This window comes from Malania oleifera, chromosome 11 (assembly GCF_029873635.1).
Source record: "Malania oleifera isolate guangnan ecotype guangnan chromosome 11, ASM2987363v1, whole genome shotgun sequence".
NCBI classification, from domain to species: domain Eukaryota; kingdom Viridiplantae; phylum Streptophyta; class Magnoliopsida; order Santalales; family Ximeniaceae; genus Malania; species Malania oleifera.
The window spans coordinates 43,380,078-43,452,166 of NC_080427.1; the positions used below are offsets into that span (position 1 = coordinate 43,380,078).

General features: G+C 36.6%; 1 protein-coding gene across 2 annotated transcripts; it reads left to right on the plus strand.

Annotated features, from left to right (window-relative positions):
* Positions 1-26,174: 26,174 nt before the first annotated feature.
* On the plus strand, positions 26,175-41,378 carry LOC131167888 (probable magnesium transporter NIPA8). 2 transcript variants are annotated; one of them, XM_058126925.1, is made up of 14 exons: positions 26,175-26,520; positions 27,401-27,688; positions 30,301-30,388; positions 30,494-30,555; positions 30,747-30,832; positions 30,953-31,026; positions 34,130-34,232; positions 34,357-34,485; positions 34,573-34,672; positions 34,789-34,908; positions 40,137-40,227; positions 40,308-40,377; positions 40,777-40,873; positions 40,962-41,378. In XM_058126925.1, exons 2-14 carry the CDS (start codon positions 27,593-27,595, stop codon positions 41,184-41,186), a joined length of 1,341 nt encoding a protein of 446 aa, XP_057982908.1. In that variant the 5' UTR covers positions 26,175-26,520; positions 27,401-27,592; the 3' UTR covers positions 41,187-41,378. The 2 variants fall into 2 exon arrangements, with proteins under 2 accessions (XP_057982908.1, XP_057982909.1); XM_058126926.1 differs by having other exon boundaries at positions 26,194-26,283.
* The last annotated feature ends 30,711 nt before the right edge of the window (positions 41,379-72,089 follow it).

The window sequence follows — 72,089 nt, forward strand, 5'->3', positions numbered from 1 at the left end:
TGACAATGAATCTATTGAAAATTCTGAGGAACAAGAAGATGAAGATGATGGGAGTGCATCTAAGGATGATTCAGAATGACGTGCTTGATCCTTGTGGTGTTTTGATGCTTTATCTTATACATTAGTACTTAAATTTCCACGTATTTCACTAGCCAGCTTTTTTTATTGTATCATATTTTGGATGGCCTTAAGTACTTTGTAGTTTAAATTTAAATATGCTTTATGATGGATTACCCTCTTTCCCTTTATGATTGATGTCCAAAGGGGGAGAGTGCTTGAGCTAGCAAAAAGAAAAATATGGTTGATTACCTAATGCATGGTACTTTATGCTTAAGGATGAGAATGCTTGAGAAAATTTAATTTATGCTTAAGTATGAGAATGCTTAAGAAAGTTTACTTTATGCTTAAGTATGAGAATGCTTGAGAAATTTACTTTATGCTTAAGTATGAGAATGCCTGAGAAATTTACTTTATGCTTGAAAACTCTACTACATTTTTCATTCATGCTTATTGAAAATGGGAGCTATGACTACTGTAAAAGGGGAGTACTTTAAAGAGTATTTTCTCATTTTTGCTCTAGATTTGTCATCATAAAAAAGGGGGAGATTGTTGGCCTAATAAGGCTTACAATTCTTATTTTGATGATAATAAATCAAGATAAGTTTGATATGGTTTTCAAGTTGAACTATTTCAGGATGCAAGTAAAGTTCAAGTATTTCAAAGCCAAAATAAAGCTCATGATGGACATATTTTATAAAGCTTGAAGAATGAAAGTTGATTGAAAGCTCAAATATGATATATGATCAAGGAAAGATTTCAAAGCAAGGATTTACACGAAGATCAAAAGGTTAGAGTTTTAAGGATGTCTCTATGTAAGTACTTCATGTAAACCTCAATATAAATTGAATTGAAGCTCTTACACATAAAAAGAAACCAAGAAAATTTTTTTTGAAAGACCTTAAAATATGTTTTCTAAATAAAAAATAATAAAGCTCTCAAGTGAGGAAATAAATTTTCAAAGTAAAAAGCCATTTTCTGAGAACCAGGCGACTGCCCAATATAGGTAGTAGACTGCCAAAATTAAAGGAATTAAATCTGGGAGGCAGAAGGATCCCAGGCGACTACCTGAGACCTATTAAGCGCCTAGGTGGTCAAGCCAGGTGACTGCCTGTGTCTTGGTAGGGCGACTGCCAGTCTTCTAGTTGTTTAGTTTTCACTATGGCAGGCGACTGCCACTCGAGCAGGATTTTAAAGCTCAACAGGAAAATTTTTTAAATGGTTTTCTTGGACTCTACTCTTTTTGAAAACTTGATGTTTACTCCAAGAAAACTTGGGGGGCAAGGAATTATCTTTTAAACATCTATAAATAGCCCCAACTATAAAGATTTTACACACCAAGAAATTTTCTAGCAATCAAGAACTCTCAAAACTCTAAATCTCTCTTGTGCTCATCTTACTTTCACTACTGAATTGCTGCTGATCCCAACTCCAAATTTGAGTCTTCAAAGTCTAAATCTTTCAATACACGGAAGATAAATTCTGTGATCTAAATTCAATTGAACTTCAATCTCTTTATATTGATTTATATTGAAGTATATTTTTGCTGAATATTATACTAACCAGCTCTGTTTTAAGAGTGTCTCTTGTACACAAATTTCTCTCTACTTGTTTCTTATTTCTATACGATTCAAGGTTGTTGGATTGTCGTGCCAAGCAAGGGGATATCGTTTGGAGAGGCGGGCTCTAGCCTAATCAAATGAGTGTTGTATACGGTGTTGTTCCGCCTTACAAAGGAACTAACTTAGTGAATCCTTTGGTGGTTTGCCAAAGGCGAGGATGTAAGCTGAGTATAAGCCAAATATCGTAAAACTCTATGTTCTTCTCTCTCTTCCCTGCTCTTTACTTTTCAGCATACTTTACAAACTACGTGGATGCTTTATAATTTTTGAATTCTGAGTGTTTGGTTATTAAGTAGACTAGAAGATAATTTGTTTTGGTTTGATCAGCATTGATTACGGAAACCGAAAGGGACTATGTTGGTTGATCATCCTAAACTTATTAAACTGAAGGTTTATTTAAAATCTAAACCTTGGGAAGAAGTGTGATTGTGAATTTCAACACAGGGCTTATCCAAATTCAACAAGCATTACATATTACTACAAGGCTATTGTCATAAGAATCAAGCACTTGGTTATTTTGTATTGATTGTGGTTGATTAGGATTGATTATTTTACAAGTACTTTGTGATTGTGTTTGGGTTATGTTTATTGTTACTTTGTGATTGTCTTTGGGTTGTGTTTATTGTTATACAAACGGTTTCAAAAAGAACATAAATTTTTCAAAACCTAATTCACCGGGGCCCTTTTAGGAACTATATCCTATTTTCAAACTTTTTCACAACGGTGATAAAGTTTCCAAATTTGATTTCTTAGCCTCCAAACTTAGAGAAAACTTAGGGAAAATAGTACAAAACTTTATTGTTCTATATATACATGATATTTTCTCAAATCAGATAGAGATACAACACACATACAAATCATATTTTTGAAAATATATTGCTGAAAGTTTATGAAAGTATTGATGTACTGTTGCTGAAGTTCCTACTAAAGTTCTGATTCAATCTCTCGATTTCTTCACTCGTTAATCAAAACCCTGGTGATATTATTTTGAGCTTCAACTTCTTTATTATTTTTTATTGAAGTATATTGATTCTAACTTGTACAAATTTGCTCTTTTTTAGAGCATTTCATTGTACGAAAAAAGTTTGTTTCCTTGTGATTGTTTTTTACAGTTCATGGTATTTGAATCGTTGCCTAGCGATTGTTCTCGTTAGATAGGGATCACCACCTTGAACGGAGAGAGGATTGCTTCACCTAGTAATGAAGTGGAAAGGAAATCTTCATAGCGTGTTACTTGAGGCAAGGACGTAGGCCGCTCGCCGAACCTTGTAAAAATCTAGTGTTTAGCTCTTCTTCCCTTAAAATTTTTACATTCTTGCAAGATTATATTGGGAATTTGCTGGAATATTGATTTTGATTGTATTTGAATTAAAGAACCATATTGGTTGTGATTGTTGATGTAATGCTCCGAATCTGAAAACTCGGTCCGGTGCATTATACCTGAATAAATCGTGCTTCGTGCCGCCCCGAACCCATCTGGTGGGACCCAGGTGCCACATAATCTATTTTCTTGTACCTGTCATTCCATTAACAATTACACAACGGAAAACATAATTACAATCCTCAACCAATAATACCATAGTTTTCTACTTCTATCTACATTCCAAAATAAACCATTCATCAACCTGCATTTACATATATACATATCTCCAACATCAAGTATTCACAACCATCCATTTCTCAAAAGACTTAAAACATAAAACATAAAACATAAAACTTAAAACTTAGATACAACCCAAAATATCATCACAAGTTTATACCATTTTTCTCAAAAATGTTATAACAGCTCCGAGCTTTCTAAGCTCAATCACATAGAGGTCCTAAAAAAGATAGATTTGTATTCGGGTGAGACACACCTCAGTAAGGGAAGAAGCAATATATTAAATCAGCGTGTGACCAAATGAGGTTTGTAAATAACATATTATTCATCATTTTAAAATCATTAACATAATTTATGAAATCATTTCCTGAGCCTAATCAAAATACATGCAAGGTATTTTACCTACGAGAATACCCAAGGATTGGGGTGATTACCCGCCCATACAAGTAGCACCCCTCTGTTATGATACTTTAGGCAACTCATGGTCACAACTAAAGCATATCAAGGCACTTACCTTTCTCAATAAGCCCTCAGGTGAAAAAGTAATCACCTACTCACACTATTTATACAAAGGTTTACTAGCGAAGACTCTAGAGAATAAGGAAATTTACCCACCCATACAAGTAATTTCCCTCTACCCTAATACGTTATGCAGCCTACTGCTACATCTGATACCTACTAAGGCACTCGCCTTTCTCAGCAAGCCCTCAGGCGAAGAGTTTACCCTACCCATAATACGTACCATGTTATACTAGCATAAATACTGATAATACCATAATACATTATTCTATCTGTCATTTATTCTGTATTTCTCATCTGTTCATGTTCTCAGCTTTGACATTTCGTAGCATTTCACTTTACGTGGCTCTTTCCCATTTTACATCATTCACATTTCACATTTCATTTCCATTTCATTCACATTTCATTTCATTCTCATTTTCATTTCATTTCCCTTGCATTAGTACTACAGCTCCTTTCAGTTGTACATAGTTAGTCCACATAGATATGCGCTAGCCGACTACTACAGCTCCTTTCAATTGTTCATTGTTTCCATGGTTACATTAACAATCACATGAAACACAATTCATAACACATTTTCATTTTTCATTGCATTTCCTGTATAACCTGCATCTCATACATATAACATAATTTACACATAATTTCTATTTTACTTATGTCACATAATTTACCAGTGAAATTCGTACATTTCCTGTAAAATAAGCCAACCTATATTTAACATTCATATACTGAAAATATACCTTTAATTTCTTACATAATTATCCTGAAAAATCTTTCACTTCCATCAGTCCATTTTCACATATACATAACTAATAAAACAACCCTAAGCTCAGAAATCATAATTTAAACGGTTGGAATTTTTAACCCATAAGAAAACGTATACATATATATATAAATTATCCATTTTTTTTATCTATTTAATTCATAAAATCCTAATTTAATATATATTCCCCCTTACCTGGTTTCTTGAACTACGCCAACAGGGACCCCGAAAAGATGTCTACGGCGCTCACCTGAACCCTGATTCAAAAATTCTAATTCAATTAAATCAACCCTAAATAAAATACTATTTTAACATTTCCTAGGCCCATAAATTTCAAATAAATAATTAAACTCTCAAATATAACCAATTTACTTAATTCCCTAAATCCCATTCTCGTTTCGAAGTGGTGCCTAGGAAACCCAAATTGAAAATTTACTCCGGCTAAAATGATGACAATCGAGACTAGGACCCCATGGTGGTTCTCGATCGTAGATTTAGCTGAAGATCTAAGGAGAGATTGAGTAAAAAGTGAGAGTTTACCTTACCCCATGAGTGATGCTTATGTTACTCCCACAACAAATCCACTATGGTAGAAATGTCGGTGGCGGAGTTAGAAATCCAACGGTACCTTCCATTTTCCGATCGGCCGAATATTTGCCGAGAAATTTTTGAGAGAGAGAGAGAGAGAGGTGGCCGTGGAGGAGTGAGAGTTGGAGAGAGAGAAATGAGAGGCAGTACTAGAGAGGCGTGAAACTTCTGGAAAAGATCAAATTGAATTTGATCTTAAATTTGCATGAAAACTTCCAACCACTAACCCACTAACCTATATAATAATAACAAAACAGCAAAACCAAGCCTTAGTCCCACTAAGTGGGGTAGGCTACTAACCTATAGAATAATATTATACTAATATATATATATATATATATGTATACTTATATATCTATCATACCATTTATTTAATTACTTTAATTTAATAATGCTTAATTAATTATTTGATTAATATTTTTTTTTTCGGGTTACTACAATTGAATTGAAAATTCTGATCAAATTTAATTACTGAATTTCTGAATACAAACGCTGAGGTAAAACAAGTGTGATTGATTATTCTATTGAGGCAAAAATTGCAAGATACTTAAGATTGATTTATTGAAGTTGTATTTTGAGAATATTATTGTTCATTGCTGAAAAGAAACACTGCTTTTGAATATTGCTCAACTATTGAAGCATTGAAATTTGGATTTGGTTTATAACCTCATTATGTCATATACATGTACATGTTAATTAAGGATATGTTTAATAGGAAGAAATACTTAATAAACATCTTAACTAAGATACATTTATTTTCCTATATCTTGCTGCAATACTGATCCTAATCCAATCAATCGTTTGATCCTAACATTAGGGGTTGTCCATCCCTCCTATAGGGCATGGGGGAATGATCATTTTGATGCCTTTAGAGCATGTTAGTGTGCATATACATTAGAGACGCGGTGACATGCTGATCTTAGGATCATTTCATAGACCTGTCAAGCAGGTTTCTACCCATTGTATCATATTTGGTACATGTGACTAGACCACCAGTTAATTAGTGCACTGATGGAGTGTTGGAGGCCTGAGACTCATATGTTTCACTTCCTCTGCGGTGAGGCGACAGTGATGCTACAATATGTTGCAATGATTACTAGCTATCAGTAGACGGTGACGTTGTTACGGCCACCATGAAGTAGGAGTGGCTTATAATCTATCATACACTCCTTGGATGCAACTTACCTAGCTGGAGTGGACAGTATGGCTCCTCACTGTTGATGAAATGGATGAACAATGACTTATCTAGACTTGATGACGATGCATAAAGGAGAAAGTGATGCAATACACACATACATGTTGCACCTCATCTGCGACTTATTGTTCATTAACAAGTCACAGTACTATGCGTCGTTAATGTTGCTACCTCTCCTCAGCGACTTGGAAAGGATGTCCAACTATAACTGAGGCAGCGCCACACTTTCATGACTATATAAAGAGATGTGCCAGGTTGGTCGTGGGTAGGCACACTTAGTTAGAGAACCATTGTTCCTTTTGGAGGTTTAGACATAGGAGCAGATACCCTTCATTGCTTCCATTAGACTTGGTCGACCACATTTTATTGTCGATGTCAGCTTTGGACCATACCCACTTGCCATCGAGTTAGTATGTGTTTTACTTTCTATAAATTTAAAAATTTAATTGTATTTTTATATCATTAAACAATCACTTATATCCAATTTTATGTGAATATATTATATTATAAGTGGCAAGATTCATTTCATACTCCACATGTCCCTATGCATACTTTACAGTCATAAGAAATGACATTGACATGATGTTGAGGATTAGGTAATACATCTTTAGTAACATTTTTATTGTAAGATGTCATTATTTAATATTGAGTATTACTCTTACATGTATCTTTTATTTCTTTCTTTTTTTTGCAGTTTATATGGATGTCATATACGACAGATATATATGCGACACTACCACATATCTACTTCAAAAGAGTACGAGTCTGCTTTCAAATTCTAGAGTGGAACCTATTAGAAAAAGTCTTGTGATAGTTCAGGCTGAGGCAACAAATCCTTCATCCATCTTGCAAAGGGTATGATCGAGATGGTAATTACGCGGATCTCCATGACCTTGATCAACGTGACCTCTATAACATTGACTAGCTTATATACTATAGTCATTCCTTCGAGATGTGGTAACAACGACTAAACCTTATACACATATTGATTGAGATTCTCCTCTTTAAGACTACCCCTCTGAGGGCCAAAGATAGATATAGTTAGTGGAATTGGTCCATCATTGTTTGCTACATCAGCAGGTCCGTCGGTTTGCATATGATAGTGGTCAATGAATAAATTATTTAATACATATGATTAACATAAAATTGCTTTCAATAACTCATTAATATTATTATAACATTTTGTTACAAGAACAGATGATGGGGGACTTTCAATTATCTAACTGCGTCTTGGACTGTTTGGCAAGATCGAGGCAATGTCTTGTATGCAGATTGTGGCAAGGGAGGCTCAACGTTCAATTTATAGGGCTGCCCTTGCTGACAATGATTGTGTAGATGATGTCATAGCTATAGAGACCCGAATAATTATCGTAATTTAATAACAGAAGGAGGAGAGGAAAGAAGAATTAAATAAGAAATTAAAATTGAGAAATTAAACAGGGTCTCGTCGACGAACACAGGGGATTCGTCAATGAGCACACACGAGGGGCTCGTCGAAGTGGGCGTGTCTCGTCAATGAGAAGATACCGAGAGGCTATATTTTAGTTCTGAATTTCGTCGACGAGGAGTAGGCACTCTTCGGCGAATTTCCTTCTTGACCTCGTCAATGAAGTGACGTGGCTCGTCGACGAAGGCTAGTGTATAAATAGCCTAACCCTCATTTTTCAGCTGGAATTCACGCACAAAACCCCTCTTCTCTCTCCTGTTCATCTCTTCCATCTTCTCTCTAAGTTTTCGGGCCTGATTCTTGCTGGTTCGACGATCCGAGGCCACCACGACACTCTTGGAAAAGTTCTCTTCAAGTTTGCTGGAGTGGATCGTTGCTAGGACTGCCTTGGATTTCAACCCAAATTCAAGGTAAGACCTTTTTATCCAATATTTAGCTTTACCATAGTTATAAGAAATGTAGTACACAGAGAAATACTAAAGTTTTGTTCTGGGGGATGTTATTTTTAGGATGTTTATTGGGGAACCCTACGGGTGGAGGACCAGTTATACTAGTGGCTTTCCAATAGTTAGGTAAGGGAAATATGCTATGCTAGGGATTTTAGAATGTATGTCAAAAGATTATGTTATGTATATATATCAGTTTATTGATTAGTTTTTCCATAATGTTTAATGTTATTAGTATTACAGTAGAATTACAGAAATTGAGCATGAGATTTTGATTACTCAAATGTGTGGTATGAGCTTACTATAGTTAGTATGATGATTAAACAACTTTATAGATATCCAGTTATACAGTTTATTAGCTGAAAGTATGACTTATAGTAGTTTTTAGAATGACATGATTTCTAAAACCATAACATTCAGACAGATATTACAAATATTTCAAACAGATATTATAGATATTTTAGACAAATAATACAGATATTTCGGACAGATATTATTGATATTTCAGTCAGATATTTCAGTTTAGATTTATAGTGTTATGGTTATTTTGAAATCATGTTAAAACAGCAAGATAAGTGTATATATATATATATATATATATATGTATGTATATATATATATATATGTATATTAGTATTACACAGTATCAGATCCCTAAGAAAATTTCAGAGATATATATATATATATATATATGTATATTAGTATTACACAGTATCAGATCCCTAAGAAAATTTCAGATAGATTCGGATAGTAAAGCACGGTATCATTGCTAATTCAGATAGAGTGCAACCACATAACTTAGATAATATGTGGATTCCATCTAACCATGCCAGGAGAGATTGCAGTTTCCCCAGCAAGCTGGGTTGAGGTGATCGATTAGACAAGATAGATTTGGATATTGCCTAGAGAGACTGTAGTGGGTTAGATTGGAGGATGATAGAAAATATAGATTGACTTGCCTGGTAGGCCAACCAGAGTAAGTCCCGCCTACGGGCCGCACAACCCTGTCATGAGGGGTTAAATCATGACATACATATCCCAGTTTATTATCTCAGAAGTTCCTATGTACAGATATATCACACCGCAGCAATTATCTAACGACCCAGTCCTTTATACGGACCCAGGTGTCACTCTTTCATTACATAATATCTATACTTGTTCAAGATATGGAAACAACCCGCCCTAAACAGGGACCTACGGGTGTAAAACATACATAATAATGATGTAAATGTCGCGGAAAAACATAAACATCAATTGGGATTTCTACTAGACTTATACCAGAGTTCACTAATACATCCATAATTTACATATTTCGAACTTAGAACAATTCTCATTATTACAACCCTCCAAAAAGGAACTTGATTACGCATCAAAACTGTGTAATTGGGCATCTTAACCCGGGTTTTACGGTTTATATTTTTAATTAAATGTCCAAAATTGTCCAATATTTTAATAAAGTTCCAAAATCATCATTCTTGAACTTTATTGCATTATTTATGACGTTTTGGTAATTTTTTGTTGCAGGAAAAATCTCGGAAACCAAAATCGACACCTGTTCGTATTTCATGCACAACTTTTTCGTTTGAGCTCCAATCGAGATGATTCAAATTTTTGGAGAAATAGGAAAGGATTATCTACAACTTTTGTGTTTTGAGTTTTTCAAGAAACGGGCTATAGAAGAGTCGGATTTGTGATGAACAGAGAATGAAAAAAATGAAAAAAAAATATAACAATTCGGGTTGGGTCAAGTTATCGGGTCAGCTCCAATTGGGTCAAGTTGAGCCATCCGGGTCGTGGGTTAGGGAAAGCCTCCCCTCTCCTTTATTTAAATTTCCCATTCTCCTTCTTTTCCCCTGTTGGGCGCTGCCCCCAGCCGAGAACCCCCTTGCTCTTCTTCTTCTTCTCCTTCTTCTTCTTCATCCTTCCCTTTGTCTTGCTCCTTCCCCTCTCTTTCCCTTTCTCTTTATCTTGCTTTATTCTCGTCCTTTATTTCTCTCTGTTTCTATTTTTCTTTCTCTTTCCCTAAGCCCAGCTCCTTTGATCAGAACACCACTAGCCCCTTCATCTGTTGCAGCAGCTCTGCATATCCAGCGACTCCACAACACAGCAGCAGCCGCAGCGTCCCTCTGCACCAGCCGAGCACAGTCCCTGCCCAGCCCCTCTGCAACTCCGACCATCTACAGCAACTCTTCAGCCCACCCTCTCCTCTTCTTCCCTGCTACACAGTCGTGCACCATCATCAGCAGCAAGAGCTCCACGAGTAGAAGCAGCAACAGCGGAGACTTGAAGACCCGAGAAGCAACTCCACAGCTGCTGGTTCTGCTGCTGCTATTCCAGTAGCTTTCATGGCTGCCTATCTCTCTCTCCCTCTATTTTATTTTATTTTATTATTTGTTTTGTTGTTCCTATTTCTTCCATTCTCCTTCAATGTTTAGTTGTTTTTTTTTAATTCCAAGTAAAGTTTAAGTCAAATTGTTATTGTTTAGGGAATTTAAATTCTTTGTTTTATTGAGTATTATGTTTCCATTAAAGTTATTTTTTTGTTGGTTTTGTTTTTTATGTTTGAGTATGTTAAGTTTGATTTCTTAAATAAAATACAAAAAGGGAAAAAAATTGTCTTTATTTTAGAAAGTAATTTAGTTGCCTTTCTTTCGTAAAAGTTGATTTTTGATTGAAGTTCGGTTTAATTTAGGTTCAGTTTTTATTAGAGTTTATGTTTTTATTTATCGTATTCTGTTATCGGTTAAATCATTAATAGTTTATTTTAGTTCGAGTTTTTAATTCGTGTTAAAGGTCTGATTTTTATTGCACGTGTGTGTGTTTGGTTTAGCTTCTATTGTGTGTTTTTAATTCCATGTTCTAGGTTACCATCCTTAATTAATGCGTGCTTTGATGTTTCCTTGAGTAGGTTAGGGTTTCCCGTTTTTATTCTTTAGTTCAATACATGTTAGTTTTAGGACTTTAATTTGCGTGCTATTTAATTTGTTAAAAGTAAAATCAAATAATTTTCAAAATCCTGAATCTGAACCGAGTTCAGTACCTTTTTAATTTCGATTGGATGAACGTAAATTTTGAGATTAAAACGCATTCCCTGAGGAGACAATCTAACCCTTGGGCTTAATATTACACGACAGAACTCCTATACTTGGGATAGCTTCCGAGCTGCTCATTTTTCGAGTGAGTCAGAACTTCATCTAAGATTTACTACATGATTCAAATGCTTAAGTAAGTTGTTCAAAAACAATCTCCCAGTCCTTTTAGCTATTAGGACTGATGGACCTAAAAACAAAGGTTGTATGATAGGGTGAGACACCTCTCAGTAAGGAAGAAGGAGTTACAACAGTGTGTGACTGCATACATGCATATTTTCATTCAACATCTGGAATATAAATCAAATATTTTAATACAGTAATGCATCAGTTATATCATTATTCATATTACAAAATTCCCATATCTGTCTTATAACCATTTTATGATTTATCAGATGACCAACAGCAAAATATCCCTATAACCAGTTTTACCCCGTGGCCCGGGTTATGCACTGATACTCGTCCAATGCCCTGTTCGTGCAGGCACTATCGAGTACGTACTTATGATCCGACTACCTCCATTGGCCCAATATCAGCCAATGGTTTCACCCTGCTAGCCGGCCATCTTGGTACCCACATCGTTTAGTACGTGTGGTTGCACGTGTACATCTAGCTATGATATCGCGTCGTATCATATAACAGTAGTTTATTTCAACTCAGCAAAGAAAGTATTTTTCAACCCTATATCAATAGTATAGAAATAATCCCACCGGATTCAAACCGGCGTCTTTCCACTCAGTTTACCCCTCTTTGTTTACTAATTCAGCTCGGTGTATCACCGGCCTTAGTTTTTCACATTCTCAGTATAACAAATTGAAATTTCATTTCCATATTCTATATCAGTAGTATAGAAAATACATTCATTTTCATTTCAACATATATCACACAAGTTTGATACAAAAGCCCGCTAAATGATAGAAATTCAATATATATAGTTTAATTGAATAAATAAAGGATTCGAGTCTCTCCTACTATAGTATATACACAAGTAAACAATATTTGTAAAATTTGGAGATCACATGTCGAAATCTTCATTTTTACCAAAAATCGTAAAATCGTCAAACTGGCATTTCTACTCGGTAGAATTTCACAAATAAGTAGTTAAATCATACATAATAACATAAACTAACTTTTTAGCGGTTTAATTTTCCAAAATAGCTGTTGTAATCAAATTCCCCTTACCTTATACTCGAAATGAAACTTCGTACGAAAACGGTCCAAAACGACAACCCAAGATCCCGAAAACCTAAAACCACAGAACATAACCTTACTATGTTTTCTACTGCTATCCAAATATCCAATCAAAATTAGGATCAGATTTCTACCTCGATTCTTGGGAAAACCCAAAACTCTCCGAAACGACAATCCGATCCACTAAAAGTGTAGCGTTTCCTCTTCTGATCCACGCAGTACCCTCCGTTTTTGGAAACAGACAATGAACGGCGAAGGATCTTAGAGAGAGAGAGAGAGAGAGAGAGAGAGATAAGAGAGAGAGAGATAGAGAGAGAGAGAGAGAGAATTTATAGAATAAAACCTAACTTAACCCTTAAGTAATCTAAATAAATATCTCCTCCAAGATATTTATATATAAATATCTCAAAATATCTCTTTTCAAAATATCTTCTCCAAAATATCTCTTTATTTATTTATTTATTTTATGTTTATTTATTTATTATTATTATTATTATTATTATTATTTATTTTATATTATTTTTTTAATTTTATTTATTTATTTATTTTATTAATTTTTTTTTCTCGGGGTTAGGTTACTACAATCTCCCCTCCTTATAAGAATTTCGTCCCCGAAATTCACCAACTGATACCAAGCATACTCTACCTTACGTCGGATACCTACAGAAGAGTCGGCAGCCACCCTCAAAGCAGCTCCGCCCCAAAGTTATTATCTACCCTCGCTTATGGCGGAGGAATACCATGGTTACAATGTGATGCTTCGAAAGATTACACACACACACAAAACTCTCCCGAAGACCATACCACCTATACTACTATACATAACTACGTACCATCCAAAAATAACTGCGGGTACTTCTAGCATATTTCTGACTCTAACTCCCATGAAGCTTCCTCCACTACATGGTTACGCTGTAATACATTCACTAGCGGTATTTCCCTAGTCCGTAACTGCTGAACTTTCCGATCTAATAGCAGTACTGGTACCTCCTCATATGATAAAGTCTCACTAATCTCTAGAGGTTCGTAACTCAATACATGCGATGGATCTGGTATGCACTTCCTCAGTATAGACACGTGAAATACATCATGAACTCCGGATAATGCTGGAGGTAAAGCCACTCGATAAGCAACCAAATGTATCCTTTCAAGGATTTCAAAAGTCTCGACATACCGAGGACTTAGCTTCACCTTCTTCCCGAATCTCATCACCCCTTTCATTGGAGCGATTCTCAAGAATACCATATCTCCTACTTCAAATTCCAACTCTCGCCGACGAGTATCAACATAACTCTTCTGTCGACTCTGAGCTGCTTTAATTCTTTCCCTGATCAATGCGAATTAGTTCTGGACCTAGTATCTACCGCTCACCTACCTGATCCTAGTACAACGGAGATCGACACTGACAACCATACAAAGCTTCATAAGGTGCCATCTCTATGCTCACCTGGTAACTGTTGTTATATGCAAATTCAACAAGCGGTAGATATCGTATCCAACTATTACCAAAATCTAGCATACAAGCCTGCAACATATCTTCTAACGTCTGAATAGTTCTCTCCGACTGTCCATCTGTCTGTGGGTGAAAAGACGTACTGAACATCAATCGCGATCCCAAGGCATCCTGTAAACTTTTCCAGAAACGAGATGTAAAATGCGGATCTAAATCTGAAACAATAGATATAGGAACACCATGGAGTTGTACCACCTCCTGCACATAAAGTTCTGCCAGCCTATTCAAAGAGTAGCTGACTCTGATTGGAATGAAGTGTGCAGTCTTCGTCAACCGATCTACTATAACCCATATGGCATTCTGCGCATGCATCGCCGCAGGTAAACCCGTCACAAAATCCATCGAGACATGTTCTCACTTCCACTCAGGGACGTCGAGTGGTTGAAGTGGTCCTGCTAGTTTCTGATGTTCTGCTTTGATCTGCTGACATGTCAGGCACTGTTCTACAAATTGGGCGATCTCTCTTTTCATATTAGACTACTAGAAAGATTCCCTCAAATCCCGGTACATTTTTGTACTACCAGGATGTACAGTGTAGAGTGAACGATATGCCTCCTCCAGAATAACCCGTTTAATCACGGCATCATTCAGAACGCAAACCCTGCTACGGAATCTCAGTATCCCATCCCTAGAAATATTGAAGTCTGGCTTTAAACCATTATGAACTCCTTCCATAACCTCAACTAACTCTGGATCCTCTTTTTGCGCTACACGGATGCTCTCCTATAAGGTCGATTGCACCACCAAGCTGGCAAGGACAGCCTGATGATTTCCTTCTACCACTTCCAAGCCCAACCTTTCCAGGTCTATACAAATTTGGTGCTGAACTCTAATCACTGAAACAGACGTATCAACAGACTTCCGACTTAGAGCATCAGCTACCACATTAGCCTTTCTTGGGTGATAGCTAATAACACAGTCGTAGTCTTTAATCAACTCTAGCCACTTGCGTTGTCTCATGTTCAGCTCCTTCTAGGTGAAAAAGTACTTAAGACTTTTATGGTCAGTAAAAATCTCGCACTTTTCACCATACAAGTAATGCCTCCAAATTTTTAATGCAAATACTACCGCTGCTAATTCCATATCATGTGTCGGGTAGTTCTTCTCGTACTCTTTAATTTGCCGAGAAGCGTAAGCAATTACTCTGCTTTGCTGCATTAGAACACAGCCAAGACCCTTCTTAGAGGCGTCACTATAAATAATGAATCCACGATCCCCTGAAGGAATAGTTAGGACTGGAGTAGTAACCAGTCGCCGTTTCAGCTCCTGAAAACTCAACTCACACTCCTCAGTCCAAACGTACCTCACGTTCTTCCTCGTGAGTCGCATCAATGGACCTGCTAAACTGGAGAACCCTTCCACAAAACGACAGTAGTAACCTGCAAGACCTAAAAAGCTTCTGACTTCCTAAACATTCTTCGGTCTCGCCCAGTCCACTACTGCTTCAATCTTACTCGGGTCCACGGATACACCTTCCTTGGACATGACATGACCAAGAAACGCAATGTACTCTAGCCAGAACTCACACTTCTTCAATTTAGCGTACAATTTCTTATTCCTAAGTATTTGCAAGACAAGCCTCAAATGCCCCTCATGCTCTGCAGCACTTCTAGAATACACTTGGATGTCGTCGATAAATACCACGACGAACCGGTCTAAATATTCATGAAAGACCCTGTTCATCAAATCCATAAACGCTGCAAGTGCATTAGTCAAACCAAAAGGCATAACCATAAATTCATAATGGCCATACCGAGTTCGAAACGCTGTCTTAGGAATGTTTTTCGCTTTCACCTTCAACTGGTGATACCCAAATCGTAGATCAATCTTAGAGTAGATCTGCATGCCCTAAAGCTGGTCAGATCATCGATCTGAGGTAGTGAATATTTATTCTTTACCGTCACCTTGTTTAGTTCTCTGTAGTCGATGCACATCCTCATCGACCCATCCTTCTTTATAACAAACAAAACGGGCGCTCCCCAAGGAGAAACACTAGGACAAATGAACCCCTTGTCCAGGAGCTCCTGAAGTTGTTCCTTCAGTTCTTTCAATTCAGCTGGAGCCATATGGTACGGAGCTTTCGATATCGGCGCCGTACCTAGAACTAGCTCTATCGCAAATTCCACTTCCCTGTTCGGAGGTAACCCTGGCAAGTCCTTTGGAAATACGTCAGGGAACTCGCACACTACAACAATTATTTCCAAGCTATTTTCTTCAACCAGCGTATCTTTCACAAACGCCAGATACCCTTGGAAGCCATCTAGGAGTAGCCTCCTAGCTTGCAAAGCTGAAAGGATCCGTGGTGCAGAATGCACATATGACCCCTGGAATCTAAATTCCTGCTCCCCTGGTGGTTTAAACAACACCTCCCGCTTGCGGCAGTCAATACTAGCATAACTGGCCGACAACTAGTCCATCCCAAGGATGATATCAAAACCATGCATGTCATAGACCACTAGGTTAACTGGTAGTATTCTTCCCTAAATTTCCACAGGGAAGTTACAGACTAACCTACTACATCCGACTGCAGACCTAGACGGCGTAGTCACTACTAGTTCATAATCCAATAGTTGCACCTCCAAACCACATACTTTAACAAAATCACGGGAAATAAAAGAATGCGTAGCTACAGAATCAAAAAGTACTACAACTTCATGAAAAAACACATAAATAGTATATGTGACCACGTCACCAATGTTCTCAGCGTCACCAGGAGTCAGAGAATATACCCTAGCCTGGGCAGTACCCCCCTGCTGACCGCCACGCTGTGTCAGAGCATTCCCTCTATATTGCTGCTGCGTGACTCCATCATTCCTCTGCCTCAGACAGTCTCTCATCTAATGTCCTTGTCTATCACACCGCATACAGGCTCCCATAGACAACCAACACTGCCCCTGGTGTTTCTTACCACATAAAGAGCAACGTGGAACACTTGCGAAATTCTAGGACGTGCCACCACTATTTTTCTTCCACTTACTCTGTCCTGCCCCAGATGAATAATTAGGAGGCGCTGGCCTCTTCTTTGTAACCTGAACTTCTACATCCTCTAGTAAACACTCCTCTTCTACCGTGGCTTTATCAACCAACATTGCAAAATCCTACAACTGCAGAATCGTCGTCTGCTTACGGATCTCGCTCCTCATACCCCTCTGAAACTTCCAAGCCTTCTTTGTTTCATCAGGAATCACGAATGGAGCAAATCGAGACAACTCCTAGAACTTGGCAGCGTACTACTGCACTGTTAGTGAACCCTGCGTCAAATTCATAAATTCTTCCATTTTCGCGTTTCTAATTGTGGCCGAAAAATAACGTTCAAAGAAGAGCTCTTTGAATCGGGCCCATGTCAACGCTATCGGTATCAGTCAGTGCTCCTCCATCTACTTTACCGACCCCCACCATCTCTCAACCTCCCCTGCCAACTTGAACGTGGCGAAGGTGACTTTCTGCTTTTCAGTGCAGTTTAACACACCTAAGATCTTCTCGATCTCCTGGATCCAATTCTCAGCACGAACTAGATCTGTACTGCCCACAAAAGCAGAGGGCTTCAATCTGGTGAACTGTTCAATGGAGCAACCCAACTCAGTCATAGGACGATCTTGCCCTCTATTCGTACGCACTACCTCAGCCATAAGCTGCTGTGCGAATTCACGTAACACACTAGTAGAGTCGTTACCAGCCTTGGGGCTGGCACCCTCACTACTACTACCACCTATATTGGCAGTGATATCCCTAGATTCCATCCTGAAAACATTTATGAGAATCCATTATAAGGTAATAGCCTAAGCATCAACTAACACTATCATACTATAGACTCAGTTCCCTTAAATCCACATCCTGAATATCGATGTACTCCATTAATTTAACATCATCATTCTAACTCAAGTTCTGCCCTTCCACTTGGAAACAACACCATCAATAGATTGCCATGATTTTCTGAACCCTTCGAATGATCCAGAAAAACACAGAAGTCTTCCAATTGTTTTCGTCTCCAAGTATACAAAACAAAACTCAAGGTCATATCCATGTCCTATACTCTGGTATATTCTAGACTGCAACAACTAGCAACTTCTTAGTTTAGCACATATCCCTAACCAGGCAGCATGAATCAAATCATACTTCTGACTGGCTATGGGCTCTGATACCAACTGTAACAACTCAGTCCTTTATACGGACCTAGGTGTCACTCTTTCATTACATAATATCTATACGTGTTCAAGATATGGAAACAACCCACCCTAAACAAGGACATACAGGTGTAAAACATACATAATAATGATGTAAATGTCACGGAAAAACATAAACATCCGTTGGGATTTCTACTAGACTTATACCAGAGTTCACTAATACATCCATAATTTACATATTTCGGACTTAGAACAATTCTCATTATTACAACCCTCCAAAAAGGAACTTCATCTAAGATTTACTACATGATTCAGATGCTTACGTAAGCTGTTCAAAAACAATCTCCCAGTAAGGAAGAAGGAGTTACAACAGTGTGTGACTGCATACATACATATTTTCATTCAACATCTGGAATATAAATCAAATATTTTCAATACAGTAATGCATCAGTTATATCATTATTCATATTAACCATTTTATGATTTATCAGATGACCAACAGTAAAATATCCCTATAACCAGTTTTACCCCGTGCCCTGGGTTGTACACTGATACTCGTCCAATGCCCTATTTGTGCAGGCACTGTCGAGTACCTACTTACGATCCGACTGCCTCCATTGGCCCAATATCAGCCAATGGTTTCACCCTGCTAGCCGACCATCTTGGTACCCACATCGTTTAGTACGTGTGGTTGCACGTGTACATCTAGTTACGATATCGTACTATATCATATAACAGTAGTTTATTTCAACTCTGCAAAGAAAGTATTTTTCAACCCTATATCAATAGTATAGAAATAATCCCAGCGGGTTCAAACCGGCGTCTTTCCACTCAGTTTACCCCTTTTTGTTTACTGATTCATCTCGGTGTATCACCGGCCTCAGTTTTTCACATTCTCAGTATAACAAATTGAAATTTCATTTCCATATTCTATATCAGTAGTATAGAAAATACATTCATTTCCATTTCAACATATATCACACAAGTTTGATACAAAAACCCGCTAAATGATAGAAATTCAATATACATAGTTTAACTGAATAAATAAAGGATTCGAGCCTCTCCTACTATAGTATAAACACAAGTAAACAATATTTGTAAAATGTGGAGATCACATGTCGAAATCCTCGTTTTTACCAAAAATTTTAAAATCGTTAAACTGACATTTCTATTCGCTAGAATTTCACAAATAAGCAGTTAAATCATACATAATAACATAAACTAGCTTTTTAGCGGTTTAGTTTTCCAAAATAGCTGTTGTAATCAAATTCCCTTTACCTTATACTCGAAATGAAACTTCGTACAAAAACGGTCCAAAACGACAACCCGAGATCCCAAAAACCTAAAACCACAGAACATAACCTTACTATGTTTTCTACTGCTATCCAAATATCCAATCAAAATTAGGATCAGGTTCCTACCTCGATTCTTGGGAAAACCCAAAACTCTCCGAAACGACTATCCAATCCACTAAAAGTGTAGAGTTTCCTCTTCTGATCCATGCAATACCCTCCGTTTTTGGAAACGGACGATGAACGGAGAAGGATCTTAGAGAGAGAGAGAGAGAGAGAGAGAGAGAATAAGAAAATTTATAGAATAAAACCTAACTTAGCCCTTAAGTAATCTAAATAAATATCTACTCCAAGATATTTATATATAAATATCTCAAAATATCTCTTTTCAAAATATCTTCTCCAAAATATCTCTTTATTATTTATTTATTTTATGTTTATTTATTATTTATTATTATTATTTATTTTATATTTTTTTTAATTTTATTTATTTATTTTATTATTTTTTTTTCTCGGGGTCGGGTTACTACATGTTATATTATAATATTAGAAGTATGTATGAATATAAAACTCAGATACACAGTTGTATTTTAAATTATATTACGAGAGTTTTGTATAAGTATACCAGCATATTTGTTTTATAGTATCAGTATTATATCTGTATATTAAATGTGTAATTCAGTTGCCACACACTAGTAATAACATATTTCCTCTTACTGAGCGTTGTCTCATCCCAGTGACTTACTATTTTTTAGGAAATCCAGTTAGGCGAGCGGATCAGGCTCGCGGGTAGAGGACTGTTGACGCTACCCTTACTGGAAGGGTAGGTGCTTTTATGGTGCCAGTGGTTTGGGTTAGATGCTAGGTTTTTAATGATGTCATTGGGTATTTTGTGATATATATGTATATACCGTGGGACTTATAGCTTTTTGGTATTGTATATAGATGTTTACAGTTTCTTGTGTACCGTTACTTAAGAATGTATGGTGTATAAGTTTTCTCAGTGCTTTTCGGGCCTGAGATGTTTCAATAACATTACAGACATATTGGGTATATGTTTTATATATATTATGGAAAAAAATGATATAAGTAGCAGGTCATTACAGTTTGGTATCAGAGCCTAGGTTGTTAAGTTTTGTAGACCCTAGAATGCAGCAGAAACAATACCAGAATATAGGAAAAAAGATTTGAGGTTTTGTTCTGTGGTTTGGATATAGGATTTTTGTGGTGGTTTATGTGTTTTTCCTGAGGTGATGATTTCAGCAAAGTCATAGTAAACTATCGACGAGTCGTGTGTTTAGATTGCATGATTAGATTTTGGGTCAGGAACAAGGGTAATAGTTAATAGAGAATCTAAGGTTTTAGTTGAATGAAATAAATTAGATTTGTATGGGAGAGAGGATCCTAAAATAGTGTTCTTTGTATTTACATGATGGATCTAGGGAGCAGTAGTACGAATGCTGGAGGTGATAGACTAGGACCCTCCAGTATAGGAGGTGGAGATACAGATGCAATATTGTGTAGCATTACCCAGTAGGTGATGGCTGAGATGGCTAGGAGTGGGGGAGAGCGTGGATGCACGATTGAGAAATTTATGCGAATGAAGCCTCCATCTTTTGTCGAAGGACCTGACCCGATTGTAGCTGAAAACTGGGTTCAGGATGTTGAGGAGATTTTGGCAGTGCTTACATGTACAGATGACCAGAAGGTTTCATTTGCGTCGTTTAAACTGATAGGAGAGGCAAAGCACTGGTGAAGGTCAGCGCGATTGATTGAGGAACAGAGGCCTAATCCAGTGCTAGTGACGTGGAGTCGATTCAAAGACTGTTATTTGAGCGATATTTCCCTGCTATCGCTCAAAGTGCGAAGGCAGTAGAATTTCTACATTTAGCTCAGAGGCAGATGACAGTATCATAGTATGCAGCACGGTTTATTGAGTTGTCCCATTTCGCCCCACACTTGGCACCAGATGAGGAAAAGAAAGTAAGGAAGTTTGAGGAAGGCCTAAGGCAGAATCTATTCAAGCAAGTTATCGGTTTTCGAGCACAGATGTTCACGAAGGTGGTGGATAGAGCTGTCATTATAGAGAATGGCATGCAGAGAGGTGCCGCAGCCCAAAGTCAAAGAAAGAGGCCCGCGCCTCAAGATTTTCAAGCGAGTTCCAGCCGAGGGCCATGGAGAGGAGACCAATATGGAGGTGGTCAGGGATGATGGGGCGCAGTGGTCCTCAGGGTGGACAAGCTATTCCTACCTGTCCTAGATGTGGTCGGAGACATCTAGGTGAATGTAGAGAGGGAAAGGACATATGCTATCGTTGTGAGAGACCCGAGCACAGGTCGTGGTAGTGTTAGGGATTTTCGGCTCAGGCACCAGCTCTCAAACCATTTCAGGGTGGTTATTAGGCGCCTCGTGTAGGCTAGCAGAGGAACACTGCACCAGCGAGAGTCTATACGTTGACGTCGGGTGACACCGAGGTAGCGGGAGACATAGTTACAGGTACCCTTACTGCTTTTTCATATAAAGCTATTGTTTTATTTGATACAGGTGCTACCCATTCTTTTATTTCGTCAGTGTATGCTAAGTTGACAGGATATGAGGCTCGGTTATTGGATGTTGGGTTGGCTGTAGCTACGTCGACTGGATCAGTAGTGAGATGTAGGAGAATACTCAGGGACTTTCCAATGACCATTCAAGGAAAAGTACTGTCAGTTGATCTTGTGATATTAGACGTGCAGGGGTTTGATATAATTTTGGATATGGATTGGTTGACAGTTAATTATGCTAGTATCGATTGTCATTTAAAAGAAGTGATTTTCAGACCTTCAGGTGAGCAAGAATACAAATGTCTTGGTTCACGTGTACGTTCTTCACCACAGCTTGCGTCAACTATTCAGGTGAAGAAACTAATTCAAGAAGGCTGCCAGGGATTCATTGCCTACATAAAAGAATTGTAAAAAGAAGAACTGAAACAAACCGATAATCCTGTGGTTAGAGAATTTTCAGACGTATTTCCAAAAGAATTACCTAGTTTTCTACCAGACTGAGAAGTTGAATTTACCTTGGATCTTCTACCAGGGTTAGTGCTAGTATCTAAAGCACCTTACTGAATGGCTCCAATCGAGTTAAAAGAACTAAAAGATCAATTACAGAAATTGTTGGATAAAGGATTTATCAGGCCCAGCGTGCCACCCTAGGGAGCACCAGTTCTATTTGTGAAGAAGAAAGATGGGACCATGAGGATGTGTATAGATTACAGGGAGATAAATAAACTGACAGTTAAGAATAAATATCATCTTCCCAAGATCGACGACCTGTTTGATTAGCTCCAGGGGACCTAGGTCTATTCTAAAATTGACCTTCGGTCGGGTTATCATCAGGTGAAAGTTAGGGCAGAAGACATTTCAAAGACAACATTTCGAACAAGATATGGTTATTATGAGTTCTTAGTGATGCCATTTGGGTTGACTAACACACCAGCAGTATTTATAGATTTAATGAAATGAGTGTTCCATCAGTACTTGGACCAATTTGTAGTTGTATTTATTGATGATATATTGGTCTACACGAGGAGCTTTGAAGAGCATGAGCATCATTTGAGGCTGGTATTGCAAACATTGAGAGAGAGAAAGTTATACATGAAGTTCAAGAAATGTGAATTCTGGCTGAGGCAGGTTTCTTTCCTTGGCCATGTGATTCTTGAGGTAGGAGTATCAGTTGACCCTAGTAAGATAGAGGCAGTAGTGAATTGAGTAAGGCTAGGAAATGTCCAAGAAGTTAGAAGTTTTCTGGGTTTGGCAGGCTACCATTGATGTTTTGTTGACGATTTCTCTAATTTATCAAGTCTGCTGACGCAATTTACGAGGAAAAATGTAAGGTTTGAATGGACTGATGAGTGTGAGCAACGCTTTTAGGAGTTGAAACAGAGGTTGGTTACTGCCCCAGTGTTGACTATCCCATTAAGAGAGGACGGGTTTGTGATATACAATTATGCATCTTTGAAGGGTCTTAGATGTGTGTTGATGCAGCAGGACAAGGTTATCACGTATGCTTCTAGCTAGACAACTTAAAGAATATGAGAAAAAACTATCTTGTGCATGATTTGGAGTTAGTTGTAGTGGTTTATGCTCTCAAGATCTGGAGGCATTATCTATATGGTGGGAAGTGCGAAATCTTCACATATCACAAAAGTTAAAAAATTTCTTTACAAAAAAAAAACTGAATATGATGCAAAGAAGGTTGCTAGAACTTATCAAAAACTATAACTGCACTATTAGTTACCACCCAGTGTAATGCTTCGACCCCCACCTAAGTGGGCCCAGAGTGCTACTAAACCATTCATTTACCTAATAATCCACATTCTAATATCATTTATGCAGCAGAAAATATAACCATAATCTTCCAACAAATATAATACGAGAGTTTTCTACATCCATCTACACTATAACATAAATCATACATGCACCTGTATTCACAAATCTACATATCTCCAAAACATAATCTACACTTCCAGTATGTTTCACAACCATCCATTACTCAGAAGACTTAAAACATAAAACATAAAACCTAAAATATCTACATCCCAAAATATTATCAAAATTATACCCTTTTCCTCAAAAGTGCTATCACAGCTCAAGCTCTCTAAGCTTGATCTCGTGGAGGTCCTGAAAAAGATTAGTTCATATTCGGGTGAGACACATCTCATTAAGGGAAGAAATATACACATTAAAATAGCATGTGGCTAACATGAGATAAATAGATATCATTTTAATAACATTTGTAAATCATTAACATAATACTGAAATCATTCCCTGAACCTAATCAATCACATGCAAAAATTTAACCCACGAGATTACCCAAGGATAGAGGTGAATACCCGCCCATACAAGTAGCACCCCTCTGCTCTGATACTTAGGCAACCCGAAGGTCACTACTGAAGCATATCAGGGCACTCACCTTATTCAGCAAGCCCTCAAGTGTTAGATTGATCTCGTACTTATACCGTTCAACAATAGTTTACCAGCAAATACCCTAAGGATAGTGAAATCTACCCGCTCATACAAGTAGGTTCCCTCTGCTCTAGTACATTATGCAGCTATTACCACATCTGAAGTTACTAGTGCACTTACCTTACTCAACAAGCCCTCAGGCGAAGAGTACGCCCTGCCCAATCACATCATGTTCTACGTACATAGGTACTTCTAATATCATAATACTTTATTCCTTTCTTTCATTATTCAATCATACATATATATTCATGTTCATAGCTTAAGTATTGTATTTCATTTCACTTTAAGTGATTCTTTCCCATTTACATCGTGCACATTTGTCATTTCATTCCATGGTCATTCCATTGTCATTTCATTGCATAACGTTTTCATTTCATTCCTTTGTACTATACTTTGTTTTTAGCCATCATTAGTTAGTCCACATAGAAATGCGCTAGAATCTGCTAACATGGTTGTCTTTCAACTGTCTTACATTTATATGGTTGCATTTAACATACACAAGCAATATAATCCATATCATATTTTATTCATAATACTTTACTTAACCTGCATCTCATACATTTAATATATATTTACACAGAATCTCATGTCACACAGTTTAGTAATAAAATTCATACTTATTCCTGTAAAATAAGGCAACCCACATTTAACATTTATATGTGGAAAATACATTTCATTTATTATATAATTCTTCAGAAATTACTTTTCACTTTCATCCGTTCATTTCCACATATACATAGCTAAATAAGTGGTTCTAAGTTCAGAAAACATAGTTTTACATGGTTGACATTTTGTAATTCACATTAAAATATACATATAATATAACATAATTTATTACCTTTAATTTCATAAAATCTGCTTAAATATATAATTTCCCCTTACTTGAATTCTCGAACTATAGCAACAAGAATCTCATACAGATGCCCGCGCAGCTCATCCGGACCCTAATTCAAAAACCGTAGTTCTATTAAATTATTTCTAAATAAAATACTATTTAAATATTTCCTAGGGTCATAATTTCCAAATAAATAGTTATACCCGCAAATATAACTAATTTGTCAAAATTTTCAAATCTCACTCTCACTTTAGAGTGAGGTTTAGAAAACCCCAATTAAAAATTTTCTCACGTCAAAATAATGACAATCGCGACTAGGACCACGTGGTGGTGCTCGATTGTCGATTTAACAGCTTATTTAAAAAGAAATTGAGAAATTAAAGAAAAATTATCTTACCCCAGGAATGATACCTACACCATTTTCACGATAAATCTACTCTAATAGAAATATCGACAGTAGAACCAAAAATTTAACAGCACCTTTCATTTTTCGATCTGTTGTAAAACCGTCGAGGAATTGAGAGAGAGAGAGAAACGGACCAAAGGCAAGCTGACACAGGAAACTCTAAGGGGCGGCGGGGGGTTGGCGGCCTTCTCTTTGCATAAACAAAATTTTCCTTAAGAGCTTGAGGAAGAAATCCCACTTTTCAATGGTCAATTTTGGCTGAATCCAACGACTAGAAAGCCCGTTGAGTTTATTTCTATAATTACTTCGCCAACTATCCTGTTATTGTATTTAATTTATTTTAATTTAAATATTTTTGTAAAAACTCCATTTATTAAGGCCAAAGTATACGGTGGAATGTCGAGGCTTTATGGGACACCCTTTGTGGGTCCCAAAGCATTCGCGTCCAGCAGCAGAAGAGGCAGGTAAAACTTCACGTTTTAGGCTCTCTCTCTCTCTCTCTCTCTCTCTCACAATGCGTCTTCTCTCCCCCTTCCCTTCCCTCCAACAATTGTGCAACCCAAACAAAAAGAGACGAACATAGCCTAAACGTCGGTCCAGTCCCTCTCTCCCTCTCTCTCTCTCTCTCTCTCTCTCTCAAATATTATCCAACGAATGCTATTCCATGTGTTGTTTCTGGAAAATCATTTTGTTATCCTTGGATCCGCTAGGAATCTTTGGTTGATTTGTCTTCTTTGACGTTTCCTCCATCTATATATACAGTCAGTCGCAGACTTTTCTGTTTCTTCTTGCACTCCATCGCAGATGCAGAGCTTTTCTTTCCTTTGGTAAAACTCCTCTTTCCTTTCCCTTCCCTTCCCTTATTATTTATAGCTTCTCATCCATTGTTATCTTTAATTATTTGATTATTTAAAAGATATATTTCCTTCATTTTGCACTTCTGCATTGAATTGAATTGAGTTTTTGGATTGAATTGCTCTGATCTCCTTTTTATTCTGCCAACCTACCGGCCACCACCCCCCATCCATCCATCCGTGCAACCGCAACCGCAACCGCAACCGCAACTGCAGCGCCTACATATTTTTAGCTTCTTCTTTTTTATTTATCTGTTCATTTTCACTTTACATTCCTTTTTATTTGTTTCGTCTAGCTAGGATTCTTTTTAGCTCCTCTTATTGATCCACTGATTTATTTTTTTCTCTCTCGACGATCATATCTTAAATACCCGATTGAGGACGATCGCCCCTCCATTTCCCTCCTCCCCCGATTGATGCTTTCGCATTTTGCTTCAATTTTATATCTTCTCCAATTTAATAGCTTGGGGATTCATATTACCTCAGCTCAAGATCTATGCTACTGGCATCCTATGGTTGATTCTTCACATAGGCACAATTTCTATTTGAATTATTCAGCTGTAATCTCATCATCATCATCATCATCATCATCATATTCTTCTTCTTCTTCTAATAATAATAATAATAATAATAATAATAATAAGGGCAGCCCCGCACAAAGTTCCCACGTATGCAGGGTCTGGGGAAGGGGCTGACCAATAACAATAATAATAATAATAAAAATCTGTTCCATGTTTATTCACCTAATAGACCTAGACCTCTTCCTCTTTCTTGTGAAGTAGTTAATGTCATCTTTTCTTGATGTCTAAATTTTCTTAAACGCGTGCATATAAAATCCCTACAATGTTTACAGATCCATCAGCACATTTTTGCGTAGAGGGGGCTCTGCAGCTTTTGTAGCATATGTAAATGCTGGACAACTTTCCAGCGCCTTTTAAGTTGTTTGATTTAGTCATTGTTACACGAGTATTGACAACTTCTCAAGGACAGGATCAAATTCCATATACTACATGTAAATGTAACGGCTCCTCAACATCTTTAGTTCATGATGGGCGAGTGGGTCGTTGGGGCTTTCATTAACCTTTTTGGCAGCATTGCCATAAACTTTGGCACAAACCTTCTCAAATTGGGCCATAACCAGGTATGAATATCACATCATTTTGCTTGGAATACTATGTGTTCTTTGCATTGATTTTATATGCATATAGAAATAGAGAAATAAAGTGAAATAAAACCCCATTCCCCTTTTGGAATTCTGATAGAGATAATTGTTTACTTTTGATAATGCAGTATAAAGTTAGTATATTTTCTTATTTCTTGAGATATCTTTTTTAACATTTTGAAAAGGAAAATCTTAAATTAGCCCAGACCTCATTTATTTCTCTCCCTTGGTTCTCAAGCCCTTTAGCCATAGTAAAGAGCTCAACTATGGTTAACTAAGCTGTAATATTAATTTGATGGTTGCCAATGATATCTTCGAAATCGCTTACTCTAGGTTTTGGAGCATAGATTTTGGGTCTTGGATTTGGATTTGGGTGGATTTAGGCATAACTCAATACAATTGTGTATAACATTTTGTCCAAATCCATACAAATTTAAATCCAAGACCTCTTCCAAATATAGAGTTAATCTTTTCCCCAGTTGTTCTTAAAGTCTTAGTGTATTGGGTTGTAGTGCCCTCGCTCTTAATTTCTTAGATGTTTTGGAACCTTTTTTTAGATTTTTTATTTTTTTGTTTCAGAGGTCATTTCCTTCGTTTATTTTTTTGCTATTATTAGTGAACTCTTCAAGAGCATTTTAGTTGTCGCCCTGTGACTTGGAGGTCACGGGTTCCAGCTGTGGAAACGGCCTCTTGCAAAAATGCAAGGTAAGGCTGCGTACTATAGACCCATTGTGATCCGCCCCTTCCCTGGACCCCGCATACGTGGAAGCTTTGTGCACCGGGCTACCCTTTTTTTTTAAAGGTCATTTCCTTCGTTTATTTTTTCCAATTCAATGTCATTACAACCTGGCAATTATTGGGATTACAATTGAATTTCATGTGATTCTTTTTTAGTATGCTATTATTAGTGAACTCTTCAAGAGCATTTTTAGTTGGCAAACTGAGTGGAGCTTCATCGGCTTTTAAAATGTGTGAGAGTAATGGTTACTACTAATCCATTTGGGTTCTTGAGCTTCCGTATAATGCTATTAACTAAGGGGACCCTGTCTTGGTTCTTTTTGAAAAGCGTCATGATGTATTTTTCAATTGAGTGATAGGTTGAGTGATAATGTCAAACAATTTGATTTTTTACTGAATCATCTATCACTTAGCTGAATAAGTTTCACCACTCATCAAACTCTTTGGAGCAACTTTTGTGAAAAACTATCGGCTTCGGTGGAGAGGATATTTTGAGGTGAAAAGCACATGCACACTCCTTTTCTAGTGGTGTGGAATTTCTGCCTTTTAATCTTGTAAATTAAAATGTAGAACTATTTGTTTATGTTGTTGACAAACCTTTTATTATATCTTCAATTTGCTTTACCTTTGAGTAATTTTTTTAAAAGGAGAAGGCGTAAGGTGAGGCGCTTTAACACTTAGGAGGGGAGACATAAGCCTTTTAAGAGTTTTGTTTTAGATTAAAATATGTAATCAGTTACATATATTTTTCAAAAATAAAGAAATATTCAAGGAAATTGCAAATAAAATGCAATATATATATATATATATAAAATTTGTAAACTACATGTTTGTCATTCAAAAGAAATGATAACTTGAATTCATTGAATAAATCATGTCAAGGGATAGCTATAATTTCACAAAGATCAAGTTACTTCCAATATTTGGGAAGCAGCTCTACTATTTGGAAAGGTTGAGGTTCAAGAATTTTAGATTCCAACTCATACTATGACATTCCTTCAATATAAACACGCTGTTGAAATTTTCTTGCAAAGCCTAACTTGAAATTTAAAAGCCCAAAATGCGTAAGCCTCATATGAAAAGATGCAGAAGGTGTGCTTTCTGTACAAAAGCATAAGCCTTGGCATGTAATGCGTTCTCCTTCTGGGGTTTTGGTATTTAGATTAAGCCTCAAGGTGTTTTAGGCATACCTTGTCTTGAGGCGAGCCTCGATTGTGACTTTTAAAACATTGCTTCTAAGAAATTTTAAGCTTTTCGTTGGTATCTATCACCATTTTTCTTGTAGTTCAAGCATTTAACCTGCCCATTTATGTTTTATCTGTGCTTGTGTATCTATTTGTTATGTTTTAGCTGTGCTCCTTATGGCTTGCCCTCTCCCATTTATCAAGAAATTAGATTTCTATAACTATCCAGCAATATTAATGCTAAGGCAACCCCCCTCCCTTATTCTCTTTGTGCTGTGCTCATGCCAAGGTAACTTAATTTGCTGTTGAGGCATTTCTTGTTGATCACCATTGTTGAAAGACTACTTTGTGTGCCATGTGCATGGTGTGTCTTATAGAACTTTATTTTTAGCTTGTTATATGTTGTTAACATGACCAGTTCTCATAAATGCTTCAGTTCCTCAGCATATGACCTCTAGAAATTTTGGTTTTGGTTTGTAGCCATTCACATTGTGATTAGAAAAAGCCTCTAATCTGTAGTGCCTTCATGTGCTGTTTTCTCTTGCTTTTTGTTTTTCCCCGTTCTAATGCAGACTTTAAAAATATATACTGTTTGTTGTGACTGCGTTGCTGTTTTCTCTTCACACCATGTTTTGCCTGATTTGATGAGTGTGACACCATTTTTTGCAGAGAGAGAAGTATTCCATGCTAGACAGTGATGTAACAAATGGAAAAGTTGTATTGAAACCTATCATATACTTCCAGACTTGGAGAGTTGGTAAAATCTAGTGTCCTGGTGCTTGCATTATTACAGTTGTTCTGCTTAATGTACAACATTAGTTCAGGTCCTCATATTTAGCTTTATATCATTCTTGATATGCAGGTGTTATATTTTTTGCTTTTGGAAATTGTCTTAATTTCATTTCCTTTGGGTATGCTGCTCAGGTCAGTTTGAAATGAATATTGCCCAGCTTCCTGCTTTAAGTTGATTAATTTTGGACAATATTCTGTTTTTCATCCTTTGGGTTGTTGCCTGGTAGAACTGTTTTTTTCAACAAAAGTTTTGCATTTTTCTTTTTCTATTCATAATTTTTTATCTTTCCTTTCATTTCTTTTTTACCCTTTTGGTTGTGCAGTCGCTCCTTGCAGCCCTTGGATCTGTTCAATTTGTGTCCAACATTGCTTTTGCATATTTTGTTTTGAACAAAATGGTGACTGTCAAGTATGTTTAAATCTTATGCAAGAGCTTATTTTAGAAATATGGCGTCATTTATTTATTGATATCTCATATTAATATTGCCAAGTAAATTCCAACATTCGTATGTTGCCTTTTTTTCCCCAGAGTGCTGATTGCTACAGCCTTCATTGTTCTTGGCAACATTTTTCTTGTTGCATTTGGCAACCACCAGTCACCTGGTAAGTTACATGTGAGAACTTTGTTAGTATTGTGACTTGTTCCAAGAATGTTTTTTTGTTTAAATATTATGAAGGAATTTTAAGCTGATGTTTGTTACAACAACAACCAAAACTGAACTCCCATTAGAGGAGGTCAGCTTATTCTGCATTCTACATGATCTGGGGTAATATTCTCTGAGAGTTGGAGTGCTGTCAAACTATTTTTTCTTTATTAATAGATTAAGAAGAAATTTTATCGCAGAAGAGAGAATATACAAGAAGGAGCATAAGAAATCCTTCTTAAAAGAGATGATAACCAAATAGAAAAAACAGAAAATAACGTTAAGACAAAACTGTCCTCGATCAAGTTGAACATCCAAAAAAGATGGCCACTAAAAACAACCAGCTGTAAAAACTCACAAAGATGCCATATGCTGTATCCTATACCAGAGCATAGAGAAAGTTATCTTTTTCCCCATGAAAGCACGAGCATTCCTTTCCAACCAAATATCCCACAAGACAACAAACGTTCCACATGTCCTCAAAGCTGATCTACCCTACTCCTTCAAAAACCTCTAAAAGAGATAGTCAGCAAATCCTCTAATGACTTCAGACAAACCCAACCCCTTCTAAATGATACAAATTAATAGAATGTTCCAAACCCTTCAAGAAAATGAACAATGAAGGAACTGGTGATGTGTGGATTCTGAACTTTCAAAGGATAGTGAACTAACATCAGGAGATAAAGCCTCAAAAGGCCCCCTTCTCTGCAGCAGATCGTTAGTTTTAACAGCAAAAACTTTGAGCTTAAGGTGCACTTAGGCCTTCCAAATGATACAACAAAATGGGAAAGACAGATCTTCATGGATCAAAAACTCAAAAAATATGTTTGCAGTACTCCCTTGAAGAATCTAGAACCATGACTGATAATCCTTATAGAAGTGTTATCAAATTCTTATTTCCTACTTTGGCTATACTGCCTTGGCCAAAGTTACTCTTGGCCTACTCTCCCCATCCTACATTAACTAAATCACCCCCTCTGTGGAGTCTCTAATATTAACTAAATCACATTCTCTGTGTAGTGTTATTTGGTACATACTGCAAGTGTGCAACCCAGACCATTGCTTAACTTGCCTAGATTTTGATATTTTTGCATGTAAGTCGTATTGAATTGTTGTAGTAAGTTGGAAAGCTCTTGAAACAATAAGAAACATATGGGAATTTTTTGTGGAATTTTGAAAATGTTAGGAAAAACAATTTTAACATATAATTGACTTGGAATGTAGCCCAAAGAAAATAAAGTGTGTACAGGATGAGTAAATGTGAAGCTAATGTGATGTAGTAGCAACAGCTAGGGGTGATAAACAAAACATTATAGGTACTGCCCAGGGGAGAAAATAGAGAGAGAAATAGGGTGAGGGGAGGGGAAGAAGAAGGAAGAAGAAAGACAGTTCAGGGTGAAATACATGTTCAATTCTCAAGTCAATTTCACAAAAATTAACTTCCATTCAATTCTCAACTCAATTTCACAAAAATTAACTTCCACATGGCTCTCACATCCTATTATAAGAAAGCTTAAATTACAAGAAATCACACATGAACCCCTAAAGGTACATGAAGTAACAAAAGAACCCCTAAAAGACACATCTATTACAAATATATATAAGCCTATTACAAATAAACTAAAAAAATTGGGCTTAGGACCCAACAATCCATTGATCCTATTCTTTGGAATAAATTTCCAAATTGGGTCAAAGTGATCGATCTAATTACTCACTTATCATTCTACATCACACTATTGCGTCTAACATCAAGTTTTTACAAGTGAGCCGAACCCACCCTATAACGCATTCCAGTAAGCAACACACTGTGTATCTGTTTCTGTTCTGTGTGGTTCAGTAATCCGTATTCCAAGCAACATTGGACAAGACATGATAAGGACTTGGATCCTAAATCTTGGGCCCGCTGAGTTCTAATATAAAATATAACTGATAAAGCGATATGTGTGGTCTGGTGCACTCTTTTTTCATTTTTATTTTTTAAACAATGTGTGATTTGGTATACTTTTTACCTACTTTTGATCAAACACGTTTGTTCCTAAACTTTTAATCATATAGTTTGATTTGTTCTGAATAATTTTTCGCGGAACAATAATTATATATATCATCTTCCCTTAAGAAAATTTGAATAGATCTACCCTACCACAGTAGGTTTAGTGATCATAAAATGGCATTTTCTGGTTGATTGGTAAACCAGGGTTTTATAGTTTTGTAGTGCTGTAGTCATAAATTTCCACGAAATTGTCCAAATTTATGTCAATTCTGCTTTCCATTGGACCATCACCCTCGAAATGGAAATGGAAGTCAATTTCCATCTTACAAACTTCCATCAAAATCTCAACGAGTCATCCGAAACTTATCAAAATCTCAAAAGTTTAATGAAACTTACTAAAATATTAACCATAGAATGAAATTTCCTTGGAATTGAAATTTAAAATTTAAAAATAGTTGTGAAATTTATCTCTTAATTTATCTTTTTTATTGAAATAAAAGATTATTAGAAGCTTTTGAAATTATGTGAAAAATTGAACATATATTTTAGTGACAATATTTTATTTAACCATTCCTGTCTAAATTATCTTTATTTATATACTAAATTTTATTAATTGATTTATGAATTTCATTTATAATTTTATATCAACCAAATATGTTATATTACAAGTATTGCACCTCATACACAACATAGATGTATTAAATTCATAATATATTTGTCCTAAAACCTACATAACCATTTTGTAAAGTTTCATGAAAGAATTTCATGCTTTACTAATTATTACTAATTTCCATTGTTTTTCCAAATTGAAATTGAAACTGACATCTAAATCGAAATTTCCATACTTTTGACTTTTGAGCCTTTGAAATTTTAGTTGATATCGAAATTTAAGACCTTGGTTGTATTTATCACCATCAATTATTGGGACTATCTTCTAGACATCCTCACCCCCACCCCCTCCCACTTTTCCCTTTTTCCCCTTTTCCACTTTTTACTAAAAGATCCTATGTACTCTCTCTCTCTCTCCTCCTCCCCATATATTTATTTATTTATTTTCCGCTTCCTATTTCAGTGTACACACCAGAGCAGTTAGCGGACAAGTATAGCAACCTTGCATTCCTTCTATATGGTCTGATTTTGATCTTAGTTGTTGCCTGCCATCACTCCATTTACAGGTTAGAGGTCTATAGATTACAATGTTGGATCTACATGTGCCAACAGTTGGCATTTAACTTGTATGTTATTTTTTAACTTTTTAAATATTTTTGTTGAATTGATTAAAAAAATTGGAATATGCAGGAGAGGAGAGCTTCTGGTTGCTATTTCTGGACAGGACGTTAGGCCATACTGGAAAATGTTGCTTCCTTTTTCCTATTCTATTGTTTCAGGTGCTATAGGATCATGCTCCGTGCTGTTTGCGAAATCTCTGTAAGATAACTGCCTTCTGTTCCTTGCCTTCTCAACAACCAGTTCATACAGTTAATTTTCTAATGGGCAGTTCCTTTATTTTGCCAGCTCTAACCTGCTACGATTGGCCATGTCTAGCAGCTATCAGCTGCATAGCTGGTTCACATATTCCGTGCTTCTTCTATTTCTTAGTACAGCTGGATTTTGGGTATAGATTATGTGCATCATTCACTTTTTTTTGTTGCTATTTTCGTTCTTGACTCCCAGTGCAGCAACTGCATTCGAATGTTGATTTCTATATTTATTCACATTTCGTAACTGCAGATGGCAAGGTTGAATGAAGGATTGTCATTGTTCGATGCAATCCTTATCGTTCCTATGTTTCAGATTTCTTGGACTTTCTTTTCCATTTGTACTGGATTTGTATACTTTCAGGAATATCAGGTTTCTCTCTCTCTCTCTCTCTCTCTCTCTCTCTCTCTCTCTCTCTCTGTGATGACCAATAACAAAACTTTGCTATTTCATTTTTGTTCTGATGGTACCTTTGCTTTTGCAACCAAGTAATACTGTAAAATTTATTAGAGCATTAGTGTTTTGAGGACAGCAAAAGTTAGCCTAGCCCACATGTTTGGCCCTTCCCAAATGGCTTAAGTTTTTGGGGCCAAGTGGTAATTTAACTGAAACAATTTAAGGCCAGTTTGGTTCAGATTGATGTCTTGAGTAAATTGATGTGAGGCAGTAATTTCATTAGTTTGTAACACATGCTAACATTGTCTTGAAGTTTTGGACAACATAGAATAAAATGAAAAAGTAGATGAAAGATTGTCTAGTTTACTTTAGACTTCTGCAAGAAGAATGTGCATGTTTTCTTCGTGGACTGGTTCAGTTTCAAATGCTCATTAATTACAGGTTCTGCAAAAAAAAAATAAAAAAATGGAAGTTTGGTATATTTCATTTTGACATTGGGTCTAGATGGAGCTAAGTCTTAGACAAGGTCAATCAATCAGTGAAAAGGGTTTGTAATTTGCACATGTTCAAGGTTTAAAAGGAAATATGGCAACTTATATGGCAGAAATTTTGAGTTAATCGTTCCTTCATTGTTTTCTCTCCATGAAGCAATTTTGAGCACAACATGCCTTTTTGCCACCTTATAGGTGGCCTATTTATTTTGCTTCTATATTGATTGAAGGAAAACTTTGAAGTAGTGTTTAGGTGCATGGGATTTGGAATTGTATGAATCGGACAAAAATGTAATACAAAATTGTATTGAGTTTCATCTGAGTCCACACAAATACAAATCTAAGGCTTAAAATCCATGCTCCTAATTGTAGCATGAATGTCTTTGAGTGAGACGAATCAAAGTCCTGGTACAAGTCCAATATTGTTCGACTTTCACCGATTATTATCTCGAGAATGTCTGGAAGTGAGATTTGTGCGACCCTCATCCCACCTCACACCTCCTGCCATCCCCCTAACAAGTGGATGGACAATCAAGTGTATTTGGCTCAAGTTATCCCAAATGCTTTCATGGAATCACTTTGCTAGGTATTTTTATTCATGGAGCAGGATTACTATCTCATAGAAATGCTTTTGTTAGGCGCACTCAATTATTTCAAATGAATTTACCAAAATACCCCTAAGTCTATAAGGTTCATAATGTTACGTACATTTGTGTAGTGTGCACATAATAACAATAATTTTAATCACAATAATGAGGACAAATAATTATATATTTTTTAATAATAATCATAATAATGGAAGCTACTAATATAATAATGATGGTAATAATAATAAAGCAAATTTTGAATAATATTTTCAATATAATAGTGAAAATAAATAATAATAACAACAACAACAACCATACCTTACGTACCAGTTACCACTAGGTGGGTCAGCTACATGAATATGCATGATCTTGGGCAATATCATGAGGGTTGTTAAATCCCTCACTCATAATCATATTCCAAGTTGTCTAGGTCTAACCCTCCCCTCCTAGTGTCAATAACATTAACTAGGTCACTGGTCTATAATTTGGCATATGTTGCAGGTGCCCAAACCACCTCTGAAAAGTTGAATACAATATAACATTGAAAAACTCAAAACCAAGAATCCCAATACAATTCAGTTTTACATCATTCACTAAAGACTTCACCACTATGAGTTAAAATCTGGTTTAGCTTCTGTATATATCACATCATTTCTAATTTTCCATATATGGTAGATTTGAGCAGTCAACATCCTTCTGTTTAGAATCCCTAATTGTTAACAGTTGATCAATATTACCATTCCAGCTTTCAACAGCTTCTGTTATACACAAGTCTGAAAAAGCTTTAAACTAGACCATTTTAGAGAATGAGCATTCAAAGAACGAATGCTCTCTTGTTTCTATATTAGATTTATGTAATCTGCAGCAACTCTAATTTACTACTCCCATTTCTTGAGTTTTTCCAATGCTGACAATCTATTCAAAATAGCCAAGCAGCATATAGACTCATGCCTGGGAACACCATGTTTAGTCCAAATAATTTGAGCCTAGTCCTTTTCATTCTGTTTCCTGATAAAATTATAATCTGATGTTGCAGAGAGATCTCCACTTTCAGTTAGAATCCAATTAAAATTTTCATTTGCTGGGGAAGGAGAGAAATTGATAATTCTAACGATTTCCTGAGCATTACTTGGCAATCTCCCCAACCATCTCTAAGTACCATTATGAATGAATTTATCTATTTTTTCAAATTTAAGAAGGCCAAGGTCAAACTGAATTTGATCTCCATAATATAGAAAAAAGGGGACTTTGAGGATGCCAATTGTCAAATAAAAGACAGATGGTACTACCTGAATTAACTTTGAATTTTCTAAGAGGATAGATTGCAGATCTGAATCTTAGTAACTTCCTCCAAAGCCAAGTCATATGGCTACTCCTTAATTTCTCAAATACTACTCCATTTGATCTTGTAAGCATGAACCCATATAACCTATAAAATTACTTTGAAATATAGATTTGCCATAAAAGCTTCAACAAAATAACTTTGCCACGATCTGCAATCAACTTCAGATCCAAACCTCCCTCATCAATTGGCTTACATACCTGATACCTTTTCCTATCATAGTTGTCAAATTGAGATTTAAATCATGAATCAAATTTCCAATTTTGGGATTCGAGAACTGAGAATTGAATCGTAAGATTTGGTATAAATCCTAGGATCACTTTATAGTCATTACATGATAAACAATTTACTAACCCCACCCTCCTAGTTAAGAAACAAATCTGCTTAACTTTTATTTTGTCCATTTTTGAAGGTTATTAAGTGTTCTCTCTTCTTAAAGCATGTATTCGCTGTCTAAAATCATACCATTGGACTCATTTTCATCTCCATATCTATGCCCTCCATCTATCTTCTCATAACCTTTATTGTTCTTTCCAATGTGATCATTCAAGTCTGCTCCTATGAATATGAATAGTCTCATCCAATATGAACAGTGACATTGGAAAGGAAAATAATAATAATAATAATAATAACAATTGTAATGATAGTTTGTGTTGAAATATGGCAATAACTAAGACCAAATGGTAGGTCTCCTTTTCCATTGATAATAAACTCTATGTACAATAAATGACATTTAAATCCTTACTAAGATGCTAACCTATGACACGCATGTGCATGCTTGAGCATATATATCATGTCCTTCTAGCATGTTACAAAGGAACTTAATCAAGGTAAACCCAAAGACATTATAAACAAATTAGCCAATTGATATTTAGACTATGCATTATACAATAAATGACATTTAGACCATTATTAAGATGTTAAATTGTGACACTGCCTTTCATGCTTGGGCATATACATTATATGCCTCTAGCTTGTTACAAATTCACTTAAATCTGGGTACCCCTCCCCCATAACCTCAGGCAAAAAAAAAAGGGACTTGATAAACAGATCGGCTAATTGATAGTCAAAGTTCATATTTGTGGTGGTAATGGATTTTTCGACCAGTTTCTCTTAAACAAAATGATACCAAACCCCTGTATGTTTTGTCCTTGTCGAAAATTGGATTGAAAGCAATATGAATAACTTTTTAATTAGCATACATCAACTCCATAGGAGTGATTGCCTGTTTATTGACTCAGGAAGCAAAAGTGACATGATTATGTTTTTTCCCAATTGACAAGACTTGCATTCTACTATATGGAGAACTCAAATTAGGAACCATCTTCTTTAAATTGTCCAAAGCAATAATGAATATGAACAGGTGAGACAGCAGCAATGCACACAATCGTTGAGGACAGCGAATCGAAATAGTAAAGCCTCCAGCTTCATGTCCTCAGCCAATTGTCTTCCTTGTCTTCAAATCATGGATAACAACAAAATTTGGGGGAAAAGGTGATTGAACAGTTTAAGAATTTTGTTGGTTAGACAAATAGGATTAAAAATTCACTGGAAAATTTAGGAATATGCAATACAAAGGAGATAGAAGCAGAATTAGTGAGAGGTATGGCCCCTATCCCCCTAATTGTGGTAGTATAGCCATTTGCAAGGGCAGCCATTGGGTAAGGTGTCAAAATACTGGAGTTGAGAGAAAAAACTATGCATATTATCATATGGTCCATGGCGGCAGAATCTATGCCGAAAAGTCTAGATGAAGTGGTGGTTGACAGACAGGTAATAGGTCTACTTTTAAAGGTAATAGATGCAACATGAAGAAATGTCTGGATTGCTTGCTGAGATGCCTCATAATCAAGAAACTTAGAATCTTCCTTGATATAGAAACTGTGCTGCTCTCCAACAACTGAACTGGTGCAGAATCTGTGGTTGTGCTTACTGTATTAACACGAGAACACCCTGAGTGATGAAGGCAGATCTATCAGTGCCAGAAGTTGGAGTGCCAGAACTGGGAGGAGCGGAAGGATGGATGCAACAGGCACGAAGCACATGAGAATAGACATCTGCATAGGTAACTCTGCCCTACTGATAATTTGGGAAAAAACTAGCTCAAACTTGGGTTTCAAACCTGCTATGCATAAAGTACTGTCATCTGTTCCCTTCTCTCTATTTTTGAATCTTGCAAACATCAGAAATGAGCTGGCTAAGTGGTGTACTCTTACTTAGTAAAATAAATAAATGAAAATATTTGCATTCAGGCACTACTGGAGGCTGGAGTAGGCGTAAATTATAGCTTAGCCTGAGGAAGAAAGGATTTGACAGAACCCTTATGCTTTTTTTAATGTATTTTCTCCTAGATAGTACAGAATGTTGGGAAAAAGTGATTCATATAGCTTTTCCCACCTATGGGGACTTGAGGCTTGGTGTTGATGGTGGTGGTTGTACGTATAGGTACGGCAGATGTTATTGGTATTTTGTTTATCTTTTGCCTAGTATTCAAGTTCTTTTTCTTAATGGACTTCTTTGATGCTTATAGCACAGTGCAACTTGTGTCCAACTCCATCTATTATGTATACCATATTAAAAAAGCCTTCTAAACTTCTTTATTTGATGTAACAAGAACAATATTTTCCCCCTGTTCCCTTCTGTATCTACACAAACTTTTAATAAATTATATTTTACTTACCAAAAAACTGTTCATAGCAAGAATGATGTCTATATTGATATTTGATAGGGATTTGAGTTTAGAGTTATAACCATAAAGCAAACTTAAATACTGTTTATAAGCAGGTATTTGATGCACTAAGAACAACAATGTTTATATTGGGAATGGTGTCTGTGTTTATTGGCATTTCACTGCTGGCACCTGATGAATCAAAAGGTACTTTTTGCGACGTCTTTATTTATCTTATTCTTTGTATATTAAGAATAAAGATGTTGACATGCTCTAATTTCTTTTAGGTGCTGAAGTCAAAGATAATTCATCATTAGTATCTGTTACATCATCTAGCATTTCAACTGAAGTAAACAGGTATAACATGCACATTAAGATACTGCCTGGCTTATCCTGAAATTTCATGGTCTTAAAAAGGCCTTACTGCAGATTTTCCAAGTTTGTAATGGAGGAATATTCAAGAACTGTCAAAGAGTGAAGAATACAAATATAAATATTTGACTAGTTCTAAATTTTTGAACTTTTCCTTCATTTTTTTTTTGTCCCTCGGACAATATGGGACAGTAATGACTTTTTGGTATGATCTTGCAAATATAGAACAATTTTTTAGGTTCTTCCGATGATTAAAATAACAATCTTATTATTTAATTAATCATAAATTGCAACATTATTATAACATGTATTACTATTATTCTATTTGGGCCAAATTGTAGTATTATATAGGCCACCTTATCTTATGGCATGCTTCGGTTACAGGCTGGTTTTGCCATGTGAAGATTCACAAATTAGAGACACAAGATCATATGTACAAGCAATGCTGATCAAGGCTTCAGATGTGGTAGCAAAAGCCAAGGTGCAGCCAAATAGCTTTCACTTTATTAACTCATTTCATGGTGGTAAATTGTTATTGATTCATGGTGTGGGATTTTGTTTCCTTGTAGGCTACTTGTTCACTCTTGTTAGGTTTGGGAGAGGAATCAATCAATGCATCTTCAGTTCTTGTGATGCCCGTGGTGTCGTCCAAGATAACAGGGTTTAGAGGAACTGGCTTTGATCGAACCAAGATTTTCTCCCTAAGAAATCCTGGTTGGAGTAAGATCTTAGCAGATGAAGACGGTGCAAAATTGCTGGATCCAAGGGCAATGCTTGCTCCAAGCATTAACTAGTGTAGTAATGAGCATTAAAATGACTTTTATACTTTTTGTCATCCTTGGTTTTATAATTACACTTGTTTAGGAGTTTTGTTTTAAAATTTATTGTGCATTCTTGTAGTCTATTTATGTGCAAATATACGACCACTGTATATCCTTGTTGGATCCATGAATGAAAATTTTGAAAATAAAATATTTCTTGGTGAATTTTATTATGAAAAAATAAACTGGTTTGGAGAAAAATGTATATAATTACAGAGTTGCTTTCATACACATCAAACAATTTTGCAGACTCTGCCTCTTTGCCTTTTATTTCCTTTTTTGTTCCCTAAAAGATTTAAACCATCAGGGGTATGGGATTACAAGCTTTCCAATTGCTAACTAGATTTCATGTCTCAGGTGTCGAGAACTGATTTCCTTTCACACAAAGCAAACCGTCTACAATACAGAGAGAGCAGATATAAAGTGCAGTAATTATAACAAATATAGACCAATAATGGATTTGATGATTTTGCATTCCCTTTGGCAAAGTAAGAACCCAAATGTAAAGCCAAGAAACGTCAACATCAAATTGCCCAAACACAATAATTCCTATAAATGTCGAAAGACACATGCTAATTTTAGTGAAGCTCATGGAGGAAATATGCAGGCATATGAAATTCTTTGGCAATAAATGTGGACTAAATTATTTCTCCGCTTACACAGAAACAATTATATATCTTATTATGGTGGCATTGATGATTATCATTTTTTTTTTATCATTAAAGGGTAAATTGTATTGATCAAATGGATATGTACAATATACACTGAGCATACCGAGGCAGAGGGGGAGCCAAGCCCCATTACAAATGTAAAGCAAAAATCAAAAGCATAAACAGATCAAGTATCAATAGCTACAACATGTGCATATTGATACAAAACAACCGAAAGCAAACTAACGTTCCAAAACTCAATCAGAAGAACAGATTCCAGATTAGTTAATAGAGTGCAGGCCAAACTTGTCAAAAATAGTGCAGCCCAAACCTGTCAAAAACAGCTCTATATGTATGCCTCTAAATCACCTGAATCCGCTCCTCAGGGGAGATAGTCTTGCTTTCAAATTTCCTCTTGTTTCTAAAGTGCCATAGGAAGTACACAGTAGTTGCCAAGCAGATCCTCTTCCCCACTCATTGTATCCCTGTGCCCTTTGCCTCCTTATGTAGCCATTTCAACGCTGCTTTCAAGGTAGTCATGGCTCTCTTCAAACCCAATCACCATCTAATACGGCCCCAAACAATTAAGGACAATTTGCATTTAAAGAAGAGGTGATCAATAGTCTCAACTTCAGCTCCACACATCCCACAACCATGCATAACATCTTCCCCTTGCAGCTTGTCATTTATGGACAATTTCCCTTTAATACCCAGTCATAAGGTGAAAGCATATTTAGGGGTACATCCACTTTTCTAGACCTCTTTGAACTAGGGAACTTTACTTTCTTTATTCCTCCAGAAACTATAACTCAGAGAAGAATTATGCCCCCACTCATTAAGCAGGCTGTCAGCTGCCAATTGGTTCCCACAACTTTGTAAAATCTCGTTTTTTTATATCATTCATTTTCTTGGAAAGAGGGGAATCTTTATATTTTGATGAAACATCCCAAAGATTAGACCCCTTTAAGTAAATTTGGTGCACCCTCTTTGACCACAAAGACTCCTTCTTACCATGAGCATTCCACAAGGCTCGTGGGAGGAGAGCCTTGTTCCAAGCTTTAAGGTCCATAACACCCGAACCACCTTCAATTTTTGGAAAGCAGACCTCCCCCCAAGCGACTAACAGTTTCTTCCTTCCTCCCCAAAGAAAAGCCCTACAGAGTTTCACTATATGTTCCAGGACATTGTTTGGAAAAGGAAAGATTGCAAGTCAAAAGCACCCCACACCCTAAATAATAGAGTTGACTAATTCCAGTTTACCTACATAAGAAATTGTAGGACCTGGCCAACCATTAAACAAGTTGGCAATTCTATTAACAAGAGGAGAGTAATGCACAAAATTAAGTCTAGAAGCTGTAAGGGGAATACCAAGATATTGAAAAGGAAAATCACAAACATTGAAACTAGTGATTTTCTTAATACCCTCTAAGACATACTCCTTAACTCTAGCATGCCACATGTTAGATTTCAAACAATTTTTCAATCAACCCAGAAAAATCCGTGAAATTCCTAAGACAGTCCATAAGGAGCTTAATAGATGCATAGTCCTCTCTTGAGAACAAAATCAGATCATCTACAAAGGCTAGATGAGAGATTTTAGCTTCTCACATCTGAGGTGAAATTTAAACTCTGAACTATCCTCGAGGGTCTTCAACAGTCTTGATAAGTATTCAAGTCATATCACAAACAGTAGCGGGGATAAAGGATCCCCTTGTCTGAGGCCTTTCCTTCCTTCAAAGAAACCATGATAACCCCCATTCAGTGAGATTGAATAGGTTGTGATGGTCACACATTGCATGATCCAGTTAACCATGGTCATTGGGAAGTTTAGGAGAATCATCATTTCTTTTAAAAAAACTCCAAGATACTGAGTCATAAGCCTTCTTGAGATCTATTTTTAGCATGCATTTTGGAGATACTCTTTTTCTTGCGTATTTCCTCACTAGTTCTTGCACAAGATAAATGTTTTCCACCATACTCCTTTGTTTAACAAAAGCAGATTGTGCTGGGTTGATGATGCCCTCAAGTCCTGGCTTAAGTCTTGCAGCAATAACCTTTACAATGACCTTATAGAGGACATTACAATAAGAAATAGGCTTGTAATCTCCCACTGCTGAAGCATGGCTAGTCTTTGGGATCAAGGCTATAACCGTATGGTTCACCTGCTTGAGCATTTTCCCAATTGTAAAATATTCTTTGACAGCAAGAGTAAAGTCCTTACCCACTATGTTCCATGATTTCTTAAATAAGCATGCAGAAGACCCATCAGGTCCTGGTGATTTTCCATCTCCAATGCTGAATAAGGCACTCTTTATCTCTTCATATGTAATAAAAGACATCATTTGGTCATTTTGAGAGTCTTTAAAAACTAGACCTTTTGCAATAATCTGCTTATCAACCAATGAGTTAGTCCCCTTCATTCCCAGAAACTGCTTATAGAACCCTAGGAGCTCCTCAGCCACCTGATATTGGGACTTTGTTTGTTCACCATTACTTTTGGTGATAGTCGAAATGTGGTTTCTGCTAACATGCCTTCTCATCAGTGCATGAAAGAAAGATGTGCTTCTATCACATTCTTTAAGGTACTTGCATTTAGCAATCTGAGCCAAGAACATACGATTTGCATCTGCAAATCTGGTGGCCTCAATCTTCTTTTCACCCAACTTCATATTCAAGTCTGAATCAGAGGGAGAGTCATGAAGAAGCTTCTATAATTCCATCAATTTCATTAATAGCTTTATCTGCTCTAGCAGATATATGGGAGAAGTGGACAACATTCAAATTTCTTAAAGGACTTTTGAGAGACTGCAACTTCTTGACAAACTTGAAAAACCTGCAACTCTGAATGTTGACATCCCAACCCTCCTTGATCAACTCGTGAAAGTTGTGATGCAATTTCCACATATTAAAGAATTTCAAGGGCCTCCTCCCAAGGCATTCTTCTTTAAAGAGAGTCACCATACAAGCTGAATGATCAGAGAGGAGCCCTGGGAACTAAAAATTAGCATATGCCCTATACTGTTGACCTAATTGGTCATATCTCGTTTTGATAATGACAAATACACTTGGTATTGATGTTTGCACTAAGGTTTGCATGCAGGTTCACTCTACGCATGAAATTGAAAAGCGCATTATATTATGATGGCGTATAGTTATATTACAGAAGATTGAAGAATATTGTGTTGTATTTGTATTTCTATATTCTTCATTCTGATTTGGACTGTAATATGGACTATAATATGGTCTGTAATAATCTGGATCATGCATGGTAGGACAATATGCTCAGAATGACCTTAGATGGACCTTAAGTTCCCACATTTAGTGCACCAAGCCTCATTATAGTTATCATGTCATTAGGGGTAACTTTGAATTTAAGTATGGACCTTAGGGTAAAAATCATAAGGACTTTGAGCGACCAAACCTGGCAAGTCAAATTGCCTCGGTCGACCTAACCGTGGACCGGTCAAAAAGTTGACCTGGATTCGGGCGACCAAACTCAAATGACTTGAGTGTCCACGGTCGACCGAACTTGTGCCTTGTACTTTTCCATTGTCCCCGGATGCCCGAACTCACAATTCATTTTACCCTTGAGCGACCGAACTTGGTAGTTCAGTAAGCTGAACTCAGGTTTAGACGACCGAACCTCGGACAGATTGGAAAATCGCCTTAGGTCAGCAAATCAAACCCACATCCAGGCACCCTAAAAAATCACTTTTTGTACTGTGTCTGTTCGGGCGACCGAACCTATGGGCCGATCGACTGAAACTTTCGGCTTGGCCAAATTTTTACCATGGTTAATTAGGGTAAAAAAGGGTTAATTTATTAAACTCATTTAATTTTTTTTTTAATAATTCCCTATGTGTTCCTAATGGTTATAATTTTGGCCTCTTCTATATATATGGGTTCATTTGCAAAAATTAAGTGAGATTAGCATACTTGATTAGCCAAAAATCCTCTGTTTTTCAAAGATCATATTTTTTATTCTACTAAACCCATTCACTCTTATTTGTTATTCCTTTGATAAATCCAACTTTATAAAAGTGTTATTGAGTGTTTCTAATTGCTAAAACTCTCCTTGGTTTGAATTGATTGTTTATTTTATTGAGAGTTCTTAGTTAGGATTTTCCCCCGATTTAATCAATAGATCTTTGTGTGGGAAAATCCTTAGCATCTAGTGAGTCTTTGCATCTTTGTTGCAAGACTCATCAAGCTTGTGTTTTTTATTTGCTAAAATATTTTTTCACAAGCTTACATATTTTCAAAAATCTTTTGAGCTATTATTTTGAGAAAAACCTATTTGAGATATTTTGAATATTCTAGTTGAAACACTTTGAAACTTGTGGTGATTGTTTTACTTTGATACTTTGTTTCAAAGGTTGTTTGGAAATACACTCTAAATCTTGATTGCATATTATCTTCTAATTGAGTGTTTAGCACACGTTATTAGCACTAAGCATATTTACTATCATTCATGCTGACATTATTATCTGGACTGTATTAGGGTACATATTTGCTTGGTTAGAAGCACATTTCTGTGTGCGCAAAATTATATTGTTTATTGTATTCTAGGCTTGGGCTTGAAGAGGGAAACTAACCCTGATGAATAGTCCCGGATTGACTTAGATCCGGTTAGGAAAGTTAGGTGCACCATCCTAGTAAGGTGTTGTATTCGGTGTCACTCCACCTGTGAAGTGAGCCTATGGTGGAATCCTTGTGCTGGTGAGCCAAGGCGGGGACATAGGCACTTTGGCCGAACATCGATAACATATCGTGTGTGCAATTTACATTTCCTCAATTTATTTACCACACGCGTATGTTTTATTTGTGATTGCATAGACAAACTGTAGAGACTCGAATAATTATCGTTATTTAATAATAGAAGGGAAAGAGAAGTAACAGGGTCTCGTCGACGAACAAAGGGAATTCATCGACGAGACCACATGAGGGGCTCATCGATGGGGACATGTCTCATCGACGAGAAGATACCGAGAGGATATAAAACATAGTTATGAATTTCGTCGACGAAGAAGAGCACTCATCGACGAATTTCTTCATGACCTTATCGACGAAGTGACGTGACTCGTCGACAAAGGCCAGTGTATAAATAGGCCAAAACTTCATTTTTAGCTGAAATTTCATGCGCAGACTCCCTTTTCTCTCTCCTATTCAATTTCCCATCCTTCTCTCTAGCTTTCTGGGTCCACTTTTTTTCGGATCAACTATTTGAAGCGGCCACAACACTTTTGGGAGAGTTCTCTACAAGTCTGCTGGAGTGGATTGTTGGTAGGGCTAGTTTGGTTTCCATCCCAAGTTTAGGGTAAGGGTTTTTATTCAGTATTTGACTTTCCTACAGTTGTAGAAAATGTAGTAGTCAAAGAAATACTGAATTTCCATTGTGGGAAATGTTGTTTTCAGGGTGTTGAACGGGAAACCCTGCGGGTGCAGGACTGATTATCTTAGGGGCTTTTCAGGAATCAGTTAAAGGGATAAACTAAGCTAGTTGTTTTATGAAAATATATGTATAATCTTATAGCATTTGACTTCAGGAATATATATATACATTATGTTTGGGAAATACTGCTGTAAATGACGATATGTTTTTAATTATACGTAATACCCATTCTGTGTGGCATGAGTAGATTTTATTATGAAATATAGTTTTCTGGGAAAATGCTAAATGACACAGAGTTTTATATGATAAACCGGCGTACGGTCTGAGAGTTTTTATATGGTATAGCAGCGTACGGGACGAGAGTTTTATATGATATACCGGCGTAAAGGCCAAGGATGTTCCTACATGATATGCCGACGTACCGGCCGAGCTTGTTACATGATATGCTGGCTTACGGGCTGAGCTTGTTATATGATATGCCGGCATATGAGCTAAACCTCTTATTGATGTGGGATACGGTGTACAATCCATGATTGATAAAATACGAAATGTTGGCGTAAGGGTCGATGATTTTCACGTTATATATGAAATGTGATATGATAATATTGAATTGACAATTATTATTATGGAATAGCAATGTATCACAATTTTAAATATGTTATATGTTATTAGAACCTAGTTGACTTGGTTTAGGCTTGCATGTGCACGATACCGTAGCTATGTGTTCATAATCATCATGATATCGTGTTATTGCTGTCGTACAGGGTAGCGTGAGAATGGATAGTCGATGTAGTTTATTGAAGTGTTGGCGCCCCTTGTTTACGGACCAGGTCTGGTAGATCCATCGTACTTACAGACATTTACTTTAACTTGGCAGTGGTCGGCCAGGCATTGTCAGGTCCCGCCTTCAGGCCACACAACCCAATCATGTAGGGGTAAGACATGACACCAGCCAGCTAACCTTCCAGGGTGGCCTTTGTATTATTATTATATGAGATGAATTATGCTTATGGAAATCTAGTATGTCATGCTATGATTATACATGTTTTTCCCAGAAATGATATAGACAGTTTAACTAAATATGCTTATGTATGCTTTTATGTATAACACTGAAATACTCATGTTGCCATACACTGGTATTAGTTTATTTCCCTTACTGAGAGGTGTCTCACCCTAAATTATATGAATATTTTAGGAGTCCTAGATAGGAGAGCGGATAAAGCTCCGCAGACAAATTTGCTAGGGTCAGACAAATTTCTAGGTGGAGACCCTAGGACTATTTTAGATACTTTTGGGCTTTGGTATTGTGTAATGGTACTTTGAGATGTATATGACTTTATGTTTCCTGCTGCTTAGGCTTCCGTGTTATGTTTCTAATGTATCCTTGGTACCTACAGGTTCAGGTTGATTATGATCTTTTGGGTTTATTATATTGGTTTTTGTTGATATGGAAGGGGAAAAAAATAATAAGGGTAAGATAAACAGGTCGTTACAGTTTGGTATTAGAGCCAGGTTTGCTAGGTTTTGTAGAATTTAGAGTGCAGCGGAAACGATACCAGAGTATAGGAAAATGATTTAAGGTTTCGTTCTACAGTCTAGAGTTCGGACTTCCGTGGTGGTTTCTGTATTTTTCCTGGGGTGACGATTTCAGGAAAGCCATAGTAAACTATTGTCGAGTTGTGTTCCTAGAATATAGGACTAGAGTTAGGAATGAGTTGAGGAAATTAAGATGGGGAACTACGTTAGGTGTGTAAGCTATAAGTATAGGGTTCTTAAGTTACGTTCATTGTTTTTCAAGATGGATCTAGGAGGAGGTAGTGCCCATGCGAGTGGCAGTGATGGAGTAGGGCCCTCGAGTGTAGCCGGGACTGATTCTGGTGCAGTACTACACAGCGTGGCTCAGCAGGTTATGGCTGAGATCGTTAGGAGTTCCATAGAGCAGGGAGGTACGTCTGCAGGTCATGGGTGCACTATAGAGAAATTTACTAAGATGAATCCTCTAGAATTTTTAGGGGGATTAGATCCTGCAGCTGCTGAGAATTGGATGCAGGAGATTGAGAAAGTCTTGGAATGCTATAGTGTACGAAGAAACAGAGGGTCCTATTTGCCACCTATAAATTGACAGGGGAGGCCGAGAGGTGGTGGACTGCTGTAAAACTTTTGGAGTAGCAAAGGACGATGCCAATAGCGATGACGTGGGACCAATTTAAAGAGCTTTTCTTTGACAGGTATTTCCCAGCCACTGTTAGGGAGGTTAAAGTGGAGGAGTTCTTGAGTCTAAAGTAGGGACAGTTGTCAGTCCAGCAGTATGCGGCGTGGTTTATAGAGCTCTCTCGCTTCGCTCCATATATTATTCCTGATGAGGTGAAAAAGGCGAGACAATTTGAAAAAGGTTTGAGGCGAAGTATATTCAAGCAGGTGGTAGTGCTAAAGATCCAGGATTTTTCTGTGTTAGTCGACAGAGCTGCCTTGGCAAAGGTTGGTGAGCGTATGGACATAGAGGATCAGGGATAGAAGAAGAGATCTGCATCTTCTAGTTACCAACAGGGTCCTCAACAGGGTCAGTGGAGAAAAGGAAATTATGGTAGAGGACGGAGGCAGAAGACTGGGGATCATGAGGTTCAGACAGTGTAGAGTCTTCCTGTCTGCCAAGCTTGTGGGAGGAGACACTGGGGAGAGTTTCGAGTAGGCATAGCTATCGTCTATCACTGCGGTAGACAGCGACATCTGGTGCGAGATTGCTCTACACCACCAGATGTTGCTCTGGCTCCCAGACCATATCAAGGAGGCTATCAGGCGCCATGTGGAGGCCAACAGAAGAATATGGCTCCAGCCAAAGGTTTTGCTTTGACACCGGGTGATGCTGAGACAGTCGGCGACGTGGTGACAGGTATGGTTAGCATGTTTTATTTCAAAGTTATTATATTATTTGATTCAGGAGCCACACACTCGTTTGTGTCTTTGGAGTGCACTAGACTATGTGGGGTAGAAACACAGTTGTTAGACACTGAACTATTGGTATCTACATCGACTAGGTCAGTAATGAGGTGTAGTAGGGTGCTCCGGGGTTATTCAGTTGATATCCACGGAAAAATCTTGTTTGTCGATTTAAAAGTGCTGGATATGCATGGGTTTGACGTCATATTCAGCATGGATTGGCTAGCAGCTAATTTTGCCAGTATTGATTGCCATTCATAAGAAGTGATATTTAGACTCCAGGAAGAGTAGAATTCAGGTTTGTAGGGTCATGAGTGCAATCCCCATCTCAATTAGTTTCAGCTATTCAGGCAAGGAGACTACTACCGAGTGGCTGTCAAGGATTCATGACCTTTATGAAGGAAATTTTAGGGAATGAATTGAAACTCGCAAGTACACTAGTAGTAAAGGAGTTTACAGATGTTTTTCCAGATGAGTTACCAGGCTTGCCACCTGATCGTGAGATAGATTTTCCTATTGATCTGCTTCTAGGGACAACACCAGTTTTTAAAGTACCTTACCGAATGACACCAACAGAGTTGGCAAAATTAAAGAGTTAGTTGCAAGATTTTCTTGATAAGGGTTTTATACGGCCCAGTGTATCTCTATGGGGAGTTTCAGTATTATTTGTGGAGAAGAAAGACGGCTCTATGAGGATATGTATAGATTATAGAGAAATTAATAAAGTGACAATCAAAAACAAGTATCCTTTACCTCGTATAAATGATTTATTTGACCAGCTCCAGGATACACGAGTGTATTCTAAAATTAACCTCATATCAGGTTACCATCAGGTGAAAGTGAAAGCAGAGGATGTATCGAAGACAACCTTCAGGACCAAATACGGGCATTATGAATTCCTCGTTATGCTGTTTGGTCTAACGAATGCTCCTGCGGTATTTATGGACTTGATGAATAGAATTTTCTACCAATATTTAGACCAGTTTGTTGTTGTTTTTATTCATAATGTACTGGTCTATTCGAGGAGCTATGAGGAGCATGAGACGCATTTGAGGCAGATTCTACATACGCTTAGGGAAAAGAAGTTGTACACTAAGTTCAGTAAATGTGAATTCTGGCTTGATAAGGTTGTGTTTTGGGGGCATGTCATTTCAGGAGATGGTATTTCTGTGAATCCTAGTAAAATTGAGGTGGTAGTGAATTGGGCTAAACCAAGGAACGTTCAGGAGATTAGGAGTTTCTTGGGGTTAGTTGGGTATTACCGTCATTTCGTCGAGGGGTTCTCAGCATTATCAAGGCCTCTGACACGATTGACTAGGAGAATTTTCATATTTGAGTGGGATGACAATTGTGAGTAGATTTTTCTAGAATTGAAGCAAAGGCTTGTCACAGCACCAGTTCTGGTTATCCCGTTAGGGGGTGAAGGTTATGTTATCTACAGTGATGCGTCCTTGAAGGGACTTGGCTGTGTATTGATGCAACATGATAGAGTAGTAGCATATGCTTCTAGGAAATTGAAAGAATATGAAAAGAACTACCCTACCCATGATCTTGAATTGGTTGCAGTGGTACACGCATTGAAAATTTGAAGGCATTACTTGTATGGTGGTTAGAACTACCCTACACAAGAGTTTAAAGTACTTTTTCACCTAGAAGGAACTGAACATGAGGCAGAGAAGGTGGTTAGAACTCATTAAAGATTTCAACTTCACTATCAGTTACCACCCAGGGAAGGCGAATATGGTGGCTGATGCTTTGAGCAGGAAATCTGTGATACCAGAGTTGGCAGCTATGGAGATCCAGTATTCGATCATGATGGATCTAGAGAGACTTGGCATAGAATTGGTTGAGAGTGGTCCTCAAGTATGTATTTCCAGTCTAGTGGTGTAGCCTACTCTGCAGGAAAGGATTAAAGCTGCTCAGAAAGACGATCCAAAATTAGCAGAGGTATTAGTCACGGTGCAAAATGGCCATGGAGAAGAATTCTGCATTACAGATGACAGAGCTTTGCGGTTCCGTTCTAGATTATGTGTTCCTGCTGATGCTGACATCATGTTGACCATTTTAGAGGAGGCTCACAAATCTTTGTACACAATCCATCTCGGCAGTATGAAGATGTATAGAGATCTGCAAGAGTTGTATTGGTGGAGTGGTATGAAGAAAGAAATTGCTGAGTATGTAGCCCAATGTTTGACGTGCCAGTAGGTTAAAGCTGAGTACCAGAGGCCAGCAGGTCAGTTGCAGCCACTATTTATTCTAGAGTGGAAGTGGAATCATATATCAATGGATTTTGTATCAGGGCTGTCGTCAGCATCGCATGGTTAGAATGCAATTTGGGTAATTGTGGATCATTTGACTAAGATCGCTCATTTTCTTCCCATCAAGATCAGATATTCCCTTAATCGCTTGGCAGAGATTTATATTCAGGAGATAGTACGTTCTCACGAAGTGCCGATATCTATTGTATCATATCAAGACCCGCGTTTCACGTTACGTTTTTGGAGGAGCTTGTAGGAGGCTCTAGGGTCTCAATTGTATTTTAGCATGACATTCCATCCTAATTCAGATGGGTAGATTGAGAGGACGATTCAGATATTAGAAGATATGCTTCGATTATGCGTGCTAGATTTTGGGGGCAGTTGGACCCAGTTTATGCCGCTGGTGGAATTTGTGTATAATAACAGTTATCAGACCAACATTGGCATGACACAGTTTGAAGCACTGTATGGTAGGATATGTCGTTCTCCTTTATTTTGGGATGAAATGGGTGAGTGGCGAGTTATGGGACCAGAGCTTGTATAGCAAGCGTGTGATAAGGTTTGAATCATTAGAGATAGAACCAGTGCAGCTCAGAGCCGACAGAAAAGTTACGTTGATATTCGCTGCCGAAAGTTAGAGTTTGATATTGGCGACCATGTGTTTCTGAAGATAGCTTCGTTAAAAGGGGTTATGCGATTTGGGAAGAAGGGAAAACTTAGCCCTAGGTTTATCGGTCCATTTGAGATTCTAGAGAAAGTGGGGTCGGTGGCGTACAGGCTAGCTTTGCCACCTATGTTGTCCAGGATCCACGACGTAATCCATGTTTCCATGTTGAGGAAATACGTCCCAGATCCTTCTCACGTGATTAGTTATAGTGAATTAGAGCTAAGTGATTCACTAGTTTATGAGGAGGTGCCAATATAGAATCTGGATAGGAAGGAACAAGAATTACGTAACAAGAAGATTCCCTTGGTGAAAGTTTTGTGGAGAAATCATGTAATAGAAGAAGCTTCTTGGGAGCTCGAGGAACAAATAAAGCAGAGATATCCACAACTATTTAGGGAAGTGTAAGTGGTTGTGTAATATTTCTTTTGTAGGTATATGTAGTAGTTAGTTAGTAAGTAGTCTTTTGGTTTTTAGAGAATTTTATTTTATAGATGTAATCTCCTAGAACTTGGAATGCAACTACAGTATTTCTCTGCCATAAGTGAGGGTAAGTAATAAAATAAGTAGACTGTTTTCTTTAATGGATGATGTACCATATGAATAGCAAATTTCGAGGATGAAATTTTTTAAGGAAGGGAGAATGTAGAGACCCGAATAATTATCGTTATTTAATAATAGAACAGAAAGAGAAGTAACAGGGTCTCGTCGACGAACACAGGGAATTCGTCGATGAGAACATATGAGGGCTCATCGACAGGGACATGTCTCGTCGACGAGAAGATATTGAGAGGATGTATAACACAGCTCTGAATTTCGTCGACGAAGGGGAGCACTCATCGACAAATTTTCTTCTTGACTCGTCGACGAAGTGACGTGGCTCGTCGACAAAGGCCAGTGTATAAATAAGCCAAAACTTCATTTTTGGCTGAGATTTCATGTGCAGACTCCCTTTTCTCTCTCCTCTTCAGTTTCCCATCCTTCTCTCTAGCTTTCTGGGTCCATTTTTCACTGGATCAACGATCCGAAATCACCACGACACTCCTGGGAGAGTTCTCTACAAGTCTGCTAGAGTAAATCGTCGGTAGGGCTAGTTTGGTTTCCATCCCAAGTTTAGGGTAAGGGTTTTTATTCAGTATTTGACTTTCCTACAATTGTAGAAAATGTAGTAGTTGAAGAAATACTGAATTTGCATTCTAGGAAATGTTGTTTTCTAGGTGTTGAACGGGGAACCTTGCGGGTGTAGGACTGATTATCTTAGGGGCTTTTCAGGAATCAAGTAAGGGGATAAACTAAGCTAGTTATTTTATGAAAATATATGTATAATCTTACAGCATTTGATTTCAGGAAAATAAATAAATAAATAAATAAATATTTATATACATTATGTTTAGGAAATACTATTGTAAATGACTATATATTTTTAATTATACGTAATACCCATTCTGTGTGGCATGAGTAGAATTTATTATGAAATACTGTTTTCTAGGAAAATTCTAAATGATACAGATTTTTATATGATAAATCAGTGTATGGGCCGAGAGTTTTTATATGGTATAGCGGCGTACAGGACGAGGATGTTCTTACATGATATGCCGGCATACGGGCTAAGCTTGTTACATGATATGCCTTCGTATGGGCCGAGATTGTTATATGCTATGCCGATGTACGAGCCAAGCCTCTTATTGATATGTGATACGATGTACTGGCCATGATTGATAAAATACAAAATGTCGGCGTAAGGGCCGATGATTTTCACGTTATATATGAAATGTGATATGATGATATTGAATTGACAATTATTATTATGGAATAGCAATGTATCTCAATTTGAAATATTTTATATGTTATCAGAACCTGGTTGGCTTAGTTTAGGCTTGCACGTGCACGATACCGTAGCTATATGTTCATGATCATCATGATATCGTGTTATCGCTGTCATACGGGGCAGCGTGAGGATGGATAGTCGATGTGGTTTATGAAGTGTTGGCGCCCTTGGTGTACGGACCAGGATTGGCAGATTCATCGTACTTACAGACATTTACTTTGACTTGGTAGTGGTCGGCCAGCCATTGTCAGGTCCCGCCTTTGGACCACACAACCTAGTCATGGGTAAGACATGACACCAGCCAGCTAACCTTCCAGGGTGGTTTTTGAATTATTATTATATGAGATGAATTATGCTTATGGAAATCCAGTATGTTCTGCCATGCTATGATTATACATATTTTTCCCAGAAATGATATAAACAGTTTTACTAAATATGCTTATGTATGCTTTTATGTATAACACGAAAATACTCATGTTGCCACACACTGGTATTAGTTTATTTCCTTTACTGAGAGGTGACTCACCCTAAATTATATGAATATTTTAGGAGTCCCAAATAGGAGAGCAGATAAAGCTCCGCAGAGATAGTTACAGCTGATCTACCCTTTCTGAAGGGTAAGTATTTGCTATGGTCAAACAAATTTCTGGGTGGAGACCCTAGGACTATTTTGGATACTTTTGGGATGTGTGTATCTGTATGATGGTTGTAGTAAACTTTGGTATTGTGTTAATGGTATTTTGAGATGTATATGACTTTATGTTTCCTGCTGCTTAGGCTTCCGTGTTGTGTTTCTGATGTATCCCTGGTACCCACAGGGTCAGGTTGATTATGATCTGCTTGGTTTATTATATTAGTTTTTGTTGATATGGAAGGGGAAATATAATAAGGGTAAGATAAGTAGGTCGTTATACAAATGATGTACTGAACGTGTGAATAGTCCTCTCAGACTGTCCATCCTCTACCCCATATAGATGATTTATTTAATCAGCTCCAGGGTGCACGAAGTGTATTCTAAAATTAACCTCAGATTAGGCTATCATCAGGTGAAGGTAAAAGCAGAAGACATCTCGAAGACAGCCTTTAGGACCAGGTATAGGCATTATGAATTTTTAGTTATACCATTTGGTCTGATGAATGCTCCAGTTGTGTTCATGGATTTGATGAATAGAATCTTTCATCAGTATTTAGACCAGTTTTTTGTAGTTTTCATTGATGATATTGTAGTGACCCACAGAAATTATATGTAATGACCCGAAGAATAATGGTATTTAAATAATAAAGAGAGAGAAAAATAGAAATACTAAAATTGGGCGGCAGCAGACTTCATCGACGACGTGACACTTTGGACTTGTCGACAAGGGTGTGCTTCGTCAACGAGAAGGTACCAAGAGGCTGTTTTCTAAGTTCTGAATTTCATCGACGAGGAGATAGCATTCGTTGACGAACCTCCTTCTTGGCCTCGTTGATGAGATGATGTGGCTCGTCGATGAAGCCCAGAGTATAAATAGTGCAAACCTTGGGTTTTTACGCAGAAAAATCAGCAGAAACCCTCTCTCTCTCCTCTCCACGGTCCTTCCTTTCTCTCTCTTCGATTTCGGCCTCTTTAGTCTTCGAATCGATGATCTGAGGCCACCACGATGCTCCTAGGAAAGTTCTTTCCAAGTCTGCTGGAGTGGATTGTTGGTGGGATGAAGTTGAATTTCATTCCAGATTTAGGGTAAGGCTTTTTATTCAAAATTAGGCTTTCCAGCACTTGTAGGAAATGTAGTAGACATGGAGATAATGCTATTTTGTTATGGGAAATTTTGCTTTCAAGGTGTTGAGTGGGGAATCTTGCGGGTGTAGGACCGTCACAGTAGGGGATTTTTGCAGGAAGTAGGTAAGGAAAATATGCAATGCTAGGCAGTTCTAGTATGATTTTCAATATAAAATATATATTTTTACCATATTATTTTTCACAACAGGAATTTTATACAATTATCAATTATTTTTAAGATGTTTTAATTATTGTGTGGCATGAGAATATGGATACTGTACAGAAATATGTCTTACAGTATTTTCAGGATTGTGCTTTATAGAGTATACAGATAGGGAACATGTTTTACAGTATTTTTCAGAATACCATGATTAATTAGTTTTACAGTAGTATTGGCCTTACAAAGCTAAATATCCAATTTTGATGCTAACAAACAAGTAGATCTTAACATGTTATGTTAAGTGATGTATTTTCAGGACTAAATGAAGAATGCAAGGTTAAAGAGTTTATGAGAGCTTATACCTCAGATAAGGATGATTATATCAAGCTTGAAGCATGATTTTAAAGATAAAGCCTAAAGACTATGAGAACACGAGGATTAAAGAGAACCTGATGAAAGCTCAAAGAACAATGAAGCTCAAAGTCTGAACTTTTGATGAAAGATCAAGAGAGATAAAGAATTGAAAGCTCACATATAATTCAAGATCATTAAAGCTCAGCAAAGAAGACAAAGAAAACTCAAAGCAATGAAAAGTAAAATGAGTCTTTAGGACAAGTCTTTGTAAGTACTTCAAAAATGGTTCAAATATGCTTTTCATTTTGAAGCTCATTAGGCAAAAACAGACTTAGAGACCATAGTTTAAAATCTTGGAACATGTTTTTCAAAGTTAAACAAGTTTATACTCCAAGAATAACTAAGCAAAAATGAGAGAAATAAAAATGCTTTTAAAAGAAGATAAGTTTGCTGATAGATGATTGTCTGTCACATGACAGACAACTGACATATTTTTGTAAGGTTTTAAACATAAGTCAGAAGCCTGCCAAACGACTGTGAAGCAATTGAAAGACGACTACCAGTGACTAGTGAGACGCCTGTGTGTGTTTAGCCAGCCGACTGCCACCCTTCTGAGTTTGTTTTAAAACTGAGTTATTTTGGTGACAGACGACTGCCAACCTGAGGACAAACGACTGCCACCTCTCTATTTGTGAATTTTATAATTGTAATACATGGACAACCGACTGCCAATGACTACACAGTCGTCTGGCTCGCGGCAATTTTCAAAATTTCCAACGGGATATTTTTGAAATTTAAATTATTTGAAGCCCAAACAAATTTACAACTTGGACCCTACTTCAAGTAAACTTGGGGAACAAGCTACATCACTTTCTACATCTATAAATACCCTCAAGTTTCATTAATTTAAACAACTAAGAGAACAAGAGAATCAAATTCAGCAATTATACTCTCTCAAGCCTTCTAAAATTTTGAAATTCTAAAAGTGCTCTATTGCTCACATCTTGCACGAAGTTGCTAAAAGTCTTGCTGATTCGCACTGAGATTGTACTTCAATTACTACTTCTTTCATCTATTGAAAGAATCATATGGTGATACAACTCTAGTGCTTCAAAATTGAATTTCAAATTCTGAATTTTATTCAAGTATTGTATTGTGTTGTAACTATTGTACTAATCAACTCTTTATGAGAACATATTCTTTGTACACATATTTTGTTTGTGTTTCTTGTAGATTGATGATTCCAAGGGTTGTTTGGATCGTTGGCTAAGCAAGGGGATATTGCTTAGAGAGGCGAGCTCTAGCCTAGTTAAGGAGTGACCGAACGAGGGTACATCGTTTGGAGAAGGCGGGCTTTAGCCTTAACCAAGGAGTGTTGTAAAGGTTTGTTTCGCCCATTAAAGGAACAGGTTTAGTGAATCCTTTGGTGGTTTGCCAAAGGCGAGGACGTAGGCTATGTATGAGCCGAACCTCGTAAAAATCCCTATCTCATTCTCTCTTTCCCTTACTCTTTATTTTCAACATATTTAAATTGCGTGGATGGTTTAATTGATAATCATATATACTACATATATTTGGAAATCAAGTAAACTTGAAGTCCAATTTTGATTTAGGTTATGGAAACTGAAAGGGAGTACATTGGTTACACCATATATTGCGGAAACCATACGAGAGTACGTTACTTGGTTAACATCCCAAAGATAAATTAATTGAGAGTTTAGTTGAGTTTTGAATATTGGAAAGAGTGTGGATATTGTGTTGATTGAATGTTATATTGCACATCATATTGAAGAAGCAAATCCATCAATATAGGGCTTTATGTCAACAAGTACGAAATTTTATATATACAGGGCTTATATAACCAAACAAACCATTTTAAGTTCTTATATTACCAAAGTGTTGTATGTGTTAATTTTGGTTTGGTATTTCAAATTGTGATTGGTTGATTGGATGATTGATTACTTGGATGGTTGAATGATTGTGTTTTTGTGAATTGAATTAAGAAATAAGCTTTTGCTGAAAGTTTGAAAAATCAATAACAAGTTAAGAATTCCTAAAAATATTTAAAAGAAATTTTTAACACCCAATTCACCCCCCTTCTTGGGACTACACCTTGCTTTTCAATTGGTATCAAAGCGGGGTTATGGTAAATCTTAATTAGTAGCTATAAAAAGATCTAAATGGCTTAATTAGGTGTAGCTCCCTTTGGAGAGGGACAATCTTCAACTAGGCCACCAATCTTTTGTGGACACAACTATATATTTTGAAAAAAGAGAATGCAAATATAACTTAAAACCATGGATTGGAAAGCTTGGGAGGTTGTCACGGATGGTGATCTAATTCCTACCACATTAATAGATGGAAAACAAATACCTAAGGAAAAGAAAGACATGACTGAAAGAGATTATAAAATATTGCAGCAAATAAACTCTAGTACTATGAATGCTCTATATTGTGCTTTAGATGCCAATAAATTTAATAGAGTAATGGCTTGCAAATCAGCTAAGAAAATATGGGACAAGTTAGAAGATACTTACGAAGGCACTATAGATGTTAGGGATAATCGGATCGATATGCTTACAAGTGAATATGAAGCTTTTAAGATGAACCCAGAAGAATCCATAACTAATATGTTCACTAGGTTTACTCACATAATAAATTCCCTAAATGCACTAGGAAAAACCTACACTACTTATGAGATGATTAGGAAAATTCTTAAAGGGTTGCCACCAAAATGAGAACCAAAAGCCACTGCCATAACTGAAGGAAGAAATCTGAAAAACACTTCCTTTGATGAGTTAATAGGTTCTCTACTTACATATGAAATGACAATGAATGAAAAGAATGGAAAAACCAAAGGCCAAGAATCAATAGCCTTCAAAGCCTTAAAAGACAACTCAAGTAGTGAAGAAGAAATGGATGAAGATGATGTAGCCTTCATTTCTAAAAAGCTAGCAAGGATACTAAGAAGGAGAAACAAATTCAAGAGAAGTAATCAAAACTCCGAATCAAAAGAAGAAGATATTAGCACCAAGAAATCAAAGAATAAAACTCCTACGTGTTACAATTGCAACAAAGTTCGACATATAAAACCAGAATGTCCACTACTACTAAAGAAAGAGTCTAAGAAGAAAAAGAAAAAGGCCATGAAAGCCACTACTTGGGACGTGATGAGTACAAGTAGTTCGGAAAATGAATCAAGTGACCAAGAGGTTGCTTATACATGATTTGTGGCTTGGGACAATGAGGAAAGCTCCTTATCTAAATCTTCAAATAATTCTTGTAGTGATGAATCCAATGATGAAAGCATGCCATCTTATGAAGAACTTTAAAATGTCTTATTCAAGGTGCATAAGATGTTAATTAAAGTAACTAAACAAAATACTTCGTTGAAAAATAAGAATGAAGGTATAATGAAAGAATTAGAATCTCTTAGAACCACTGAAAGAAAAAAGGATTCAAGAATCAAGAAAATAGAAAATAAGAGTGAAGTTATAACAAAGGAATTAGAATCCAAAAATCTTACTGAAAAAGAAAAAGACTTGAAAATCAAAGAATTAGAAAGCAAGAATGAAAAAATGATAGAAGACCTTCGATCCCTATCCTTTATAGAATATAAGAAAGATATATATATTTCTGAACTAGAGGATAAGATAAGAAAACTATCTCTAGAATTAGAAAAATCACCGAAAAAGGTTGACAACAAGAAAGAGATAGAAATAAAAGATCTCAAAAATCAGATTGAAGATAAAGAAAAAATCATTTATAACTTTACAAAAGTAAAAGCAAAATTTGACAAGATGGTAGGCTTACAAAGGATGACCTTAAATAAAGAAGGCATCGAATTTAATGGGATTAAAAATATAAAGAAAAAGAATCTTTATATGGGTTATTTTTCAAAAGCCTCCAAAGACTATGCTACCACATCTAGTAATGCCTACACTAATACAATATGCTATCAATGTAAGAAAAATGGGCATATTAAGTTTGAATGTCCATTTAAGAGAAAGGGCGTAAAAGCTAAACAAGTATGGAGAATTAAGGAAACATCCCTTATGAAACCCATAGGACCCAAAAAGGTATGGGTACCGAGATAAAAAGCCTTGAAAAACTCAAAGTGTTTATTGAAGTACATAAATAATTAAATAACATTGTTGGCCAAAAATCATAAGATAATTCATACAAACTTAAGATAAAGAGTTTTTGAAAGAAAAGTCATATGAAAGAAAAAATCAAGCATATTACATATACAAGAGGTGAACTAAGAGAGAAGCAGAATTTTTATTGGGCAGACGACTGCCAAATAACTGGCAGGCGCCTGACAGGCTACTGTCTATGTGTAAAGACAGTTGACAGCCGACTGTCCACTTGATGACAGACGACTGTCTCACGGCTGTTCATGTTATTTAAATATAAAAACACTCGTTTTAAAACCCCCAGACGCCTGTCCATTCATTTCCTCTGCTCTAAACTAGCTCCACTTCATTCTCTTCGAAGTTTCTTCTCTCCAAACCTCTTCCCAACATCACTCCATCAAAACCCTACCTCCTTCAAACCTAGGGTTTCACAAATTTCAGCTTCATCAAAATGGCACATACCAAAACAATGGGGAAAAAGGACAAAGCATCCTCTTCTTCTTCAAAGGCTGCAAGCAATAATGACATAGAGAAATGGCTAGTTTCATCTCACACAAAAGCGTTGTACCAAAATCATATCTCTACAATCGATCCAATGTTTTGTAAGCTATTGGATGTTACCTTCTTTGAAGAAAACTTCCCTAAAATTCGTGAATTGTTCAAAAATATAGGATAAGCTAAATTTGTTCTTCACCAAGTTAAAGGATACTACCCGGATTAGATTAAGCTTTTCTACTCCAACTAGGTAAAGAAAGACGTTGGATTTGATACTGAAGTTTTTGGTCAAAAGATAACACTTACTCCACACTCATTACGGAAAATACTTCGTATCAAGCATGGGGATTTTAAGTGTAATTCGGTAGAAAAACAATGGACTATGGAGCAGGGTTTTTCGCCACAAGAATTTCTGCCTGTTGTAATGAACGATCAACCCATCTATTTTGGACATCCTCCACCAAACAAATAGCTCAATCTCCAAGCACAAATCCTTTACAAGATCATTGCTTATAATATAATTCCGAGGTCAGGATCCTTTGATCATGTGTCTTTCTTCGATTGCTTCGTAATGTGGTGCATATTAAAAGGGAAGAAATTGGACTTAGCTAGCCTAATACTAAAATGGATGGTTATGAAGCTCGAATCACCCAAAATTGGACTTCCATATGGAGGCATTATTTCCTTGGTCTTCGCTCATTTTCAAGTTCTCACTCCATCTTCAAAAATAGTGAAGCGAACTCATTACCATGTCTTCTCCTCTACTACACTCAAAAGAATGAGTTACAAAAAGTATACTGAGGGATGGACGTTTAGGGGAAATAGAACAGCAAGACCAGCACCAGAAGAACCTAACCCAAGACTAGAAGAAGTTGATATGCCTACATGGTTTGTTCCATTTTATCAGAATTATACCAGCTTCAGTTCTGAAATAAGGAAAAATTTTGCTTCTCTTCAGGATAAGATCTCAAACATTGATGAAAAATATTCTTCACTGGATGTTTTCCAAAAATATTTTGCTTCTTTATCAAGAAGAAGAAGAAGAAAAATCACAGCAATCCAAAGGAAAAGGAATTGCTGCAGATAGTGACACTAATTCTGATACATAGACTTTTGATGTTGTTTTTGCTATTTTGTATGCTACACATGCTTAGTTGTTGGATGTATTAGGCCTTTTAGATGTCAAAAGGGGGAGTATGTGTGTGTGCAAAGTCTATGTGTAAAGACCCGGAAATTTAATAATTAGGAAATATAAGGAATGAAATGGATTAATGGATAAAAGGGGGAAAATGAAGAATAATGTAATGACCCAAAAATTTAATAATTAGGAAATATAATGAATGAAATGGATTAATGGATAAAAAGGTGAAAAGGAAGAATTTTTCAAAAGAAAAGCAGGCCTCGTCGACGAATGTCCTGTCTTCGTCGACAAGTGTCCTTCTAAAGCCCGTCAAAGAACTCAGTTTCTCGTTGACGAAGGAATCCCGAGAGAGTATATTTTGGAACTCTGGAATTTCATCGATGAAACTATCTTCTCGTCGACGAAGTCTCTATAGCGCCTTGTAGACGAATCCACGGGTCTCTTCGACGAAGCCTTGCCTATAAATAGGATGTTCTTCATTTTTAGCAAAAAAATCGCGACCTTTCTCTCTCTCTAAGACAAGTTTCCCACCTTATTTCCTCAATTTTGGGCCGGATTAGACCCGATTTGATGATCCGGAACCACCACGAGGTTCATGGGATCGTTCTCTGAAGGCTGTAGGAGCTGATCGTTGGATTAAGGGGTTTGAGAAACATCCCAAAATCAGGGTAAGTAAATTATTTTGGGATTTCCTTAATGAATGTTGTTATTTGGAGTCTAGGAAATAATAAATAAGTGTTTTCTTAATATTTGAGTTAATTGGAATTTATTCTAATTAAAATAGGATTTTTGGTTCAGGGTCCAAGTGAACGCTGCGGGTATCGTTCAGGGATCCTGCCAGCGTAGTTCAGGTAAGGGGGAATTTTATGTATTAAATCAGGTTTTCATGAATTAAAATGGATTATGTGTTATTATATATTTACATTTTTATGTGGATTTAAAATGTCAACCATGTAAAACTATGTTTTCTGAGCCTAGGAATGTTTATATAACTATGTTTATATGAAAGTAAATGAATGAAAGTGAAAAGTAATTTATGAGGAATTATGTAAGAAATGAGATGTATTTTTAGCATATAAATGTTAAATATGGGTTGACCTATTTTATAAGAATATGTACAAAGTTTACTGTTAAAATTGTGTGGCATGAGATTCTGTGCAAATATATGATAAATGTATGAGATACAAGCTAAGTAAGTAAAGTATTGAGAATAAAATATATAAATGTATGAGATACAAGCCAAGTAAAGTGTTGAGAATAAAATATGATATAGACAATGTTTCCTATGTATGTTAAATGCAACCATGTAAATGTAAGACAGCTGAAAGAAAACCATGTTAGCAGATTCTAGCGCATTTCTATGTGGACTAACTGTTAGCAGATTCTAGCGCATTTCTATGTGGACTAACTGATGATGGCTAAAGACCAGCTGTAGTACGAAGGAATGAAATGAAAATGTAATGCAATGAAATGACAAGGGAATGACAATACAATGAAATGAAATGTGAAACATGAACGATACAAATGGGAAAGAGTCATTAAAAGTGAAATACAATGCAATGTTAAGCTATGAACATGAATGGATGCGTGTGATTAAATAAAGATAGAAAGAATGATGTTATATGATATTAGAAGTATTTATGTACATAGAATATGCTATGATTTGGGTAGGGCGTACTCTTCACCTGAGGGCTTGCTGAGAAAGGCGAGTGCACTAGTAGCTTCAGATGTGGCAGTAGTTGCATAACGTACTAGGGCAGAGGAAACCTACTTGTATGGGCGGGTAGATTTCCCTATCCTTAGGGCTTTTACTGGTAAATTATTGTTGAACTGTGTGAGTACGAAATTAATCTAACACTTGAGGGCTTACTGAGTAAAGTGAGTGCCCTGGTATGCTTTAGTTGTGACCTTAGGGTTACCTAAGTATCAGAGCAGAGGGGTGCTACTTGTATGGGCGGGTAATCACCCCTATCCTTGGGTAATCTCGTGGGTTAAATTTCTGCATGTGTTTGATTAGGTTCAGAAAAATGATTTCAAAGTTATGTTAATGATTTGCAAATGTAATTAAAATGATATCTATTTATCTCATGTTAGCCACACGCTGTATATGTATTTCTTTCCTTACTGATATGTGTCTCACCCAAATATGATTGTTTCTTTTACAGGACATCCTCGAGGTTGGGCTAGGGAGCTCGAGGGTACTTAGTTTTGAGAAATATTAAGAAACAAGGTATATGTTGATGACAGTTTGGATGTAAATACTTATGTTTTATGTTTTCTATCGTTATGTTTTAAGGATGTTGTGTGAGAATGGTTGTGAATATACTAAAATGTGTTGAAGATGTATGTATCTATGGAAAATGCAGGTGATTGATAAATTTTATGGATTTCTAGATAGGATATAGCAAACTCTAGTATTATGGAATATTGGTATTATAGAACTATTGTTTATGGAGATTATGATTATGTATTCTGCTGCGTATGTTATGGATTATGATTTATCAGGATATTATCAGGTATAACATACCGGACCCGGGATTATGGGTTTGGGGCGTTACATTATGGTATCAGAGCAATGATTTTGGGATTTTGAGGATTTAGGAAATGATTTATACGACAATATAGGAATAGGTTAGGATGAAAATGGGAGATAAATAGGTTAGGTATTGAGAAATAGGTTTGGTGTAGGGAAGTATAGGATTGTGTTTTGTAATTTAGAGACGAAAATACGTCGACGATTTCCTGTGATTTTTTTCTGAAGTAGTTGACGGCCTCAAAAAAGCCACAGTAAACCTTAGATGTTTTTGTTTCTGAATTGTGAGACTAATCCTGAATTGCCCACCTACAGGACAGGGCTGCAGCATAAAAGAGTTAATGAGGATGAACCCTCCAGCCTTTACAGGAGGACCTGATCCTGTGGTTGCAGAAAACTGGGTACAGGAGATAGAGGAGATTATGGTTGTTCTCGACTGCACAGACAAATAGAAGGTCCGCTATGCCGCTTTTAAGATGACAGGAGAGGCGAAGCGCTGGTGGCTTTCTGCGAAGCTGCTAGAGGATCAGAGGGTCATAAAGATAGCTCTTACCTGGGAGAGATTCAAGAATTTGTTCTTTGATAGGTACTTTCCTTCACCTGTTAGAGAGGAAAAGATTGAGGAGTTCACCAATCTGACCCAAGGGGATATGACCGTTGCGGAGTATGCGACTAAATTTGTGGAACTGTCACGTTTCGCTCCATTTCTTGTTCCAAATGAAGTAAGGAAGGCCAGAAAATTTGAGAAAGGTCTGAGGTGCAAGATCTACGAGCTGGTGGTCGGGTTTTAGGATTAGAATTTTTCAAAATTAGTTGATAAGGCTTCGGTGCTGGAAAAGAGTATCTAGAGCAGCACTGAGTCTGTAGAGCAAAAGAAGAGACCTGCCCCATCTAGTTATCAGTATGAGGCCAGTCAAAGATTAGGGAAGAAAAGGAAAGAAGCAATAGGCTCTGTATGCCCGAAGTGTGATAAGAGGCATAGGGGTGAATGCTGGTATGTCACTCTGAATTGCTACAGGTGCGGTAAGCTAGGGCACTAAAGGAAAGATTGTCGAGAACCCTTGCCTATGGTAGCTGCTCAGAAATCAGAACCAGGGAAAGCAGCAGGTACCACTTGGAAGTGGTGGTCCACCCCGACTGTACACACTTCGAGTTGAGGAGGATGCCATCAGAGAGGCAGATATGAGGTTATATTTGAGATAGTGATGATTTAATTTAATAGAGAATGATTGTATGATTTATATAATGAGATATATGTTAAGTTCTTATAATGGTAGTTAGCAAATGAATTCAGGTAATGTGAAAGCATGATTAGTTGGTAAAATTTTGAGGACGAAATTTCTTAAGGAGGGGAGAATGTAATGACTCGGAATTTTAATAATTAGGAAATATAATTAATGAATAGGATTAATGGATAAAAAGGGGAAAAGGAAGAATAATGTAATGACTCGAAAATTTAATAATTAGGAAATATAATTAATGAAAAGGATTAATGGATAAAAAGGGGAAAAGGGAGAATTTTTCAAAAGAAAAGAAGGCCTCGTCAATGAATGTCCTGTCTTCGTTGATGAGTGTCCTTCTAAAGCTCGTCGACGAACTTAGTTTCTCATCGACGAAGGAATCTCGAGAGAGTATATTTTGGAACTTTGAATTTCGTTGAAGAAGGCATCTTCTCGTCGACGAAATCTCTATAGCGCCTCGTCGACGAATCCACGTGTATCGTCGACGAAGCCCTACCTATAAATAGGTTGTTCTCCATTTTTAGCGTAAAACTCGCGACCTTTCTCTTCTCTCCCTCTCTCTCTCTCTCTCTCTCTCTCTCTCTCTAAGACGATTTTCCCACCTTCTCTCCCCAATTTTGGGCCAAATTTGACCCGATTTGACGATTCAGAACCACCATGAGGTTCGTGGGATCGTTCTCTACAAGGCTGTAGGAGCTGATCGTTGGATTGAGGGGTTTGGTAAACATCCCAAAATCAGGGTAAGTAAATTATTTTGGGATTTCCTTAATGAATGTTGTTATTTGGAGTCTAGGAAATAATAAATAAGTGTTTTCTTAAGATTTGAGTTAATTGTAATTTATTCTAATTAAAATAGGATTTTTGGTTCAGGGTCCAAGTGAACGCTGCGGGTATCGTTCGAGGATCCTACCAGTGTAGTTCAGGTAAGGGGGAAATTTATGTATTAAATTAGGTTTTCATGAATTAAAATGGATTATATGTTATTTATATATCTATGTTTTTATGTGGATTTAAAATGCCAACCATGTAAAACTATGTTTTCTAAGCCTAGGAATGCTTATATAGCTATGTATATGTGAAAGTAAATGAACGAAAGTGAAAAGTAATTTCTGAGAAATTATGTAAGAAATGAGATGTATTTTCAGCATATAAATGTTAAATGTGGGTTGACTTATTTTACCGGAATATGTACAAAGTTTACTATTAAAATTGTGTGGCATGAGATTCTGTGTAAATATATGATAAATGTATGAGATACAGGCTAAGTAAGTAAAGTATTGAGAATAAAATATGATATGGACAATGTTTCTTGTGTATGTAAAATGCAACCATGTAAATGTAAGACAGCTGAAAGACAACCATGTTAGCAGATTCTAGTGCATTTCTATGTGGACTAATTATTAGTAGATTCTAGCGCATTTCTATGTGGACTAACTGATGATGGCTAAAAACCAGCTGTAGTACGAAGGAATGAAATGAAAACGTAATGCAATGAAATGACAAGGGAATGACAATGTAATGAAATGAAATATGAAACGTGAACAATATAAATGGGAAAGAGTCACTTAAAGTGAAATGCAATGCAATGTTAAGCTATGAACATGAATGGATGTGTGTGATTAAATAAAGACAGAAAGAATGATGTTATATGATATTAGAAGTATTTATGTATGTAGAATATGCTATGATTTGGGAGGTGCGTACTCTTCACCTGAGGGCTTGCTAAGAAAGGCGAGTGCACTAGTAGCTTTAGATATGGCAGTAGCTGCATAACGTACTAGGGCAAAGGGAACCTACTTGTATGGGTGGGTAGATTTTCCTATCCTTAGGGCCTTTGCTGGTAAATTATTGTTAAACTGTGTGATTACGAGATTAATCTAACACTTGAGGGCTTACTGAGTAAGGTGAGTGCCATGGCATGCTTTAGTTGTGACATTAGGGTTACCTAAGTATCAGAGCAGAGGGGTGCTACTTGTATGGGTGGGTAATCACCTCCATCCTTGGGTAATCTCGTGGGTTAAATTTCTGCATGTGTTTGATTAGGTTCAGAAAATGATTTCAGAGTTATGTTAATGATTTGCAAATGTAATTAAAATGATATCTATTTATCTCATGTTAGCCACACGTTGTTTTAATATATGTATTTCTTCCCTTACTGAGAAGTGTTTCACCCAAATATGATTGTTTCTTTTATAGGACATCCTCGAGGTCAGGCTAGGAAGCTCGAGGGTACTTAGTTTTGAGGAATATTAAGAAACAGGGTATATGTTGATGATAGTTTGGATGTAAATACTTATGTTTTATGTTTTCTATCGTTATGTTTTAAGGATGTTGTGAGAGAATGGTTGTGAATATACTGAAATGTGTTGGAGATGTATGCATCTATGGAAAATGCAAGTGATGGATAAATTTTATGGATTTCTAGATAGGATATAGCAAACTCTGGTATTATGGAATATTGGTATTATAGAACTATTGTTTATGGAGATTATGATTATGTTTTCCACTGCGTATGTTATGGATTATAATTTATTAGGATATTATCAGGTATAATGCACCGGACTCGGGATTATGGGTTCGAGGCGTTACACTATGAGTCTATGTATGTATTTGTTTCTAGTTCTGAAACATTGAACCTATGTAATGTTTTGTTTGATGTAATATAAGTTCTATGTTAATGTTAAATCTGAAACTTTGGACCTTCTGAACTTATGTCTTAAAAGAAATTATTTTCAGACGATGCTTATTGACAGGGGGAGTGTTATAACTTATTACTTATATATGATCGTTTCCCTATTAATCAATTGATATCATGAATTAAATTTTAAATTGGTATCACATATTTTTCACATATTATTACATATTTTGTTAAATTGGTATCATAAAAACAACAATAAGTATCTTGAATAATGTCAAAGGAAGAAAAAGTTGTTAGAAAAGATATGACTATTAAAACACACTACACATGCCATTTTGAAAAATAAATTGAGTGTGTACACATGTTTAATATACCTATGCTCAAAATGATATTTGAACTTGATCATAATTTTTTTTTTCTCTTTTTGATTGATGTCAAAAGGGGGAGAAGTGTTTAGCAAAAATTGAGTATGAATATAATATATATCAAAAGGAGGAGAAGTATTTTATATTGTTTCATAAACTTGAACTTGAATGAAGTGATGAGCGTGATGGCAAAAGAGTTTTTGAAATTGATATTGATCTTGCAAATGTTGTTAAGATGATGCTTATTGAAAGGGGGAGTCTTTTTAAGGCTCACTCCAATTTTTACTTCTTGTTTATCATCATCAAAAAGAGGGAGATTGTTGGCCTTACAGGGCTTAATATCCTATTTTGATGCTAACAAACAAGTGGATCTTAATATGTTATATTAAGTGATGTATTTTTAGGACTAAATGAAGAATGCAAGGTTAAAGAGTTCATGAGAACTTGTACCTCAGATAAGGATGATTATATCAAGCTTGAAGCATGGTTAAAGATAAAGCCTGAAGATCATGAGAGCATGAGGATTAAAGAGAACCTGATGAAAGCTCAAAGAACAATGAAGCTCAAAGTCTGAACTTTTGATGAAAGATCAAAAGAGATAAAGAATTGAAAGCTCACATACAATTCAGGATCATTGAAGCTCAGCAAAGAAGACAAAGAAAACTCAAAGAACCGAAAAGTCAAATGAGTCTTTAGAACAAGTCTTTGTAAGTAATTTAAGAATGGTTCAAATATGTTTTTCATTTTGAAGCTCATTAGGCAAAAACAAACTTAGAGACCTTAGTTTAAAATCTTGGAACATGTTTTAAACAAGTTTATACTCCAAGAATAACTAAGCAAAGATGAGAGAGATAAAAATGCTTTTAAAAGAAGGTAAGTCTACTGATAGACGATTGACATATTTTTGTAAGGTTTTAAACACAATTTAGAAGCCTGACGAACGACTGTCAAGCAATTGACAAACGACTGCTAGTGACCAGTGAGACGCCTGTGTGTGTTTAGCCAGCCGACTGCCACCCTTCTGAGTTTGTTTTAAAACTGAGTTATTTTGGTGACAGACGATTGCCAACCTAAGGAAAGACGACCGTCACCTCTCTGTTTTTGAATTTTATAATTGCAATACATGGACAGCCGACTGCCAGTGACTACACAATCGTCTGGCTCACTACAATTTTCAAAATTTCCAACAGGCATATTTTTGAAATTTAAATTATATGAAGCTCAAACAAATTTACAACATGGACCCTACTCCAAGTAAACTTGGGGAACAAGCTAAATCACTTTCTACATCTATAAATACCCTCAAGTTTCATTAATTTAAACAACTAAGAGAACAAGAGAATCAAATTCAGTAATTATACTCTCTCAAGCCTTTTGAAATTCTGAAATTTTGAAAGTGCTCTATTGCTCACATCTTGCACGAAGTTGCTAAAAGTATTGGTGATTCTCATTGAGATTGTGCTTCAATTACTACTTCTTTCATCTATTGAAAGAATCATACGGTGATAAAACTCTAGAGCTTCAATTTTGAATTTTATTGAAGTATTGTAATGTGCTGTAACTGTTGTACTAATAAGCTCTTTGTGAGAGCATATTCTTTGTACACATATTTCGTTTGCTTTTCTTGTAGATTGATGATTCTGAGGGTTGTTTGGATTGTTGGCTAAGTAAGGGGATATTGCTTAGAGAGGCGGGCTCTAGCCTAGTTAAGGAGTGACCGAATGAGGGTACATCGTTTGGAGAAGACGGGCTCTAGGCTTAACCAAGGAGGGTTGTAAAGGTTTGTTCTGCCCATTAAAGGAATAGGTTTAATGAATCCTTTGGTGGTTTACCAAAGGCAAGGATGTAGGCTGGGTATAGGCCAAACCTCATAAAAATCTCTGTCTCACTCTCTCTTTCCCTTACTCTTTATTTTCAGCATATTTAAATTGCGTGGATGGTTTAATTGATAATCATATATACTACGTATCTTTGGAAATCAAGTAAACTTGAAGTCCAATTTTGATTTGGGTTGCGAAAACCGAAGGGAGTACGTTGGTTACACCATATCTTGTGGAAACCATACGGGAGTACGTTTGTTGGTTAACATCCCAAAGATAAATTAACTGAGAGTTTAGTTGAGTTTTGAACATTGGGAAAAGTGTGGATATTGTGTTGATTGAATGTTATATTGCACATCATATTGAAGAAGCAAATCCATCAATACAGGGCTTTATATCAGCAAGTACAAAATTTCATATATACAGGGCTTATATAACCAAACAAACCATTTTAAGTTCTTATATTACCAAAGTGTTGTATGTGTCAATTTTGGTTTGGTTATTT

What these genes read in the sequence shown, in the direction of transcription:
- LOC131167888 (XM_058126925.1), top strand. Translation starts at nt 27,593, where the DNA reads ATGATGGGCGAGTGGGTCGTTGGGGCTTTCATTAACCTTTTTGGCAGC. An exon ending in CCTTTGGGTATGCTGCTCAG is followed by an intron (nt 30,556 to 30,746) that starts GTCAGTTTGAAA and finishes TTGGTTGTGCAG; the next exon opens with TCGCTCCTTGCAGCCCTTGG. An exon ending in ATTTCAACTGAAGTAAACAG is followed by an intron (nt 40,378 to 40,776) that starts GTATAACATGCA and finishes CTTCGGTTACAG; the next exon opens with GCTGGTTTTGCCATGTGAAG.